Below are 54,378 nucleotides of genomic sequence, written 5' to 3' on the forward strand. Positions count from 1 at the left end.
AGAAATGCAGAGCTCTCTGCATTCCCACGATGGAAGAGAGGTCACTTCAAGTTGTTCTTGTTTACAGACACCATCCACTTCAGAAGATGTGTGCCAACCAGGTTCCAGACCTCAAAGGCAGCCCCTGTGCCCACACCCTCCTGCCGACGCTCTCCTCATGCAGAACCTTATCCCAGACAAAGCCCTCAGAATGACACACCCATCACTAAGTCCCATCCATGTCTCCCTGCCCAATCCCCAAACTTACCCACTGCACCCCTATCTAGACAGGCTTCCATTACAAGAAAACTGCAGAAACTGGACTCAAACAATGCAAAATTAAACACTGTGAGTTATAGAAATAGCATCTGGATATTGGGGGAAAGTATCTAGTAAACACAAAAATCTGAATTTGTGTGTTTAATAGGGAATATAATGAATTATTAAAATATTAAAATTTTAGGTGACTGAAAAAGATTTCTATGTTCTTAAGAATAAATATAATGCATATTTAAAGCATTCAACATTTACATGAATTTTTATAAAGTTGAGGCTGTTTTCTAGGAATCAATATGAAGTGATTGTAAACACATACACACACACACACACAAGTCTAAGGCTAGAGTGATTTTTTAAATAATTAGCCATCCCCACTACCACATTGCTTAGTTTTTTCAGGGTTCTGGTTTTTTTAAATTGTCTTCTATGGAGACAGTGTTTTTCATTTGTTATTTTATGTGTAACAGTGATAATAATTATGGCTTTGTAGTAAAGATTTAATTCTAAGGATGGGGTCAGGAAAAGAGAGTGACTTTGCAGTGCAGCTGGGCCCTCTGCTCTCTGCCCACCCCCTCGCTCCCCATCCAGTGTATCGTCCCCACCAGGGAAGCAGAAGCGAACCACAGAAGCTAACCAGGGTCATTGCCAAGAGCCTCAGCTGAAGTTATGCTGAAGTGAAACAGGCTGGCACTGGACGCATTCTCTTCAGCCAGTGAGGAGCAGGTGTGGGCAGCGTCACTTGTCTCCGGAAGAACAGGATGTTGGAACTCACAGAAACAGGTCCACAGTGAAGACAAAGGCAGCCATGTCACCAAGCCAGCAAAAGCTGGTAAATAGGAAATTTCTAACAAAACTTTCTAACGTGTTCAGTGGTAACGTGCAAAGTTAAAGCACTGGCCCAGGGTCTGGATAGAAATTGGTGTCAGTCAAATAAGTGACATTCCTTATTTAACAGCTTAAATCTGAAAAACAATAGTAATGATAAACAGGCCTTAAATTGTGTAAAAATAACTAACTATACTAATCCCAGTCCTGTCTCCTTCAGCAAGCAGCAGAATGCTAACGCCGGCATCATCCACTGCATCCTTAACTTAAGAGCCAGGCGAGATAGCTCTTGGGAGCTGCAATTGCACATCTCAGAGGCTGAAACAGGAGGTTTCACATTTGATCCCAGCCTGGTGAGGTTGTTTCTTTTGTTTTTGTTACATCATCAAACCCCTACTAAATCAAACATGGGAATCTTACCCCACCACTCCATAGAAGGTCTGTATAGATTTGCTTGTCTTTTTGTTTTGTTTTGTTTTTCAGGACAAGGCTTCTCTGTGTAGCCGTGGCTGTCCTGGAACTCACTCTGCAGACCAGGCTGGCCTCAAACTCACAGAGATTCTTGTGCTTCTGCCTCCTGAGTGCTGGGATTAAAGTTGTGCACCACCACTGCCCTTCTGGTCATTCTCTATGCAGCAAATCCTATGAATAAACCTCATGTGTCTCTGATAGCCAGAGGTCAAAGAAAAACAAATGCAGGAAAAACTTTAAAATGTTGTCATTTTCTCATTGCTTAGTTTGTAAACTAGACCTAGTCTTATGCATCTTCATGAAATTTCTGTTGTTTGATTACATCTGAACAGCTATTAAAAACACTATTCAGTAAGTTTTGATAAATAATTACGCTCATAACTCACACCCCTATCAAGATGAGGTTTTCTAGACACATATAAATATCATATGTATGAAAATCCCAGTTGTTGTCAGTCTCTTTCCTGTACAACCAGCAGTTGAATCAGCACATTCGTCTGCACAAAGACACTGTTACAATAGCCCGATGGTAGGTTGGCTCTAGAGACCCCAGTAAGGGGTGGAGTAGAGATGGCTGATGTGATCCGAGGTGGAGGCAGGTCTAATACTGGGGTTATGGGGAGAAGTAGGGTGTAGCTGTAGATTGCCAAGAATGTCCCACTTTTCCCTTCAAGGGTTGGGTGGATGGCAAGTGTGGAATCAGGGAGCTTGGTCGTCAGCTCTGGCTGGAAACCCTATCCAGCACCGAGTGGGAGGAGATGGTAGTGATGCTGGTTCTCATTTCAGCTAGGAAGGTGAAATCTCTGGGGAAGATGAAAGGAGAGAAACAGAGGGTGAATGAGGCTCATCTCTGGCCTTCTGACTACCAGCAGGAAGTGCAGGAAAGGTGTAGGGAACGAAACCCATCGGTTCCATGAGGCAATCACCTCGTTCAGTCTCTGTAACAACCCTGCAAGTCTCGCTACACAGTGTGAAGTTCATAGGAAGAGGAGAAGCACATCCTGACATTTAAAAGCATGGTGTGGTGCCTCACACTGGTGATCCCTGCCTGTGGGAAGATTACTGTGAGTTCATGGTCACTCAGGGCTACAGAGTTAGACTGTGTCTCAAGGGAAAAGGGAAATCAATGAAGATATTTATAGTGTTTTTCCTTTTGTCTTATAAATTTCATATTTAATGTGTTGGTGCTGCAAACATTTCAGGACAATGGCCTCACAAGTGTGGCCAGGGTCAGTAAATCTCGTTTCCTGGGACTCCAGAGCCCTGTAAATGAGCTATGATGATGTAGAGAGCTACAATGGTGTTTCGTTTGTCTGTTTGCTTGTTTGTTTTTTAAAGCAAGAATACAGATTTGGCTTTGTAAAAGCTGGAAACGTTGTTTTACTATGTATAAGTCCACGAGAACAATGAAGATTTTAAATAAACAAATAAATAACAATAAAGCTTTTTAAACTGTATCTCTATATGTTGGAGATGTAGTCAGTAGGAAGAGTGCTTATCTAGAATACAGGAAGCCCTGGGTTCGATTCCCCAGCATTGCATGAACCAAGAGTGTTAGCACACACCTGCCAGCCCAGCACTGTGGAGGGGAGGGGAAGAGAATCAGAAGTTGAAGGTTAACCTTGACTACATAGGGAGTTTGATGTTATTCTAGGACACCCTGTCTAAACAAACAACAAAAACCTAGGGAAATGAGTGTGTTTCAAGTCAACTAAAGTACCAGAGGGGGACAAAGAAGAAACAGAAACACAGCCATTTCACAGGGAGTCACAGGGAGAGTCCTGTCCTCCTTAAGAAATGAAAGGCAAGGGGCTGGAGAGATGGCTCAGAGGTTAAGAGCACTGCCTGTTCTTCCAAAGGTCCTGAGTTCAATTCCCAGCAACCACATGGTGGCTCATAACCATCTGTAATGAGGTCAGGTGCTCTCTTCTGGCCTGCAGGCATACACACAGACGGAATATTGTACAATAAATAAATAAATTTTTAAAAAATGAAATGAAAGACAGTACACAGAGTAGAGCCAGCCGGCAACGGTAATGAACTGTGAAGCTGCAGACCTTGGGATCCCAGGGTAGTTGTAAGGCGAGGGTGTCACAGGTGGAACGAGGGTTCAGATTTACTGAGTGGCCAATATTCTCATAATTGTGCTAGAAAATATAACTTGAAGAATAGAGAAAGTTGAGTCTTCTGAGATGGGGCCTTCCTCCCTCCTTTCCTTCCTCTTCCTCCCCGTTTCCTGTGCCGTCTTTTTTCCCCAAAGGAGCCCCAACGCCCCCACCCTCAAATACAGAATCCACCTCATGGGGCTCAGTTCTGTCTAGTTAGTCCCTGGGAAAGTAGTTCAGCATTTTCTGCACTGACACATTTAGAAAGAAAAATATTTTTGGAAACTCCCAAAGGGACAGCAGGTTTTCTTCAACCAATAGGAAAAGAGAGAGACACCGCGTCACTTGTCTCCAGCAGATGTGACTGCTATGAAGGTCTGAGCTGGTGCAGGTCTTGAAGACAAAGTGTGCAGGAGAGGGACATGGCCAGGCGGTGGGGGAATCGCTGACCAGCTGGTGTAGTGGGGAAGGAAGATCAGCGGTGCCGAGAGGCAGGAGACCGCAGCTTGGGTCGTGAAGCCCAGCAGAGAGGGAGGATTCCGGGAGGGTTATCAGCAGTCGTGGAATGGACGTTGGACATTCTTCATGATCTGTGTGAAGTCCCTGGTCAGTATCAGGGGAAGGAAGTGACTGTGATGTCAGCGCTCCCTGCTAGGGCTGCATTGGCGCCTGGGTGGATGAGGTGGGAACTGAAAAGTCCATGGTCACACCTGACTGTCATAGGACAAGGTAAGGGGAAGTCGTGTTAGCAGGGACCAGCCCTGCCTGTGCTCCCATCCAGGCTAATCACCACAAGAAATCTTTATTGTTTTTTTGTTATGTGTTGGATCTTTAGCACCTATGACTCTTCCTGGTGCTGAATAAATATTTTTAATTAACCAAGAATGATACTAAGAATTAATGATCTTCAGTGACCCAAGAAAATATTTTTTATAGTTCAACAACAGTTCTTCTTAAACCTAAATTGTATATATATATATATGTGTGTGTGTGTGTGTGTGTGTGTATTCATATGAATATATATGTACATATATATACATATATATATTCATTAGTTTGGGGGATGAAGCGATGGCTCAGTGGTTAAGAGCACAGGCTGTTCTTCTAGAGGACCTGGGTGTGATTTCAGGAACCCACAATTCAGCTCACAACCATCTGTAACTCCAGTGCCAGGAGATTCAACCCTCTCTTTGTGTCTATAATAAAATAGGTGGGTTGAATTATGTGATCTCCATGTTAACAGCCAGGTGGATCCAAAAAATACAAGGTAAATATTAGCAAACACTAATTTTTAAACTATATTGCTATTGGTCATCTCAGCAACTGAAAAGTACTACAAAAAAGGAAAGGTCTAAAAACCAAATTCAATAAAAATTAAAATTAATTGCACTATGTCCTTGCAATGAGTGATCGAAAATGGAATTAAGAAAATGACTCCACTTACAATGTTTCCAAAGAAATTCAGTACTAATAAGTAAATTTAACAAAGGAAATGTTAATCTAATTAGCACTCTAAGAATTACAGGATGCTATCAAGAGAAGATAAAAATCAAAATAAACAGAAAGACACACCACTATCATGTACTGAAAGAGTTTGCATTGCTAAGATGGCAACGACCCAATTGATCTGTTATCCATGTAACCTCCAGCAGAGGCTCAAATGAATCCTCCGTAGGTATCAAGCTAATTCTAAAGTTTACAGAGAAATGCAAGATACAAAACAGCAAAGCAATCTTGTAGAAGGACAGTCTTGGGCCATCGAGACATAGTTGGTTATGCGGGATTCTGATTGAAGCCCCGTGAGCATCCTGTAAAAACTCATCCTACTGTAGTGGCCTTCACAGCAATCACAGTGTTTGCTAATCTACACTTTCTAACATCATTGTTTATGAATAGTTTTGTTCTCGTGTTTTTCTGTCTTGTGTGAAGGCTGTTGGTTGAACAAAGGACATACAGCTATCTGAACTTTACACTGAAAACCTCAGAAAAGAAATAATCCGATGTTAGCAAGGGGGCTGCCCAGGAGTGGGGAGTCGCTATTTGCCCAGGGCTGTGGTTCTTAAGGAAGCCAGTGACATAAACATCTGCATAAACCACATCTCCATGAGCCATGATATTGTCTTAATTACTTTTCTTCCCAGTTAATAGGCAAGGCAGAGAGGCCTAATCAGCTGTCTCTGGCAGACTTGGTAGCTACGGGGGGGGGGGGGGGGGGGGGGCAGAAGAGTGTCATTGACACCTGGGAACAAAGAATAATTTTCAGAGAAAATATGTATAATTAAGATGAGGTGAAAATGGCATTTTTAACAAAAAGAAAACAACAAATTATAAATTTGGAAGGTATCAGGGACCTGGATGGAGAGATAATCCAAAAAGTCAAAATAAAAATTTTATATGTATTTATTGTGTCTGTGTGTGTGTATGAATGTGGCGGTCAGGGGACAACTTGCAGAAGGCAGTCTCTCCCTCCACCACATGGGTCCCAGAGACAGAACCCAGGCATGGTGGCAGGCACCTTCACCCACTGAGGCATTGCCCTGGCCCTATTCTGAGTCTCAGTTGGGCCTGAGGAGCTCAGCTTTGTGGCCTTGAGAATCCTCTTCAGGGAGGTTGAGTATGGAGCAGAAATCCTGCCGCCACCTGCTGGAACCGCCTCAACTATTACAGTGTCTGTTCTCTGCCTTTCTCCACTGCGGACTGTGGAGTTCCCCGGGTTAAGCACTCAAATCCACTGTCCAGTTCTTTAGCCATCTTTTTTCTCTTTTTTTAAATTAATTAATTTATTTATTTATTAAAGATTTCTGTCTCTTCCCCGCCACCGCCTCCCATTTCCCTCCCCCTCCCTCGTCAGCTCAAAGAGCAATCAGGGTTCCCTGCCCGAAGAATGGATCCTTCTTTAGCCATCTTTACTGTTATATTTTATCTACTTGTCCTCAGAACTGAAACAACACCACCGTGATCGCACACAGACCTCACATTACTGTGATTCCTCGCAGACGCAGACACGAACGTCCCCCATCTATGTCACTGACTCATTGTCCACAAGGAGAGACTCCGTCCAGCCCTGCTGGGGTTTCTATACTTTCCTCCCTAGAGAAGGAAAGTTCCAGAAGGAAAGTGCCAGTCTTAGGCCAACTACAGAAACTTCCGGTTGGACCCAGGTTGGGCATTAACCTAGAATCTGCCTCTTGTGATCTGGATTCAAGAATGTGTGTTTGGGTTTTGATGAAACTCAAAAGTGTTGCTATCCTCAAAGTGCATACTAATTCCAAGCAAATCTGATTGAATTTCTATTCTGATTCCCTGTCTACTGATGAGAACGCTATCACACTGCCTGCAGCTGAGCAAAGCTGGACCACAGGAGCCCCCAGCTGTGCACCTGATGCTGTGTCAGAGCTGAGAGGGAGGAGCCCTTTGCTGCACGTGAGGAGTCCACAGAAAAGGGAAGTCCGCCAAGGGTGGAGGTGACGGTTCCTGTGAGTCACTTCTCTGGAGGAATCAGCTGGATGCTTTGCCATGTGTGGTGCCCACGAGAGGAAGTGTGGCGTAAATTCCCCCAGGACCATGGTGCATCACAGCTGCCTGCCTGGTGCATCACTCAGATCTTAGGCTCCCTGGGTAAAATGGAAAAAGAAAGTCCCATCCATGTCTCCCTAACCAACCCCCAAACTCAGCCACCCCACTCCTGTCTAGACAGGTTTCCTTTACAAGCAAGCTATGCAGAAGTTGGGTCCAAACAATGGTAAAAAAAACTATAGAAAGAACATCCAGTTATTAGGGGGTAAAGTATCTGTTAAACACATGGAAAGATAATATAATGCATTATTTAAATATCATTAAAATTTTGGAGAATTAAAAAAGATTTCTATGTTCTTAAAGATGAATGTAATGTATACATTTAAAGTATTCAACATATGCATGGATTTTTATAAAGTTGAGGCTGTTTTTCTAGGAATTACTATGAAAAGTGACTGCACACACACACACATCTAAGACTAGAGTGATTTTGTAAAATAATTAGCCATCCCCCTACCACATTGCTTAATTTTTCAGGGTTCTTTTTATTTTTATAAGGGACCAATTTTTTCACTTATATTATCTATAACAGTGATAATAATTATAGCTCCATAAAAAAGATTTAATTCTAAAGATAGGTTCAGAACAACAGTGTAGCTGGGCCCTCTGCTCTCTCCCCACCCCTCACTCTCCATCCACTGTATCGTCCCCACCAAGGAAGCAGAAGCAAACCACAGAAGCCAACAGGGGTCACTGCCAAGAGCCTCAGCTGAAGTTATGCTGAAGTGAAACCGCCTGGCACTGGACGCTTTCTCTCCAGCCAATGAGGAGCAGGTGTGGGCAGCGTCACTTGTCTCCAGAAGAACGGGATATTGGAACCCACAGGCATAGGGCCACAGTACAGACAAAGGCAGCCATGTCACAGAGCCAGCAAAAGCTGACATACAGGAAACACACAACAAAACTTTCTAACATATTTAGTGATACGTGGAAAGCTGGAGCCCTGGCCCAGGGTCTGGATAGAAATTGGTGTCAGTCAAATAAGTGGCATTCCATAGTTAACAGTGTAAATCTGAAAACCAATAGGAAGGATAAACAGGACTCAAATTATGTAAAAAAATAATTATATTAATCCCTACAGTCTGCAAGATGCTGGCACTGGCATCATTTATCACACCCTTAGCTTCAGAGCCAGGCACGGTAGCTCTAGGGATTTGCAATTACACATTTCAAGAGCTGAAGCAGGAGGATTTCACAGTTGAGGCCAGCCTGGTCAGGTTGCTGCTTTTGTTTTGTTTTTGCTATGTTGTCAGACCCCTGATAAATCAAACATGGGATTCTTAACCCCCACCACTCAGCTGAAAGCCCTTACAGGTTTGGCCAGCTCCTTTTATGCAGCAAAACCTGATGAATGAACCTCACGTCTCCAATATTCAGAGACCAAAGAAAAGCAAATGCAGGAAGAACTTTAACAGTTTTCTCATTGCATGGTTTGTAAACTAGACCTAGATTTATGCAATTTCATGATTGAATAATTTTGATAACATTTGTACAGGTCTTAGAAATGCTATTCAATAAGTTTTGATGAATAATTACACCCATAACTGACACCCCTATCAAAATATGGTTTTCTAGATACATAGAAAATTATGGGTGGGGGTATGCAGATAGGAGTGATACTGTCTAGAGGAAAATAACAGAGGAGGAAAGTGGAAAGGGTGGGGAACACAGTCAAGGTACACAACACACTTGTATTAAAGTATATTTACAAAATCTAATACTATGTACAAGGAATATGCTGCCATAACACTTTATTTAAAAAGGATGAGGGGCTTGAGAGAGGGCTGAGGGGTTAAGAGCACTTACGGTTCTCGCAGAGGACCTGAGTTCAGTTCCGCACCCTCATTGGTGCAGCTGCACCAATTGCCTGCAGCTCCAGGTCCAGGGGTCCAGGGTCTCTTCTGGACTTCATGGGCATCCACATGTGCACATCCATGCACAAATACACATAATTAAAATAATAACAATCTTTAAAGAACATGCTTCATAAACTTCACAGAGTTCACTGTGGACTTGGCACATTTAACCACTATCTAATGTAATATTTCTAATAAAATTAATCATATAACATATATTCTTTTTAAAGGATTTATGTATGGACTGGAGAGATGGCTCAGAGGTGAAGAGAACTGGCTGCTCTTCCAGAGGTCCTGAATTCAATTCTCAGCAATGACATGGTGACTCACAACCATCTAGAATGAGATGTGGTACCCAGTTCCGGTGTGCAGGCAATGCAGTCAGAACACTGTATACATAATAAATAAAACTTTTTAAAAGATTCCTTTATTATTTTTATTTATGTGTATTTGCATGTGCCTGCGTGAGTTTATGTGCACCCACACATAAAGGAGCTAAGGAGGGCCAGAGGATGCCCTGGAGCTGGAGTTCCAGGCAGTTGTGGCCCCGATGTGGGGTGTTGGGAAGGGCCAGGTGCTCTGCAGCAGAAGTCAGTTCTTTAAGCCCTGAGTCATCTCTCTGGTCTCATAGCATGTCTTCCTGTGCTGGAAGTTTTGTTTCATATGTGCTCATCTTTGCTTTTAGTTTTTTAATGTATTTTTAAATTTATTTGTATGTATGTGTGTGCCTGCTTTTCTGCATAAGCACCATGTATATGCTGTGCCCTCAAGGTCAGAAGATCCCCTGCAATCTAGAGACAATTCAGTGGCAAACAGCACTGGCTGCTCTTGCTGAGGATTGGAATTCAGATTCCAGCACCCACATGTTAGCTCACAGCCACCTGGGGCTCCAGCTGCAGGGGACCACAGCTTGCTTGTCCCTCCTTTTCTCCTTAGGGCACTTTCCTATGAGGCTGATTGCAAGTTGTACAGGGACTTCATGAATGCAGCTTTCATGAGTCATTGCCCTACAGCAGTGTGTGTGTGTGTGTGTGTGTGTGTGTGTGTGTGTGTGTGTGTGTGTGTGTAGCTGCCTCTGAGTCACCATGTGCCTGTAGTAACTCCTCTCCCATGACCCTGTTAGTAATTCCAACAAACTCGCTGCTTCACCAAGCTTGACTTGGGTGCAGTCATCTCATTAGAGTGCCATCTGTGACTTGTTGGATGAACAGAAATCTTGTTCACATCTCTTCAGGAAGACATCTAACATCTAGTAAGGTCTGTTAATGCCTCTAGGCAAAAATCATCAGAGAAATAAAAGAGAAAACTCACCAGAAGGAATTACAGGACCTCCTGGATATGGGCCTATTGGAACAAAGGAAGTAAGCCAGTGGGGATATACACTAGGAAATCTAAAGCAAGCAATTTGCTTACACAGATGTGGGGGTGAACTAGCATGTCCAAGGACCACTGATCAGGTGATCTTCAGGAGGGCAGATGAAAACTCGGTGAGTGTAGGGACTGAAATGCAGGCCAATATTCCACATTAGTCTGGTGGTCAGAGAATCTGAGCGACTTACAAGGCACAATTTGCACCTTGCACACAGGAGGGGATCGCCTGGCTCTTTTGAAGCAAAGCAAACATGGTGCCATATCAACAGGTGCCAGGATATGCTAATGTCGCTCTGTTCCTTCAATTGTAATTATGAGGTCACCTGGAAAAGAGGTGTTTTCAGTCTACATGACAAAATAGACTTAGGCAAGACATGACTTAAGTCATCCCCCCACCCACAGCTACCTAGGAAACAGAATACTAATGAAGTTTTTGTTAACTTCCCTCACAGTTTACATTGATATAAAAGCTGTTTGAAAAATAAACATGGGTGCGGGGCGGTGGTGGCGCACGCCTTTAATCCCAGCACTCGGGAGGCAGAGGCAGACGGATCTCTGTAAGTTCGAGGCCAGCCTGGTCTACAAAAGCTAGTTCCACGACAGGCCCCAAAGCTACAAAGAAACCCTGTCTTGAAGGAAGGAAAGAAAGGAAGGAAGGAAGGAAGGAAGGAAGGAAGGAAGGAAGGAAGGAAGGAAGGAAGGAAGGGAAAAAGAAAAATGGGAGATTTCAGGATTTGAATGATTATTGAAACTCCCTCCGGATAGTGTCCTGTGAACTGTGTCTTCATTATTCCCATGCCTCTATGCTGGTAAGAAATGTTTTATGTTGGGGCTGGCCCCTGACAGGTGAGGTCAAAGTGATGTCTCCCATTCCTCAGACAAGCCTCAGCTTGCTTTAAGCCTTCCCATCTGTGACCAACTCAGCCTGATTGTTCAGGGTCACCTCTTACCTAATGACCAATTACAGAATTGATCACATACCTGGAATACCTTCACAAATACCTGGATGGGTTTTGAACAACAAGGGCCTGTAACCCAGACACCCAAAAATAATCCCTACATCATCTAAGGAGAATTTTCACTCATTCCAACAAGAGGGGCAAGTAGGAAAACTTGGTGATTACCTTAATAAATTTGCCCACAAGGAGGCAAGCCCTCAGTGTGACTGAGGCTGAAGCAGCATCTAGTTCATTGTGTCCAGGCAGGCGCTGGGGTGCCATGTTTCACCCCTCCACAGTCCCGGCCTCTGTGAAGACCATGGGCCCACACACTAGTCTCACAGACAGGATAGCTGGTCCTGAGTGATCATGAGTTTGTGACTTCCATAGAATGCAGAAAACCCAGTCTTCTATAAAGAATCGAACCCCTAATTGTTGCCATGACTTTAATCCTCAGCCCTCACATTTGTCTGAAATATTCACATCAAAGTGTTATGCCAAGACTCCTACAAAAATGAAAGCAAATTTGGAAAACCCAGTAGTTTGGAGACCAAAGATACTTTCTAAGTTACAAGACCGCCTTTCGACATTTGACTGAACATTGTTACATTATAAAATATTTTGAGAATAATTGCACTAGACAGAATTGTGTGTTCAGTGTCCCTAACTTCCTTTAGACATGATCAGCGCATCAACACACAGAGCATGAAGATTATTCAAAAGAAGGGGGAAATCTGGATAAACACGGTGCTGTCCCGATGGCGGCTGTGGTTTCCAAAGCCTCTGCCCTCTTCTGAGCAAAGATCCTCCCCACCCAGGTTTATACAAGTAGAAAGAGTAACTGTATTGAATGTGGGGATCCCTTGGGTTGGTGTCAACTTGCAATTTGGAATGTTCTATACACACTATGAAAAGTGTAGGCCCATATTTCTATATTGAAGGCATATTTGATAGGTACACTAAAATAACCAGACCAGCTCAAAACAACAGATATAATTTAATAATTGAAAACGGGGAAACTCACGCCACCAGAGTAAAAGTTCCGATGTCCAAACAAGTCAGGCGAACACCGCGTGAAGAGAGCGAGCGCAGCTGGATCTCCAGGTTTATCTACCTGGCTCCAGGTGGCCGCACCCTAGCCAGATGTGATTGGCTGAGCTTCCCCATCACTATATGGTATGGCAGCCAGGCTATCAAGCCATAGTCCCCACCTGAAGTGGTCACGTAACCTTCCAGACAGGATGTTGCTAACCTAACAAAGGATCAGGATGTTGATGCTCCTTTCTTTGTAATTTGAAAGATGCCTGATAGAGATGCTGATTCAGCCTATATGACAGCTAGTGTACACAGCAGACAAGTAGATGCAGACTAAAAGACAGTCACCTGGTTACCTAGGAAATGGAATGCTAATGTATTTACCCCTCAGTTAAGTTTTGGTATATAAGGTTGTTTGGAGAACAAAGAAGAGAGGAATTTTTCAGGATGTGAACTCAGGACTTCATGAGGGACCACTGAGAATCTCCTACCCAATAAAGCCATGTGAGTTGTGATTTATTTCCGCACCTCCACGCTGGTCTAGGGAGAGTTTATGTTGAGGTCTGGTCCAGAGAAATAATTTATGGTCCTGGCAGGCACTGGACCCCAACATAAAAGAAAAAACAGCTAATTCATAAATGTGAGCCTGGGAGAGTGGCTAGGTATTGGGTTGGGGAAGCCATAGGAAAGAAAGAAATTCAGGGGAGACTTCCTGGACCATACAGTCCAGAAAATTCTGAATAACATTATTATTATGGAAGAGTTCACCTATCAGTGAGGTTTTTCAGACATTCCCCCCTCTCTTGCCAGCCGCACACTCATACACAGGGGAAAGACAGGCGTGGAGCCTCCCTCCTTCCCAGGGCATCCCTCAGGTCCACTCTGAGCAGAGGCCACTGCAGTCCTGGAGTTCCCCTTCGCCTCCTCCAGGCCTCTCACTACAAACTCTGCACCTGGCAACTGTGACGTCATAACAATAAAATTTTCTGATTGGGTTTGGCAGCGTTTGGTTTGGTGTCAGACCTCCTTGGCTGGATCCTCACAATCTTTTGGGGACTCAGAACAGCAGCAGCTGAGACCACCCCGGGAAGAGTATGATGCCCAGCAGAGCTCTGGTTCTGGGGATCCTCGCCCTGACCACCACGCTCAGCCCCTGTCGGGGTGAAGACGACATTAAGGGTGAGTTGCACAGCTGAGGATGCCTGGAACCAAGAAATGGGAAATTGAGAAAAGAGGGAGAAACAAATTGGCTGAGATAAAAATTCTCTATTAGGTCGTCTAACAATTGTGTGGCCCCGTTTGTCTTCAGGAGGCTCTGTTGGCGATCTGTGCTCACCAAGTCATGATTCTAATAGTGGGTCCAGGGAGAGAAGTGTGGAGAGCTCTGTAATAGGTGGGGTTGTCTCAAAACATGGGGTGTTTCCATGAATGGATGATTTTTTGTTACTAAAAATCCATGAACTTTTCTCTCAAATCTCTCTTGAGAGTTTCTGGAGCCCTTTGTCCCATGTCCTGAAGTGTATCCGAAGGAAAACAGTTCCGTGAATCATGAATACAGATCTACAGAAAACACTTCCCTTGTGTTGGGGTCTATACTCTCCATGCTAGGAACTGGCCCTGGCGGGAGGTGAGAAAGAGAAGGGACCACCATCCTACTGGACAATCCTCCTGAATCTTGGTTTCCTCGTGTGTCACCTCACAAGTGACCAAGGCAAATAAATATGTAGATGTTCTTTAAAAACAGTGAGAACCAGGCTGAGCCTGGGAGTGCACATGGGTAACTCAGTGCTTAGGTGCCGAAGCAGGAGGATCGTGAGTTCAAGGACAGCCTGGGCTACATAGAGAGACTTTTACTACTTAATTTGTTAGGAAATGCCTGTGAATGTCAATATTCCCTGTTCCTATTCCAAACATAATTTCATATTTTTGTAACAAACTAAGGAATATAGGCCTGTGCTACTCCCCATCTAACAGAGTTCTGTAACAGCAGCACAGGCAAGCACAGGATACAAAAGTCTGAGGCCCCATGGCCCATGTTGCTCACCTCTCTCCACTCTCCCTGTGTGCATCCTTGACTCTCTCAGGATCCCTCCGTAACTCTGTGCCAATTTACAGACATTGATAGTAGCTTTTAAAATACAGTTGAAAAGTCAAATGATTGAAACAGGAAATGAAAGGGATCGAGGGACCTGTGAACCCTGGCGGCTCTCATTCCAGTTCTGTTGGGGGGTAGAAGTCTCCTTTCTCCACAGTTTCCTTTTTCAGTATCATACTAGAGTGCTCAAGTCAGGTGTGAGCGGGCACAGTTCTGAGGAACCACAGACCTGTAGGGCTATGCAAAAAATATTCCCATTTCTTTTGAATTTAGAAGGAAAAAAGGTGAAATATCAAGGTCTAAAAAAAGTCTTGATTTTTAACTCAAGCTTATACTACGTGTGTCTTATGTATAAATTATGACTTTCAATATTTTCATCAAGCAAGGAAGTTCCCAAACTAAATACATGGGTGCACAGGTTCTAATGAGCCCTGCTCATTGCTGACCCTGACCTGACTTTCACACGATTCTGTCACCTGTCAGTCATTCCCAGCGTGTCCATCAGCCTCAAAATTAGCAATAACTGTTCAATGGTGCCCCCTATAAAGCACTTTTGCAACTAAGATGTGGATACTGAAATATATAAAAACTGCTGTCTGTCCCTAGGAAGTGCCCTGCCCCTACGAAGTGTCCTGACCCTAGGAAGTGTCCTGACCCTAGGAAGTGTCCTGACCCTAGGAAGTGTCCTGACCCTAGGAAGTGCCCTGCCCCTAGGAAATGTCTGCCCCTAGGAAGTGCCCTGCCCCTAGGAAGTGTCTGCCCCTAGGAAGTGCCCTGCCCCTAGGAAGTATCTGCCCCTAGGAAGTGCCCTGTCCCTAGGAAGTGCCCTGTCCCTAGGAAGTGTCCTGACCCTAGGAAGTGTCCTGACCCTAGGAAGTGTCCTGACCCTAGGAAGTGTGCAAACTAGCTATGGACTCAGGCCAGGGTCAGGAAGCAGAAAGACCATTGCTGAGGACAGTGGACCCAGCTGAGGCCGAAACTGTAGCTGTAGGAGGCAGAGTGGTGTCCTCGGCAACACTTGTGGCTCAGGACAAGAACCTGATGAAGCGAATGCTGTGTACACCAACATTGGGGAAAGAAATCAAGAATTATATTAATAATGGATAAAGAAGCTTTGAGGGTGAGGTGTGGTGTGGGGGAGGACTGATAAGACCAACCAGATGGCCATGGAAGGAAGGTAGGAGCCAGAGGAGCAGATGTGGATAGAGAGACAGAGGGGCTGGGGGTCATAGTGAGATTGAAAGTCTATTAAATAGAACTGAGGATAAACTGTGGCTGAGTCTTTCTCTGTCTCACCAATCAGCTCCCAAATAATGACACAGAGACTTATATTAATTATGAAAGCTCAACCTTAGCTTGTAGCTATGTATAGCTAGCTCTTTTAACTTAATCTGTCTCTCTTTGTCTACATTTTGCCTCAGGGTTTTTACCTTTCTTTGATTCTGTGTGTCCTAATTTCCTGCTTCCTCCACATCTGGCTGGCTGACTGGCCCCAGGCATCTCCCTCTCTCCCTTTGTCTGTCTGTCTCCGAAGCCTAGATTCCCCCTTCTCCTTACTCTCTGCTCAAAAGTCCCACCCAAACCTCTGTGCCAATCAGGTGGCTTAGACAGGCAAAGTGAACAAATTCAATGCATCTTAACCCAATATCCCACAGCAATAAACATTCAGAGGAGAGGAGGTTTCAGCAAATTAAAAAACAACAACTTTGATTTCAATGAGAAAAAGAGACCCCTATAAACAGCAGGACCGTGAGAGGGTGGTGGAGTTTTGTTTGGCAGTTGCTTGTGCAGAACGCCAGATGGTAACTTGTCCACAGTCACTCACAGCACAGTACATGTGCAGACGCCCGGCCTAGCTGGCCAGTTGCTCCATAAGCAGCACTGTGCTTGACATTTGCTGAGACTAAATAAATGGAGAAGAGATAAAAGATAACAAATGAAGACAGGTGGTAGTGGCGCACACCTTTAATCCCGGCACTTGGGAGGCAGAGGCAGGTGGATCTCTGTGAGTTCGAGGCCAGCCTGGTCTACAGGTGAGGTCCAGGACAGCCAGTGCTACACAGAGAAACCCTGTCTCAAAAACAAAACAAAAACTGAATGCTAAAATCTACGCCTTGACAATAATGGATTTGGCATCCTCTGGGTGGGCCCATCTGCACTGGCCGTCATTTGCTGTGGCCCCTTCACACATGCTCACTGTCAGAGGAAAGGGCTTTGATTCACCATGAGTCTGCAAGCGAATGTCAGGGTTGATTTGGGGCAGAGGAGGTAGAGGTAGGGGTTAACAGAAGAATAAAATCTAATAAGGTCTCTATTTCTTTTATTCCAGAAGAAATGAGAAAACTGTCCTGTGATTCCTCACAGTTGACAATATACGAACTTTAGATATAACAGTTTCCACATATTTTGTAGTGATGTCATTGTGCTCTTTCTTTAGGATTTTATATGCTTTTCCTTTTGTTTAAAAAATGAGAAAGAATACTTGTGTGGAAAATGTCCTTTAGAAGGAAAATGAAATGTAACACATATGTTATTAACATATTAAAGATCAATAAGATATAAAACCTAAGAAGAGAAGTAGGCAGACCGACTGAATCCTTGAAAAGAACGCATTTCTCTTTCATTCAGTTGTAAGCTGCTTGGCATAGGCCTTCATATACCAGATGCTGGTGGAGGCAGTCAGGACAGCAGAAATCAACACGTGACATTTCACCACAGTGTAGCACATGTCATAGACGGAGAGACTGGACCGTAACCAACACTGAGGGGGTAGGGGAAGCGGGTGATGAAAATGTGCCAAAAATGAAACTCATGGCATTTTCTCATTCTGTTTAATAATATCCTTTTTTATTCCTGTTTTCCTTTATTTCTGTTCTTCCTGCTATCCACTTGAATTCACCAGCCAACCATGTTGGCTCCTATGGTATAACTACCTATCAGTCTTATGGACCCAATGGCCAGTACACATTTGAATTTGATGGCAATGAAGAGTTATATGTGGACTTGGATAAGAAGGAGACAGTCTGGAGAATTCCTGAGTTTGGCCAACTGCTAACCGCTGATCCACAAGGTGGACTGAGAAATATAGCCGCAGCAAAATTCAACTTGAACCTCCTGAAGAAGAGATCCAATTCTACCCCAGCTATCAACGGTACATGCTCAGCATCCTGCTCCTCCTCCCTTCCCTGGTGGGGAACATGATCCACCGCTCTACTAAACTCCCTCCTTTCCAAGGCACGCAAAGATCTCCACATTCCCAAGCCCTCATCCTCTCTCTTCTTACAAATCACACATTCCATGTAATATAAAGCTCTTTGTTCCCACAGCCTCCAGATAGTCTCCTTGAATCCTTCCTAGAGGTACCGACAGACATCCTAACACCCTAATGAGAGAGAAGAGCACAGGGATAAAGAGGGTGCAGCACACGTTAGCTCCAAGCAGAAGGGTAGCTCAGGGACTTGGATCATCATGTATGTGAGCCTCAGCAATCAGACGGTGCAGAATGTCAGGGAGAGAAACTCCCATCAACCACTCATGTCCAGGCCATTTCCTTTCCAGAGGTTCCTGAGGTGACCGTGTTCCCCAAGTCCCCTGTGCTGCTGGGTCAGCCCAACATCCTTGTCTGCTTTGTGGACAACATCTTCCCTCCTGTGGTCAACATCACGTGGTTGAGAAACAGCGAGTCAGTCACAGAGACTGTTTATGAGACCAGCTTCATCACCAAGAGTGACCATTCCTTCCAAAAGATGTCCTACCTCACCTTCATCCCTTCTGACGATGACGTCTATGACTGTAAGGTGGAGCACTGGGGCCTGGAGGAGCCGGCGCTGAAACACTGGGGTATGTGTGGGTTCTCCCTGCTTCTGCACTGGTGCTGAAACACTGGGGTATGTGTGCTCTCCCTGCTTCCGCATGTTCTTGTTCTTTGTCATCTCTAGAACAGCCTGTCTTCTGCTCTGGTGACCAAATCCATTTTCCACTCTCACAGACTTTCTATGGTAGACTTTATGTTCTTCCACAAGTTCAGCCCCAAAGTCTGTGTGGATTGACTTCCATCCTCACATGGGCCCTCTTACATACACGTACATGAATGTGCTCCCTACTGACTCCAAAAACTTTACTTTCTTAGAACCTAAGATTCCAGCCCCCATGTCAGAGCTGACGGAGACTGTGGTCTGCGCCCTGGGGTTGTCCGTGGGCATCGTGGGCATCATGGTGGGCACCATCTTCATCATTCAAGGCCTGCGATCAGGTGGCTCCTCCAGACAACCAGGGCCCTTATGAGCCACACCCTGGAGAAGAAGGTGAGGGTTTGTGTTTGTGGGAGCTGAAGCCAGCCCACAGGGGGGGAGCAGGGGAAGGGGTGATGGGTGAAAACACAGTTGGAACATTGCTGGAGAATTGTGCGGTGGTGTGATCACAGTTCAGGACCTCAGAAACACATCCCTCTCCTGTCTGTTTTGTTGCAGGTGTGTGGTCCTCTCCAGGACAGAAGTGGTGTGCTGGATGGCCTGACACAGGGTATTTCCTGGACCAATTCATCATGTTGTCTTCCCCAAGTGTCCTCCATCTCACTTTTCTTTTGGTCCTGAGGCTGACCCCCTCACAGCTCACATGCCCTTGGAATTCTCCTGACCTGAGTTTTGTCTTTTGGCGTCTTTCACATCACATCTACTGTAGACTCTCAGTGACCCTGATTCAGTAGCTCCACAAAACCAATAAATCACATTTTGTAAGTCAGTTACTGTTTTTTGTTTTGTTTGTGTTTTTTTTTCTTTCATTTTGGAGCTTACTGGAGCCAGAGCCATATAATCCCATGATGGTGACACAGAAACAACCAATTACAGCCTCGGAATGCTTGGGCCACTGCTCTTGGGCACTGCAACACGCGATGCATAGACATATGTGTAGGCAGGACACTGTACACATAAAATTAACAATATTTTAAGTGAATTATAAATTATATTTAGAATAATAATGATGTGTTAGTGTAGGTTTATTAGCTGTAACAAATACACTGCTTGAGTGGATTTTTTAAAAATCATAACAAGAGTATTTTTTTAAATTAAGGTTTTTTTATGGAGAATTCCCTACATAGATACAGTGCAATATGATCATATTCACCCACCATCTCCCTTTCTTACTCCCCCAAATACTTTCCCAAAACATCCCTGTCTTAACTTCATGTCTAGTTAGAGGTGTTCATATGTGTTTGGCTGTGGGGGCATCCACTGGGGTGTGGGAATCCCACCAGTGGCTACACCCTCAAGAAGTCATGATTCTCCCTCCTCCAGCAGTTACTATCTGCCAACAGCTCCTCTGTAAGGGGTGAGGCTGGAGAGCACTTCCCTCATCTTCCCAAGAATTCTGGCTGGCTTAATAGTATGCAGCTCATAAGTGTAGTAGCCAAATCCTGTCTACAGCACAGTGTTCTCCCCACCCTGATCCTCCATCTCTTCCATTCTTTCTGCCTCCTTGTCCGCAATGTCCTCTGAGCCTTGGGAGAAATGGGGGATAAAGATGTCAGAAGAGTGTGCCACTGGGGCAGGCTTTGAGGTTTCTCACTTGCCATTCCCAGTTTGCTCTCTCTGCTTCCTGCTTGTGGTTCAAGATGTGAGCTCTCAGCATCCTGCTCTAACGGCCCTGCCTGTCTGCTGCCATCCTCCTCACTGTGGTGGTGACTGACTCTTATCCCTCTGGAACCATTAGCCTCAATAAATCCTTCCTTAAGTCACGTTGGTCAATGTATTTATCACAGCAATAGAAAAGTGATTTATACTATCACAAATTATGAACTAAAACATGCAAAAAGTATTAATAATAAACAGGGACCAAAGAGAAGGGTTGGCAGTTAAGAGCATTGACTGTTCTTCCAGAGGACCTGGGTTTGGCTCCCATCATCCACATGTCAGTGCACAGCTGCCTATAACTCCAGTTTCAGGGGATGCACACCCTCTTCTAACCTCCGCAGGATCCTGTATCCATGCGGTGCACACATACACTCAGGCACATGCACATACACATAAAAAAATAAAAAGAAATAAATATAATAGTTCTAATAATCGAAAAGGAATGTAAAATATTGGGGCTTGGTGACACTTGAGAACACTTGTTGCTTTTACAAAGGACCCAAGGTTGGTTCTCAGCACCTGCGTGTCAGATTGCAATCTTACAATTCCAGTGGCAGCAGATCCAACGCCCTCTACTGGCCTCCTAGGACACTGCACACATGTGGTGCACAGACAGATACAAATCACTCAAATGCTTTAAAAAGATTATTTTATCACCAGGCAGTGGTGGCACACCCCTTTAATCTCAGCACACAGGAGGCAAAGGCAGACAGTTCTCTGAGTTTGAGTCCAACCTGGTCTACAGAGTGAGTTCCAAGATAGTCAGAGCTACATAATTAGATCTTGCCTCAAAAAAAAAATAAAATAAAATAAAAAAATATTATTTTCATGTAAAGGATGATAAGGAAAGCCTCTAGGTCTAATAGAAAAAATACTTTCTATTAACAAATGTGTGCATTTTCTAAATCACAGCCAGAAAGAATAAAAAAATACTTTTGAATGTGAGAGGATATAAAAATTTACTTAACGCATAATTTTATTGGAGGTTGATTCAGATTATGACATAGTAAAGTACAACTGTGGATCGGGAAGCAGAAAGTCAAAGATGCGGCTGTGAATGACTTCACTATTACAGTTCCATGACACACCAAGGACAATGAGTGATCAGGTGGTGTTTGTAAATGGCAATCATTTTTCCAACATGTAGGATTAAAAGTCAGAAAGCTCAATTTGACACGTGGAAGTGCAAAGAGGAGAAAAAGAAGGGTAGAAACATCAAAGCCTTCATCTAATAAGTGGGGGGAGAGACTTCAGACGTATGTAAGGGAAGAACACACAGATCCATACATTGAACTGACTGCAGTAACTGGTAGATTTTATGAGGTGAGCCATGAATTCAAGCAGGGCTGCAAAGGTGGACTGATTTCAGCCACACAAAGTTCATGATCTAAACCACAGACAACTGAGGCTGCCCAAACTAGAGTAAAGTTCTGGGTCTTTACATCCCAAACAGTGGAACAAACCCCAGTGAAACAGCTCTCATTGCCTAGGGCAGCTCCAGGGGAGCAGAATGGTACGAGCAAATGCTTTGGTTCCATAGAGGAATGTGTGTAGGACAGGACAGTACCCATGGCAGAAGCACAGTTCCAGCCATGTGGAAGATAGCACACAAATAAATGCTTTTGAAAATTCCTCACCTAAATTTTTAAATAAAACTGCCATGTAATCTGGCAGTTCTGCTTGTGGGTACATGTGGGATATTTGATCACACTGCTTGATGATGTCTCTGTTTTACCCCACCTGCCTAAGGCACCTTCTGATTGGTTTAATGAAGGGCTTAATGGCCAATAGCTAGGCAGGAGAGGAACTCAGGAGAAGAATAGAGATGCAGGGATTCACCAGTGAGATACAGAGGGAATCAGATGTAGGAAGGGAAGGTAACGAGCTATATGGCAAAACATAGATTCATATAAATGGGTCAATTAAAGATTTAAGAGCTATTTGGGAACAAGCCTAAGCTAAGGCCAAGCTTTCATACTTAATAATAAGTCTCTGTGTCAGTATTTGGGAGCTGGCAGTCCAAAGAAAGTTTGACTACAGGTACATATGAAAAAATATCAGTATATTGAAGATATGTACATGCTAATGTTTACCGTAATGATATTCACAATAGCTAAGACATAGAAACAAGCTAAATTTCCATGAATGGATAACAAAATGTGGTGTGTTTTTTGTGTGTTTGTGTGTGTGTGTATATATATACATCTTGTTCTGGAAAAACTCAGACTATGATCTTGGGGAGCAGAACCCCAAGTGCAGTCTGTACACCCCATAGTACTCCTGGCTGATGACCTGTGTTGCAGTCTGGATCTCAGAAGCTACAAAGGGCTGCTCCCCATTCTGACCCTGTCCAGAGGATGAGAGTCCTGCTGGCATCCTCTACACAAAGTGTGTGAATGAGGGTGTGTTCCTCTGAGACATGGTCTTCCATGATTTCAGTGATAGGTTTGCCAGTGTTTAAGGAAGGAAAACTGGTCAGGCGGTGCTGGTGCACACACCTTTAACCCCAGCAGTTGGGAGGCAGAAGCAGGAGGATCTCTCTGAGTTCGAGGGCAGCCTGGTCTACAGAGCAAGTGCCAGAAAAGGTACCAAAGGTACAGAGAAATCATGTCTCAAGAAAACAAAAACAAAAAAGAAAAGAAAGGAAAGGAAAAGCTGAAGATGGGCTGCAGCTCTCAGGACTGAAACCACATCAAAGAGGTCACCGTGTGTGTGGTGACTGTCCTAGTAACCAGGTAGAGAATGGCACTAAGATCAAGAGGTCACAATACTCACAGGTGATAAGGGCTCCAACCCCTAAGAATTTCAGCTCAGTGGTGACACCATGTGCCTGTGAAATGTTGGTCACATGTGAAGTTGTGCATGCTGAGTGGGGACTAAGGACCACAGACGACTGTCCCGCTTGTTCTCACCTAGCAGGGAGCAACAGCAGTCAGGGGTCCCTCTTAGCTTATGATCCAAGGAGGAACAGTTTGTTATGATGGGGAAGACTACTAGGAGGATGGGAAGTCACAGCTCTTGCCTTTGCTTCCCCTCCCCTCTGTTGGGGACCTCAACACATTTAAGGTAAAGTTTCCCACCTCAATTTAATCTAGGAAGCCTCTCACAAAGAGGCCCAGTGATGTGTCTCCAAATTGAACAACAACATAAACATCACAAGCCTATGAAAACCAAACCATCCCTTATCCCTGCTGTGAGGAAATCTGGAGATCCAGGTGCCCCACGAGGCTGACATAACTCCTCCACATGGAAGCTCTGGAAATTCATTTCCCTAACAAGAGAGATGAACACAATGCCAGCTGTTCACATCCTTGTGAACATGATAGTGTTTTTCAATGTTTATATGTCACCCAGGATTGGTCAGTGAAGATTTCCCCCAAATTGTCAAACATTGGTAGACAGACAACAGAGTCAGAAATACACACAGAAAGAAAGATAAGATGTGAGGTAATAGGAGAGATGTAGAAAACAGAGATGTAAAAGAAACTCAGAGAAAAGAACAAGGTGTAGACATAGAAAATGGAGAGAGAAGGCTCTGTTCAGTGAGACAGACAGGAGGAACAAGAGACAGAGATGGAGAGACACAGGGACACAGGGACCAGTAGAGATAGGGTAGATGGCGGTGACACCGAGGAGAGACGACTCTCATCAGTCACAGGTACCCAGTCTCTGCTGACCAACAACACAGCCTCCTTACAACATCAACACAATAGGGTTAAATTGGGTGTTTATCATTTGCAACCACAAAAATACATTGTTGACTGTAACCTCTAAAAAATGAAAGTAAGCCTTAACCAATGTGACTTCACAGGACACATTAGGAACACTGGTAATCAGAGGTCACAGCATCCGTCCCCAACAATTCCACCATGTTTAGTTGTGCTGTTCACACCAACCTGAAGGAGGCTGGGGTGGTGTGAGAACAGGAGACCAGCCATGAAGATATGACAGCAGGGTCCTGTCTCCTCAGCCCACCCTTCTTTGAGCCCAGGATGTTTCCCATCGCCTTCATAGTAGAAACTGCCACTTCCAGCCAGAGTTTGGCTGGGCCACCTTGCCCCACATCACTCCCACCCAGCCCCGTCAGTTAAAGAGATTCAAGATACATAATTTATAACCTGTTTAATTATGAAAAAGAGATGAATGTTTTCAGCATCTCTTCAGCAGCCCCGTGGGACAGTAGAAACAGAAGGCCCGGGGTCTGAGTAGATGGTGCTGCAGTACACGGACACAGTCTCTGGAATCAGTCCCTGAGTAGAGGCAAAGACAGAGCCTTGGGGAGTCAGGGAATCACAAAAGCTGAGCTGGTGGGTATGCTGGAACCATGCTAGACTCTGAATCAGAGAAAAACAGGCAGGCTGGCACAGACGAAACCAAGGGCAGGGACAGGCACTACAGTGTGACAGTCAACTCAGCCAGAACACCAGGAATCACTGTAGGAGCCCTGTGGAGACAGAGAGGGAGTGGTCACAAAAGGTCCCCTGGAGATGCCTGACTCTCCTCCTGGATTCTGCTGAGTTAGACAAAGAAAGCTGTGTCCAGGCCATGGCACCACCTTCCCCATCACCTGTGCAGAGGTGAAGACAGCTAAAGGGGGCACAGAGCTCACAGGACACAAACGTGTGGGAGGTGGAAGAGAAGCCACCACCCCCAGGGAATATGCAGGATTTGATCTTTTTGGTAAATCGAGGGATTCTGTCTCCTCTGCAGGACTGTTGGTCTCTTCCAGCCACTGTCAACATCCATGGTCACGGCCTCCAGTGTGGGGCACAGAGCAGGCAACATCTTGCTGTCTAAATTCAAGACATGGCTCAGGCTCCATTCAAGACACCACTTGAGCGATGGCAAACCTCTGCTCAGAAACAACCTCTGGAGCATCCTACAGACACCAGCTGTGACACTCTCAACCCCACAGCAGAGACAGGCTATGAACCAGGACTCTGTCAGGTACACTGTCTCATACCTTTCCCTGGCACCCACACCTCCACGCCCCCTGCAGATAAGGGCTGAAATATTACCTGCCGCAGGAGGCCCTCGCGATCCTACAAAAGGAAGTCACAGAGAAAGGTCTTGTTATAAAAGCAGGGGCTCTTTCACATGGACGAGAGGCAGCAGGATGTGTGGCTTAGCTGAAGCTGCTCTCTCAGCATGAGTTCACTAAGACCCTGAGCAGTCCCATAAATGGATGAAGCTGCCACCAGAAGGAGGGAAAGCAAGGCCCATGCTCTCTCAGTGGTGGGAACTTCTGGAAGGGAGGCAGTGAGAGTGGACAGTGGTGGAAGTCCCAGGATGAACTCCAGCACGGCTGTGGCACAGTCACTTAGCCAGCAAAGTCGGATTCCAGTGTCTCCCCTGGGGTCTCCCATGTCCTTCCACCCCAGCCCAGCTCCTCTCCTCAGCACAGCTCCTCCCCTCAGCCCAGCTCCTCCCCTCAGCACAGCCTACTATTCCAAGTGTCCCCCGACTCCTCACCTTTCTGGCTCCTGTGACGGACAAAAAGGCCCAGCCCGAGGAAGATGAGCCCCAGCACGAAGCCCCCAATGCCGCTCAGCATCTTGCTCTGGGCAGACTCAGACTGTGCGCCTGGGGAGCAGAGCCTGGATGTCAGCCTTGTCCCCGCACATCCCAACAGCCCTGACTGAGAGCCTAGAGTTCAGCCTGAGTCATATGAGGCGTAGAGCTGGGTGGACCCGGTCTCTGTTCTGACCCTATCCAGAGAAGGAAGGGCCAGGAGATGTGAACACAGCGGTGAGTGAGAGAGGCTAAGTGGATGCTCCCACCTCACAGACATAGCTATAACCTTGGATTAAAATACCCAGTCACTAGCTGTCACTGTCAAGTCCTCTGGATGTTAGGGACAAGTTCCCAGTGTATGCAGTGATCTCCCAGAACTCCTGTAGGGAAAGACAATGAGGTCAGGGTTCTCCTGATGCCCTTACTATGAGGCAAGAGATCTAGCTTCCTGTTAACTCTCAGTTCAGTAGTGGAATCAGATGGGTGGCATTGGAGGATGGAGTGGGTGACTTTGGAGGGGTAGGGCGATGTCATTAGAGAGACATGGTGTAAAAACAGCAAAGAGCCCATGTCATGTGTAGTCCCACAGTGAAATAAAGTTTCCCTTACTCCACTCCACGGTGACAGGGCTCTGCAGGCTGGGGTGCTCCACGTGGCAGGTGTAGACGTCTCCCCGCTGAGGGGTCATCTCCAGCATGACCAGGACCTGGTAGGTCCAGTCCCCGTTCTTAATAAGCTGTGTGGACTCAACTCCCTCCGTCTGCTCCTGGCCATTCCGGAACCAGTGCACTTTGATGTGGGCCGGGTAGAAGTCTGACACCGAGCAGACCAGCCTGTTGTGGTGGTTGAGGACCTCCGTCTGGGACAGGGAGACGGTCACCTTGGGCTTCTCTAGGGAACAGAGGAGAAAAGACGGTGAATGAGATGGGGGCACATGGGCAGGAAGGCCGTGATTGATATGGGGGCACGTGCAGGGGCCCCATGGAGAAGAGGTGGGATGGGATTGCCTGGGCTCTAACACTGAATGAAGATCCACTCCACAAATACAACATTAGCAGTCAACAGGGAAACAGCAGTGACCCTGCACTTATGTAACATGAAATGTAGTAAGACAAAGATAAAAAAAATTATTGTGATTTCAAGTATATAATTTTTGAAGAAGAAATGCATAAATAACTCCAGCACAACATCACTTCCTCCATCTCCTCAAACCGTCATGCACAGTTGGACAGTTGTCTTTCCCGACTGACTGTACACACCGTGCCCGCTACCCCAGGAGCCACCTCCCTGCATTCCCTTTATCCATTCTGGGTGAAAACAGAGTGCATACTAAATGTGTTTCATGAATTGAGAACACCCTAGTTCTTTCATCTTTCCACAGTCGAGTTAGTTCCTGGCTGCCTTCACTGCATTCCTTTGTTGTGAGGAATTAACTGCCTATGGACCAAACAAATGACTGCTTCAGTTGAATAACAAGGTCGCCCAGAAAGCAAGAGAGGAAAACATAAGCAACCTCGTGTTAGCCATCAGTTTTGATGTACAATACTGAATCTGAACACGACCCTTTAATTGGCATCATGTCTAAGAGGTTCTCGGAGAGTATCAGGGAGAGTTGGAAGTGGAAATGAGCCAAGGAAGACGTGAGTGAAAGCTTCAGAGGGGAATTCCATCACTGTCCCCTGAGAGGGGCTGAAGTAATGACAACCACATAACCATGGACTCACCCAGGACGCGCGGCAGGTCCAGGATGAAAATGGAGCTAGGATCCCTTAAACTGCTAGTTAAAGTGCAGCCTCCTCCCCTCAGGAAAGGAAGCCTGAGGGCTGGAGAGAGCTGGCAGCTAGGGACACTTGCTGCTCCTGCAGAGGACCTGGGTTCAGTTCCTGGCGCTTACTCTCAACTGTCTGTAACCCCAGCTCTAGGGCTCCAGTGAGGATGTCTTTTTTGTTGTTGTTGTTTTGTTTTATACTTTCCCCTCAGATTTTGTGTCACAGACTTTTAGTATGATCCAGATCAACGCAGTCTACTTCAAAGCAGGAAGAACATAACGCCAGTAATGGCTTCCGGTAGGTGCCAGGCAGCAAACAGCCTTCACAAGAAAACTTGGGCCCTCAAAGAACAAATGGAAATCAGGGAAACACAATGGCGATGGAAAATTACTTGGCTCCAAAAGTTAAAAAACAACGTTACAGGACCGTAGTCTCTCCCCTGTTTAGCTTCCCTGAGTCAGCGCAGACGGGTGTCCTGGCTGCGGGGTTCTCAGCAGAGCCGGGGTCATAGGGGAGCATGGACAACACAGGTCATAGGGCAAAGGCCAAAGGTGAGGCAGGAGGGAGACTCCAGGAGGCGCTGTGTGAGGCAAGGATCATAGACTATGGCAGCTCCTCTCTCTGGGACTCCCGGCTCAGGTGTCCCCTTCCGATCCACGCCCCTAACGGCCGCCGCCTCCCGCGAACCCGCCCTGCGCTCACCAAGCCTCCGCAGGGAGGTGCGGACCTCCATCACCTCGTAGTTGTGTCTGCACACCGTGTCTATCTCGGCCCGAGTCCCCTCCAGGATCTCCTTCTGGCTGTTCCAGTACTCGGCGTCCGGCCGCCCCAGATCGTTCACCGCGCGGTACTCGCCCACGTCGCTGTCGTAGCGCGCGTACTCCTCCCGGTTGTAGATGTAGCTGATCACAAGCCGCACGCGCTGCGTCCCGTTGATGAAGTAGCAGTAGGGCTTGAACTGGTGCACGAAATCCCCTGCGGACGGACGCGGTCAGTACCGGGGCGGCGAGGGCAGCGGAGACCCCGCAGCCCGAGATCTGACCCCGCGCGGCGCTTCAGGCTGGGGCGACACGGTCTCCAGGGACCTCGGAGCCTCGGGAGGGGCGGGCGGGAGGGGACACCCGGCTTAGAGGAGTCGGGACTCTGAGTGAACCCCGGCTCCACAGGGCTCCGGGGCACCTGAGGGAGGCTTCCTTCTGAGTAAAAAGAAGAGTTCAAGAGAGGGAGTCGAGCGACCGACTCTTCCTGACAAGAATATCCCCGGAAGCACCAATTGTACTTAGTGCAGTGGGGTTTTTTTGGGGGGGTGTTTTGTTTTGTTTTGCCAGGCAGTGGTGGCACACACCTTTACCCAGCACTCAGAGGCAGAGGCAGGTGGATCTCTGTGAGTTCGGGGCCAGCCTGGTCTACAGAACTAGTTCAGGACAGGCTCCAAAGCTACACAGAGAAACTCTGTTTAGAAAAACAAACAAAACAACAACAAAAATTTTTTCAAGAGAACATTCAAGGTTGGGTGGGGTAGAGAGGGGCTTGGGTCTGGGTGGAGTTTTGAAGTGGGGGAGAATCTGGTCAAAATACACTGTACCAAAGTAGAAAGTAAAATACCCCAGCGCAAACACAGTGGGATTCTCTCCTGGGTGCAAAAGACCCTGACCTCCTGGACCCTAGGGTGCATTTATTCTCAGAGAGCACCTGCTGGAAGACAGGTGACCTCCTCTGGGCCTGCCTGCTTGGACAGTGACTCAGCAGAGGATCTTTTTGTTAGTTTGTTTAGTTTTTCTAGACAGGGTTTCTCTGTGTAACAACCCTAGCTGTCCTGAAACTCACTTTGTAAACCAGGCTGTCCTGGAACTCACCGGACCGAGCATCTCAAGAATAACTGCTGAGGGAAGTTAAACTGCACACAGGCATTCCTGGGGCGGAGACTCTGTATGAAGTAGATAAAGCACCCCCATCTCTGAACTGAGGGGTCTCCCATGTGTATCATATATTTTCCTTCTATGCCTGACTCTTTCTGGGAAATTCAGTTTACCAACCTAGAGTCCTCAAGCTTCCATTTGCTGAAGAAATTTAGACTCCTGTCTGCTGGTTCTCTCAGGGTTCGATGCCTAGAGTTCGCATCCCTTAAACCTCCACTCCACACCAGGAATTTTCCTCAAATACCAGGACTACAAGAGTGTCACTGACCCGTGTTTCCCCATCTCACGATGTGGCATTTCCTCCAGACAGGGAGCTGGGGTGGGGGTGTCTAGGGTAGGGTGGGGGGCTGCTATGCCAACCCTGCTGTTTCCTCAGACATAACCCCGCACTCCCTTTGTCCTGTCCTGGGTTCTGATTTGAACTCTGTCTCATCCTACTTTAATATGCCAGGCTCGGCCTGTACAGTAGGCACCATCCTAACTTCAGTACTAGAACAGAGAAATAAGAATATAACCTTGCCCTCTCTTCCAGATAAAGGAAATCTACGATAAAAGACTGTTTTAAAATCAGAATCTTACCATGCTCCCCCCCATCTCAGCATCCCCAGGGTCCCAAGATCCAGTTCCCCAGAGTGCTGGCTCTGGAGAACCCTGTCCTGCACTTACTTGGGGAGTCTCTGCCCTGGGCCCCCTGGCTGCTCAGCACCATCAGCACCGCAGCTGCTGTAAGGAGGAGGCTGGGGACCTGCAGTGCCATCTCGAAGGAAAAGGTAATGGCAGCCACCAGGACTCACACCTGCTGTGTCCCTTCAGAGAGCAAAATCTGTAGCTGCCTCTGTGAGTACTGGGTTGGTCCCAGGAGAGGAGCCAATCAGCACCCGAGCTGAAGCGTGTCACCAGTCTCTGGGCAGACATTGTTTACAAAGGCTCTCTGTGCTGTGCATGATTGTATCTTCATGGAGCCCCCTGGGTGAACATTTGAGGTGACAATTCCTCTCGGTTACAGGGTAAAGCTGTCCAGACTGCAGACTGACTATGTTTGGAGTTTAAAGAGACAAAAGAGAAAAGTGAGTCAAGTATAGACAACTTTGAGATAGTTATTTTAAAATAACTATCTTGTTATTCTTGAGGGGTTTAGTAGGGGATTAATAGAAACCATGTATTAGCGGACAGAGATTGTCCTTTGTCTTGTCTGACACTGGGGACCCTCAGGTGAGAAAGCAGAGTTCTTGGTAGTCAACAAGAACCTCTTTCTAACCTTGGAATTCTTGTAAAATGTGAACCATGCTCTGACCGCTGTACAGCTAACGCTTCCTGTGCACACAGGAAATAGTGATGTGACATGGTTAATAATGAGAACTGCCATGTGTAAGTGTTGGAAATAGCAGGTCAGTGTGAGGCCCAGCCCTGCTGGCTCAGGAATCTTCCTCATGGAGGTACCTTTTGCATTCATGACATCCCAATGGAAATATTTGAGAAGTTAATTAACCCAACTTTATCTCTTAGGAATTCTTCGGCTGTTTAAATCCTACACACATCCACGATGTCATCAAAAGCAACCATAAGTTCTTAGGGCTCCATATGCAGTCACCTGGTGTTTGAAGGACAAAAGGGCGAAGATGTGAAGCAGCTGCTTCAGGAAGGCTGTTCACAGGCTTGTCAGATGGTGCCAGCCCTAGAGTCAGTGATCAATGTGTGCTTCCAATCGTGTCTCCTCAGGTTTGAGCACACACTACCGAGCCTACTTATCAGTCAGCTGGAGCAGTGTCTGACAAACACCAGTGAATAAACACTAAGTCTCAATCATTTTATATCCTAGTTAAACAGGGGACAGGACCAGAAAGCAGACTTGACCAGGGAGAAGGGAAAGGGGTAGAGACGGGGCAGCAAGACCGTCCCGTGAGGACTCTGGCAGCGCAGGTGAGCTGCAGCATTGCTGGGCCCACACTGCACACACTGATGTAGAGAACCAGAGGGACGGCCCTGGGCTCCCAGCAGCTGTGGTGCTCAGGATGGACACAGATCTCCTCAGCCTATGCAGGGAGCATGAAGAGGATCATCAAAGTTAGATGTGGAACAGTTGGCAGACAAACATGGCCATCCAGGGACCTGAGAGATGGGTGCTCTTGGTGTCCTCACCCCCACCTCAGATCTCCACACATAAGCTGAGGGCTCGGCCTCTCCTACTCCTTTCCTAAGAGGGAAGCGCCTCAGCTCTGTTCTGGGCTGTGAGGGAAGTCTGTCACACAGGGGATTTCCAGCTCTCCCAGGCCTCTTCACACAGGCTTTTCATCTGGCAACAAAATCATCACCAGGAATCTTTTTCTGATTGGCTAAGATCACATTAGGAAGGCAATGCCTTGGCCTTCTGCCAGCTCATCCTAGCACAGCCTTTTCTAGAGCCCTCTGCAGGGTTCTAATCAGACTATCACACAGCACCCCTGGTTCAGCCATGTGGGGTGTGGGGCAGCAGAGAAAAAACTAAGAAGACTATGATCTCTGTGAGTTCGAGGCTACCCTAGTTCACAGAGCAAGTTCCAGGACAGTCTGGGCTACACAGAGAAACCCTGAGTTTAAAAAAAGAGAAAAAAAAGAAAAGAGAAAGGAGACAGCGACACTGGGTTCTTCAACAGGAAACTTCCCATCAGATGTAGCTTGGCATGCCTTGCTTGAACATTAATGTGATTTTCTTCATGTTTCTGTTTTCTCAAGAGCAACAAATGCCTAGAAATAGCTGTTAACAAAAACAAAAACTTTGGCAGCTTCCTTCAGACAATGGTTAATGCCTCCAAAATATGAAAAATTGCAAAAACTCAACACCAGAAAACCTCAGGTCTTCCAGTTACTAAATTAGAGAGTGCGCTGGATGAAGAACTCTAAAAAGAAACACAATGACCAACAAATATCTGAAAGTGTTCAGGATCCTGACACATCAGGAAATGAAAATTAAACCTGCCCTGAGACCATGTCTCACCCCGGTCACGACCACCAACCGGGAAACAGTGACAGAGAATGCTGGAGAGGAAGGGAACTGTATTTACTATGGGCAGATGTGCAAATCAGTGCAGCCGCCATGGAAACCAGTGTGGAGGGTTTCAAAAAGCTAAAAATAGAACTATGAAGTCTGGCTTGGTACTGTACACCTTTAATCCTAGAACTCAGGAGGCAGAGGCAGGAAGATCTCTGTGAGTTTGAGGCCAGCCTGGTCTACAGAGTGAGTTTCAGGAGAGCTGGGGCTACACAGAGAAACCCTGTCTGGAAAAACCTAAATAAATAAATAAATAAACCAAACTATGGCCCAGCTTCCCCCACCCCCGCCTGCTAGGTGTGACCTGAAAGGACCCAGTCCTACCACAGAGATATCTGCAGACTATGGTTGTCGCTGCACTGTTCTCAGTAGCTAAGAGATGGAGCAGCCCAGATGTTCATCGTGACAGACGGACAACCTAGATGTCCATTGTAACAGACGGACAAAGAAAACATGGTGCATACACACAGTGGAACTGTATTCACCCATAAAGAAAACTGAGATCATGAAGTTAGGGAAATAGACAGACTTGAGAATTACTATATGAAATGAAATAACCCAGGTACAGGAAAACAAATGGCACAGATCTCTCTGATAGAAGGATCCTAGATTTTAATTTTTACGTGTGGTGCAGTAGGGCAGGGAAAGGGATGGGGAGGAGGGTCAACAAAAGCATACAGATATGAACTTTGCCATAATGAGACCCACTGTTCTATATAATAATTCAAAAACCTATTATTAAACATGGGAATCAAGGTTTGAGAGGCAAAGGCTGATGGGTAGTGGAGGTGAGCAGGGGTGAGTCAGGAGACAAGTTGGAGGCTCGCAGGGCCACTGAGGCACCTGTGGTGGGAAGGAGGAGGAGGTGTGGGGAGATGAGCTGCAGTGCGTGGACTCCAGGGCAGGTTTGCTCATTTCCTTTATCTAAGGACGTGTTTGTCTCCTCTTCATCCCTGAAGGACGGTCTGGGCAGATGTAGAATCCATCAATGCAGCTCTTACCTTCAGCACTTGAAAGTTTCCAGGGTCAGCTGCTTCAGGTGACAAATTCATGGTCATCCAATTTGAAGCTCATCTTCTCTCTTAGGCATCAGGTCCTCGCTGAGGAATGGATTTACCTGATGCTGGTTTTGTAACCTCCGAAATCCATAAAATTATGTCTCACCAAATTTAGGAAGTTCTCAGCACTTATTCCTTTGAGTATTTTGTCAGCCCTTCACCCTTTTTCTCTTCTTCTGGCACTCCAGAGGGGCAAAGTTAGTTCTCCTGTTGTCCTGGAGTTCCAGGGCTCTGTCCATGGCCTTTGTCCTGTTTTCTCCTTGTTATTCAGACTCAGTGAACTGATTATCTGTCTTTGAACTCATGCATTCTATTGTCTGCTGTGTTCACTCAACTGTTGAACACAATAATTAGTTTTAAATTTTATAGTTCTGCAATTCCCATTTAATTCCTCTCAGTCTGTAATATTACTCAGCTAGGCTGTCTGTTTTTGTTTTCTTAAATCTGTTGTTTTTGTCTGTTTGGGTGAACTCATCATTGCTTACTAAAGTATTTCATGATGCTTCTTTAATGTCCTGCTGTAATTTCCCAACATCTGATTCATCTTGATATTGGTTCAGTTTAATCTTCTCATTCATGCTGTGATTGTCCTGATTGTGTGGTGAGCATGACATTTTGCTGTGTCCTGGACAGCTGACAATTTTGTTACATGGTGTAGGAGGGCCTTCTGTATTTGTGTTGCTTTCATTGGTTGCTTGGCCTTTTGATAGGGCATTACTTAGATAGGCGGGAAGACAGAACTGAATGCTGGGAGAAGGAAGGCAGACAGGGAGAGCTGCCATGAAGTCACCAGGTTTAGATTAGGATGTGAGAGTTGGCCAAGAAGAGGCAAGATATAATGGGCCAGGCAGTAATTAAATTAATACAATTTCTGTGTGGTTATTTCAGGTGTAAGCTAGCTGGGCAGGACGAAAAGCAGGTACGCTCCTCCATATTACAGATTGGCACTCCAATGTGGTAAACTGACTCCTGGAAGGTGGAATGGAGCAGCACAGCCATGTCCTGGAAAGAAGAATTGCTTTAGGAGCCTTTCTTAGGGTTTCTATTGCTGGAGAAGGAGCTGAGAGTTCTACATCTTGATGCACTGATGTGGGAGGGTCTTCTGTTTGTGTTGATTTTATTGGTTAATAAAGAAACTGCCTTGGCCCATTTGATAGGCCAGCCCTTAGGTGGGTGGAGTCTACAGAACAGAATGCTGGGAGGAAGAGGGAAGTGAGGCAATCGCCAAGCCTCTCCTCTCTGGGGCAGACGCCATGGAGCCAGCCGCCAGGTCAGATGCTATAGTTCTCCTCTCCAAGTTGAATGCAGGTTAGAATCTTCCCAGTAGGCCACCACCTCATGGTGCTACACACATTAATAGCAGTGGGTTGGTCAAGATGTGAGAGTTAGTTAAGAAGAGGCTAGATATAATGGGCCAGGCAGTGTTTAAAAAAATACAATTTGTGTGTTGTTATTTCGGGTGTAAAGCTAGCGGTGCGGGAACCAGGCAGGAAGAAAAGTAGGCCTGCTTGCCTCATCACTACAATGCACAGGCAGCAAGAAGTGAACTGAGACACACTTCCTCCAACAAAACCGCACCTCCTAGTAGTGCCACTCCCTATGAGCTTATGGAGGCCAATCACATTCAAACTACCACAGAACCAAAAAGAGAGATATGCAGTTAAGAGAGATTCAAAGACGAAGAAAACCTCTAAATGGTTTACAGTGTGTTAAAAAATATATGCAGGCTTGAAAAAAAGGTTAAAGTCCTTAAAATAACAAAGAAAGAAAGAGAGTAGTTGGGTATGGTGGTACACACCTTTAATCTCAACACTTGGGAGACAGAGGTAGATTGACCTCTGTGAGTTCAAGGTGTGGTAGCACACACCTTTAACCCCAGTGCCTGGGAGGCAGAGACAGAAAGATCTCTGTGAGTTCAAGGACAGCCTGGTCTACAGAGTGAGTTCCAGGACAAAGATACACGGAAACCCTGTCTCAAAAAGTCAAAAATTAAAAATGAAAGAAACGGAGTTTTAAATAAAGCCACATAAAGATGGAAAACACGCAGAGAATTTGGATATTGTATGTTATTATGCTCTCTTTGAATTGTTTAAATGCTGAGGAAGAAGCAACAGCTGCTAATAAATGCTGCTGAATTAACCCAAGAAAGTTATTTTGAAAATACCTTGACTTCAAAATTGAAGTCAAAAGATATGTTACTTTGGGAAAGAGATTTTGCTTTTGTTTCCATGGGAAATGAGAGGATGTGGTTTCATTCTGAGTTAAGAAAAATCAGGTTTGATCAAGGAAGACCACCTGAGAAATCTCCAGTAGGAACAGATGGCCCAAATGTCTAAGTCCAGAACAGATTCAAGACTGCTGCCTGAGATGATCAAGACTCACAGGATATTCCAGTTAGGACTTGATCATAATTCTAAATTTTCTTTAGGTCCCCATAAGATTATCAGCACCCCCAACCAGCCAGAAGTAGCCTGGAATAATATGGCCACATTCCCAAAAAATGGACTATGGATATTTTCCTTTGTTTAAAAAAAAGGGGGAAATGGTGTGAGAGAATTGTCTGTATTCTGTCAATCATGTTTTAAACGCTGACTGGCCGATAGCCAGGCAGGTAGTATAGGCAAGAAATCCAGACAGGAAGTAGAGGCAGAGCAATGAGAACAGGAGTATTCTGGGAAGAAGGAAGCTCTTTCTGCAGTCCAGCCCAGATCATCAAAAAAGCAGGATGTGACCTGCCCCGCTGAAAAAGGTATTGATCCATGTGGCTAAAATAGATAAGAATAATGGGTTAATATAAACTACAAAAGCTAATAAGAAGCCTGAGCTAATGGGCCAATTAGTTTATGGTTAATGGAGACCTCTATGTGATTTTCTCTGGGACTAAATGGCTGGGGTACCAGGAGGGACAAAAACCCTGACAAGCAGGCCCACATTCTGCAGTTACGAAAATGGGTGCTGACTAAGTAATGTTAGTGTCAGGCAGGTGTCTCCACACATAGGTCCTGGCTGACTTTTCTGGTTGTGGTTCTGTGGTAACTTGAATGCAATTGCCCCTATAAGCTCATAGGGAGTGGCACTACTAGGAGGTGTGGTTTTGTTGGAGGAAGTATGTCTCAGATCACTTCCTGCTGCCTGTGCATCAAGATGTAGAACTCTCAGCTCCTTCTCCAGCACCATGCTCTTTGCATGCCCCCATGTCCCACCGTGTTGATAATGGACTAAACCTCTAAAACTGTAGGCCACCCTAATTAAAAGTTTTCCTTTATAAGAGTTGTTGTGGTCGTGGTGTCTCTTCACAGCAATAGAAACCCTAAGAAAGGCTCCAAAAGCAATTCTGTTTTCTGGGACGTGGCTGTGATGCTCCATTTCTTTTCATTCACCTGCTAACCCTGGGGCCCATCCAGTCCCATCTAGTATCTTCCAGTTACAGAGTGGCAGGCATTTCCCTGGACCAACTGTGCTATCAGGTGGAGGTTGTGTCAGTCACCCTGGAGGAAGGAAGACGTTTATCTTGCTCTACTCTCTGGGTCACTGTGATGAACAGATTTGTGGTGGATTGTATGAGAATATATTGGAATGTTTGGTTCCCAGTGGTGGAACTGTTTGAGAAGGATTAGGAGGTGTGGCCTTGCTGGAGGAGGTGTGTCATTGGAGGTGGACTTTGGGGTTTCAAAAGCCCACACCAGGTTCAATCTCACTCTCTCTGCTTCTAACTTGCGGATAAGGATGTAAGCTCTCAGCTCCTGCTTCAGCGCCATGCCTGCCTGCCTGGTGCCATGCTCCTCACCATGATGGTCATGGATTCACCCTCTGAAACCATGAACAAGGCCCACATTAAATGTTACCTTTATAACTTTCTTTGGTCATGTGTCTCTTTACAGCAAAAGAAAAGTAATTCATACAGGCTTCTTCCTTTCTTTTAAAAACGTTTTATTTATTTTTAATTTATTTTATTTTATGTGCATGAGAGTTCTGCCTGCATAAATGCATGCAGTACCTTCAGAGGCCAGAAGAGGGTGTCAAATCTCTGGAAATGGAGCTACAGGTGATGTAGGCTGCTTATGGGTGCTGGAAGCTGAATCTGAGTTCTCTGCAAGAGCAGCCAGTGCTCTTAACCATGGAGCCACAGTGCTGTTATCCACAGAGCCATCTCTACAGTATTTTCTTCCTTACACTTTTCTGGTGCTACCAGGAAAAGGAAAGCCTGCTGTGGGAGGTGATGCATGCTATGAATATGTTTTATTGCCATTGGTTAATAAAGAAGCTGCTTTTGGTCAATAGCTTAATAGAGTAATCCAAGCTGGAAGAGATATAGAGAGAGAGTAGGTGGAATCAGGGAGAAGCCATGTAACCACTGCTGGAGACAGAGGCCAGGTGGACCCTTACCAGTAGGTCACAACCATGAATAGAAATGAGATAATTTAAAATATGAGATAGCTAGAAATACACTTAAATTATTGGCCAAACAGTATTGCAAATAATATGGTTTCTTTGTGATTATTTCTGGTCTGCACAGCTGGTAAATGAACAAACAAGCAGTCTCTACCAACAAGAGTTTTTACCTGGGGTGCCTCCTCTACTGAGGTGAAGAGGTCAGGAAATGTCAGCCTGATTCACACTCTCCTTCTAGGTGATCAAAGGACAGTGGACCTCAGTGCAACTGTGATGTGGGAAGGTCATACGTCAATCTGTTGATTTCATTGGTTAATAAAGAAACTGCCTTGACCCATTTGATAAGCCAGCCCTTAGGTGGATGGAGTAGACAGAACAGAATGCTGGGAGGAAGTGAGGCAGACTCAATGCCTCGCCTCTCCAAGGCAGATGCCATGGAGCCAGACACGATGAAGCTGCGACCCAAGATGGATGTAGGCTAGAATCTTCCTGGTAAGTCACCACCTCCTAGTGCTACACAGATTATTAGAAATGGATTAAGCAAGACATGAGAGTTAGCCAAGAAGAGGCTAGATATAATGGGCCAGGCAGTGTTTATATGAATACAGTTTGTGTGTTGTTATTTCGGGGCATAAGCTAGCCAGGCGGCTGGGAGCAGGGCGGCAGGAACGCAGTCCACTGCTCCTTCTACAGAATGGCACCCACGTGGATAACTACATCCACAAAAAGCCTGAGAAAGCTTGGGAAAGAATAAAGCACGTTTTCTTGGTAGCAGCAATTTCTCGGGTCTGCTTTGCTTGCTAGAGGCAAGCAAGTGCTCTCATCTAAGATAGGCTTCCTGACTCAGCTTTACCTGCAAAACCCTGCAGCTCTTTTAAGAGGTCCTGCCAAGAAACACTTAAATGGTGTTGATGAAAAGCTGAACACATACTTTTCGGTTTTCAGCCATAGCAAGAAAAAAGTTATGCTGTTTTAAAATGCTGCAATTCTGGTCTGTCCTGCCAGGGCAAACTCTGACTCATTCAGGCAGGCGATCCGACTACAGAGTGTTTGAGTGTGGTTTCTGAGTGCAGTGCTGCAGCTTGCTTGCTGGCAGGGATCTTGAAACATTGTAGAGTTGTGGCAATGAATACGGCTCTGGCCGGTACCTCAGCCACAAGACTGGAATTACAGAAAGCTAAGGAATGGGCTGGATCTAGCCGTCAAAGCCATGGCTTTAACCCTCTCCTTAAAGACTCATGTAGTCAGAAAGAGAGAGATATGCAGTAAAGAGAGATTCAAAGAGAAAAAAAACTCTAAATGATTTACAGTGTGGTAAAAATATATGCAGGCTAAAAGTTAAAGTTCTTAAAGTAAAAGAAAGAAAAAAGAGAGTAGTTGGGTATGGTGGTACATACCTTTAATCCCAACACTTGGGAGGCAGAGGTAGGTTGACCTCTGTGACTTCAAGGTGTGGCAGGACACACCTTTAATCCCAATGCCTGGGAGGCAGAGACAGACGGATCTCTGAGAGTTCAAGGACAGCCTGGTCTATAGAGTTATTCCAGGACAAAGATGTACAGAGAACCTGTCTCAAAAAGCAAAAGTAAAAATAAAATAGAGGTTAAAATAAAGCCACACAAAGATGGAAAATATACAGAGAATCTTGATACTGTATGCTATTGTGCTCTCTTTGAATTGTTTGAATGCTGAGGAAGAAGCAACAGCTGCTAAAAGATATTTGTTTATAAATGCTGCTGAACTAATCCAACATAGATATTTTGAAAAAACCTTGACTTCAGAATTTGGATCTAAGGATATCATGCTTTGGAAACGAGTTTCTTCTTTTGTTTTCACAAAGGATGAGACCCTGTGGATTGCTTCTATCCCAATATGGTATGATAGACCACGCCCTCCTGAAAGGTTGCTGTGAACATCTTCAAAAAATTATTTCACTCAACTACTGACTGAGATGAATCTAGCACACAGGTTATATCATGAAAGACCTGAATACTAGCACCCCCATTCAGCATGAAGCAGTTTGGAGAGAAAAAACTGTGCCCATGTTCCCAAATATTGTTTATAAATGTTCTTTTACATTTAAAGGGGGATATGCTATAGATATGAATAATTTGCATTGATATGTATTTTAAGGTCAATTTTGTTATATGTATATGTATTTCTGATCTTGATTAAGGTATTGTGATTGTGTAGTTCATTTAAAAACATAATGTATATAGGTTGTTAATGGATAATCAATAATAATCAAGCCTGTAGTCATGTTAGTTAAGATTTTCTAGATGTTCATAGATATATTTCAGATATGCATTCTTCATATATTTCAAAGATTACAGAATATGGCTTTTTAAGTGTTTTAATAGGGTTTTTCATGACAATGAGACATGTCTGCTCCTGGCAGCACCAGTCTACTTCGAGAGGAAGATAGCATTAAAGAGGCTCCTTAGGGAGTTGGTTAGCCATTTGGGCAAGAAACTGCTCTTGCCTGGACTGTTGCATAAACTGGACACAGAGAACCCACAGAGAGAGGACTGCTGAACTTGCCTAAAGGTGAGATGATCTTTTGGGGTTCCTGGTTCATGAAGGAGTCTGGAAGACATTCTGCAGGACACAGCAGATAGTGACTGAACTGCCTTTGAAATTTCCTGCTTCATGGAAATGTCTCTGGATACTATGGGCCTGTAGGCTAAAGATGGATGCCCCAATGGTACAGAGGAACTTTGGGTGACTATCCAGGCAGCAAAATGTCTCTGTCATTTCTAGAGTTTGGAAGTTGCTTATTTCTTGTTTGCTTAGGTAATATTATATCCTTCTGGAGTCTTTGATGGAGTTGAAGAATAGATAGATAGTTATAGTTTTCCATTGTTATAATAAAAGATAAAGTAGATATAAATATTGTAACTGTAATTTTTGCTTGATAACTATTTTGTTATATGTAATTTTACTGTGTTAAAGTGAAAGCCTTTCCTTTTTGTTTAAACAAAAAAAGGGGAAATTATGTGGGAAGGTCATTTGTCAATCTGTTGTTTCATTGGTTAATCAATAAAGAAAACTGCTTGGCCTGATAAGTTAGAAAATTAGGTAGGTGGAGTAGACAGAACAGAATGCTGGGAAGAAGGGAAGTGAGCCAGACACCATGCCCCTCTTCTCTGTGTCAGACGCGATGAAGCTCCAGCCCAAGATGGATGTACACTAGAATCTTTCTGGTAAGCCACCATCTCGTGGTGCTACACAGATTATTAGATATAGGTTAAAGCAAGATGTAAGAATTAGCCAGTAAGATACTAGAGCTAATGGGCCAAGCAGTGTTTAAAAGAATACCGTTTCCGTGTTATTATTTCCTGGGCTAAGCTAGGAGTGTGGGAGCCAGGCAGGATGAAAAGCAGGCCTTCCTGCAGCTCCTTCTACACAACTGCACAGGAGGGGCAGTGGGCTCCATCCTCATCTGGTCAGCGCTGGTGTGAACTACACACATCTGCAGCCCTTGCACAGGAAGGGCAGTAGGCTCCATCTTTGTCTGGTCAGTGCTGGTGTGAACTGCACACACACCTGCAGCCCTTGCACTGTTTTCTGTGCTGTCGTCCCTGTGTCAGAGCTGCATCTATGGGGCAGATGGGTTTGCTCAGTCCTGAGGATCCAGTTGTCACAGAGACTGTCAAGTGCTTTCCTGAAACAATTTCCATACAACATAGAAGAAAACTGTCCTGACAATGACCCAAACAACCAACAGAACAGTATATCAATTCATGATTGACAGCATTTGGTGACTTCCATAGCGTAAGGACATCAACAGCCACCGACTTTAACTTACTAGTCTTATGTCACCACAGGCACAGCTGGGAAGCGGTGCACAGTAGCTCGTGTGTGTGTGTGTGTGTGTGTGTGCGTGCGCATGTGTGTATGCACACATGTGCACACATGGAGATGTGTGTTTGAGAGAGAGTGTGTTTCTGTCTCTGTGTGTGAGAGTGTGTGTTAGTATGTGCATTCATGTACATGTGTGCATTGCACACTTGTGTGTGTTCATGTGTGTTAATTCACTTGTGTGTGAGTATGAGTGCATGTGGGTGTGTTGGTGTGTGTTTGCTCTCATTTGTGTGAGACTGTGTGAGCGTGCATACCTGTGTGTGCATGTGTGTGTGTGCATTGCTGGAAATCCACCCCAGGCCCTTGCACACGCTCTGCCCCAGAGCCGCATCCCACCTTCCTTACTGATATGCAATGTTTCCATAATACCCTAGTGTAGATATAAGTAAGCTCAGAATTCTATTGTCACAACAGCTAGTAAAATAATCAATGATGAGCTATTGCTATTTGTTCTTGTGTTCAATATTAATTAAAACTTTTAGTTATTTAATTTGGTGATGACCTTGTCCAACAATTGATTTTAAATTAACCTAACAGTTGACTCTGGCTTCTGTGAACAGGCTTCATGAAGTAATTCTAGCTTTTCTGGGCTGGTCCATCCTCACCCAATATCTCCAGGAGATTGGGCATTGGCTTCCACTCAGAGCCGTAGCTGGGGTTTCCCTTGCTGTGGCTTATAGCTTTAACTCTCCTCTCTTGAATGCTAAGTTGTATGTGTTTCTGCTGTGGTGATTCTCTGTCACACTCAGTGTCTAGTGTGGGGAGTGTGTTTCCCAGCACATAATCACCATGGCCTTGCAGGGTGGCTTTGCTTCTTACACCTTTATTATTTATGCATTTCTCACATTGAAAATGAATCTTTCAGCCTAGAACTTTGTTACAGACACCACAGATAGGGGTTGTTGGTGTGATCTAGTCAGGCTCCTGGCTGGTGGCAGAAACTAGGATTTCATGCATCTAACAAGGAAGGGGAGCTGACTGCTCAGGTTCGGGGCCTGAGATTAGGTGGTGCTCCATGGAGCAGCTGCAAGTCAGGTTCACACAGGCACCAGCCACATTCCTGGCAGGAAACAGACAACAAACTCAGCTTTGTTACTCTGAGAGGAGTCTGGCCAGGACCTGTTTCCTAGCTGTACCATCTGAGAACAGCCAATCACAGGGGTGCACTGGGCTAGGGAGAGCAGTTACAGCTGCCTCAGCTGCCATCTGGTGCTCATGGGCTCAAGGATTTGAACAGTTATCCACACCTAGTGCTGTCTGGGAAAGTCACAGGATTTTCTTTTTTATTGGAGGAAGTATGCCACTGGGGGTGGGCTCTGATGGTGCATAGCCTTGCCTCACTTCCTCTTCTTTCTCTGCTTCCTCTGTGTAGATGAAAATGTGACCAGCCAGCTTCCTGCTCCTGCATCCCTGCCTGTTGCCACAACATTCCCTCTTCTGCAGTGCCGTCCTGCCATGAAGGACTTCGTACTGCTAGGACCATAGTTGAAAAAATCTTTACCCCCTAACTCAGAATGTCATTATCACAGCAACAGAAAAGAAAGAGTACACCTCTCAAGCTGGAGAGCTGACAGAGGAGATGGTGGGGCCCTGCAGTCAGAGGACAGCCAGGGGGAGCCTCCTGGTAGCACCCGTGGTCTTGATGAGCTGAACCTCAACATGGGGTTCAAACCCATGACACTGAGATTAGGAGTCTCATGCTCTACCAACTGAACTAGCCAGGCAGTCTCATTCTGAGGATTCCTGGAGGCAGGATCACCATTTTAGGACTGAGGTAGAGGTAAGAGCCAGTGGTTGACTGCTTTGCCTTTCTGGTCTTCAGACAATATTTATCTCTGGATTTTTATTAATCACGCTAGAACCTTCCTCTAACCCAGTTGTTCCTCATTGTCCTAAACCAGAGTCCAAATAAGAACCAACAGTCACAAAAACATGGAATTCTCAGAGCAAATGAATCTAATCTTCCACTTGTTTTTCTCCATCAAGTTGTGGGGTGTCCTGAAGTCAAGGCAATGCTCAGTGTCATCTGACCTGCTAAACCCACATCCCACTAGTGTAGAAAGTCCTTCTGCATATACGCTGCTTTTACAGGTTAATGAATAAAGAAACTGTTTTCAGCCAATGGCTTAACAGAATATAGCCTGGCTGAAAGAGATGTATATAGGCAGAGTAGGTGGAGTTAGGGAGAAGCCATGTAGCCACCCTCAGGAGAGAGATGCACTGGAAACCTTGCTGGTAAGCCACAGCCACATGGTGATACTGATTAATAGAAACTGGTTAATTTAAGACACAAGAGTTAGCCAGAAATATGCTTAAGCTATTGTCCAAAGAGTATTGGAATTAATACAGATCTCCGTGTGATTATTTCGGGAGTCTGGGAAGCCGGGACAAATGAGCAGCCTCCGCCAACATCCCATGACTTTTCCATGACTTTGGTCATCAGCCTTTCTCCTTCCTCTCACATATAATCTTCTGTCAGAACCCCTTCACCTCGCCTGTCACTGAAAACTGAGAAGACAAGGAGCTCTCCTGTTCCACATGAGCCAAGCCCCATTCATTTGGAAATGTAAGCCTTGAGATGGGAAAACCAAGAGGGGGCAGCCCCTCCAGGGAGGGGGAGCAAAGTGGTGTGCGCTGTGCACATGGCCCTCGCATCGACAGTTAAATTGGTCGTGATCAATTCTTTATGTGAGAACACAATTTTTACTAACCTTAGATGGCATCACTTCCTTTAAATGTCTATATTAGGTAATATAACTCTGCCTGCCAGCACACGCAGCTCTCAAGGGGCAGAGGCTGGTGGAACTCTATAAGATCAAGGCCAGCCTAGTCTACATATAAGTTCCAGGAGAACCAGGGCAACATAATTGGACCACATCTAAAAGAAAAAATGTAAGTAAAACTTCAGATTCCCCACCCTGTACAGTGTTGCTGTGGACATTTGAGGTCATGCCTGCATGCTTATACTTATTGATAAAGTATCTGATTTTACTCATTAGCTGCTACTCAATCAGACACCAGACATTATAACAACTGAGAACACAGAGCCGTCCTCACAGCTGTCTGCACAGACGTCACCCTAGGGACCTGAGAGGAAAGAGCCCACTCAGCAGCAACAGTGCAAATTTCCATTCCCTAAGACAGGATCCGTGCAGGACATTGGGGAAGTGGAGGAAAGCTGAGGCAGACTCAGTTGTCTCGTGTGGGTAGTGAGCATGGTCATGTGGAAGATTAGCCTAGCAGCAGATGGTGCAGATCGTAAACGTGTGTCCTCTGACCAGACTGCCTGGTGCCAACTGCGGTTTCCTCACTCACTCGTGTGACTCCACACAGGTTCTTAGCCCTTCTGCCCCAGCTTCCTCTCCCCTAATGGGAATGGTGATTGTTTCAGGACCTCACTGGGGGAGTCAGCATTTGTAAGTGCACAGCAGGTACTCGCAAGAGGTGCGCTCCCCACAATAGAAATAGAAAAACAGAGTAGATGAGAATCAGCAACGGTGAGACACTGGATGCTGCATGGCTGCAGGACCTGGTAACGCACCTGCCCACGTGTCTGACCCAAAAGGACACTTGTGGGTTTGGGAACAGGGTCCCAGTTCCAAGAACACGGGACAGAAAGAAGTCAAATTTGATTTGGGTTTTGTTTTAAAATTGAGTAGGATGAAGGACTGGACCCGAAGTCATTTTTGCCTGCCCTCCACAGCCCTCTGGACTCCTTGAGGACAAAGTGGTGACTTAGCTGTTTCTCCTGTCCCCAGCTCTCTTCTCCTAATAAGCAAACCATGAAATCCTGTGTGAGAATCAGCTGCTCACAGGGTCTAGAGCCATGCCTTCTCATTGGTTAGACCGAGACCAGGAGCAGCACAAGGTGACTCTGAGCCGGTCTCATCCCGTTACACGGTCTCCTAGATCCCTCACAGGGAAGAACACTGAGGCTGTGACCCTGAATCCTCACCTCTGCCACAGCTGATGGAGACCACCCTGGGATTAGGGTCCATGATCTGATTGTGACTTAGAGTGGCTTGTGTCCCCCAGTCCTGTCACTGATCCCACTGCCTCCCCTTGAAACCATGTAATTTTGTAGACACAAGAGCAGACACCCGGAAGGCATATGCCTGTACGAGGGGACTTTCCACAGCGGTTTCCCTTCCCCAAACACTACCATTCAGGCCTCGCACTTAGCGCTGAAGCTGAAATAGAGACACTGATGACAAGGAGGCTTTACAGACAGTGGTTTCTGACCCAGCCAATGAGAGAGGAGGGAGAGGCAGCATCACCTGTCTCCGGCAGACTAAGTCACCAAGTCTGCCAGCAAGAAGCCCAGAAGAGCAGCTAGGGAAAGCAGCATAAAATAAGAGATACGTGAGATTATTAGGAAATTACAGATATGTGGGATGGGGTCCTAAGAGAAGATGTGTCATAGTCTAAGATTTAAAGAAACATTCAAAATCTCCGGAGTATTTTTTTTAAATTTAAGATTGATGCTTTATTGCTTTTATTTGTGTCTATGTACGTGTGTCTGTGTGAGTGAATGTCACGTGTGTGCGGATGCTCATGGAGGCCAGAGGGGGACTCTCCTCCTTCTCCAGCTGCTTCCTGTAGACCAGGCTGGCCTCAAACTCAGATCCTCCTGCCTCGGCCTCCCGAGTGCTGGGATTAAAGACGTGTGCCACCACTTTATCAAATTTGGTTTGTTTGTTATATTTATGTATTATTTCATGTGTGTGAATGTTTGGTTGCATGTATGTGTACCATGTGTGCCTCTGGTGTCTGAGCAACCCAGAGGGTGTCAGATCTCCTGGGGCTAGAGTTACAGATGTCTGTGGGTCACTGTGTGGAGCTGGGAAGTGAACTCAGGTTCTCTGCAAGAACAAAAAGTGTCTTTACCATGGCTTCAGGTCTTTCTCAAGCATTGGTTTGAAGCGTGTAACTCTCCTGTTCTCAGATCAGCGTCGTCACACTGAAGCAGACTCAAGTCCTCTGTCTCAGGCTTCTTTGCTTCTGCGGCATCAGAAACCACCTCTCCAGCAGCTTTGTCCAGTGGAACCCTGGTGGAGTAGTCAGTGAGGCTCGCTTTTCCCAGTCCAGACCTGTGAGCCTGGGATGGAGCACAGTGTGACCACCTGCTGGTGTGTGGTCCTCTTCACACTCATGGAGTAATGTGTTTTGTCATAGTTTGATGTGAAAACAAAGACCAAAAAGGACTCGAGTCTGACCATGTGGACATGAGGATTCTGAAGTTTAGAAAAACAACTTGTTAGCGGTCTCTGTTTTATCCATCTGCCATCTACCTCTCACAGCTTCTGCTCTGGCTCCTCTCTCTGCCTTGTCCCTTCTGTCTCCCCGTGAAATTACCAAATCTACTAAACACCCACAGTCTCTCTCTGTCTCTCTCTTCCCTCTCCTTCTATTTTCTAGCTATTGATGTGGCTCAGTGGTCAAGTGCTTGCCTAGCACGCACAAGTCCTGGAGTTTGATTCCTGTGGTAATTCTGTGTTAACTTGACACAGCTGGAGTCATCCGAGATGAGGGAACCTCAATTAAGAAAACTTTTGCCTCCATGAGATCTGGCTGTAGAGCATTTTCCTAACTACTGATTGATGGGCCCAGTCTAGTGTGGGTGGGGCCATCCTTGGGCTGGTGGTCCTGGGTTCCGTAAGAAAGCAGGCTGAGCAACCCAGTGAGCAGCTCCCCTCCACAGCCTCTGCCTCAGCCCCTGCCCCCCCCCCAGGTTCCTGCCCTGTTTCAGTTCCTGCTCTGACCTCCTGTGGTGATGAACAGTGATGTGGAAGCAAAAGCCAGATCAACCCTTTCCTCCCCAGACTGTTTGGTCATGGCGTTTCAGCACAGCAACAGTAACCCTGACTAGAACAATTCCCAACAGTGGGAGAAAGAAACAAAAACAAAAGCAAAGAACACAGTACTTCTTCAGAAACACTGGTTCCCACAGTAACTGAGAAAAAGAAGCAGCAGGAGGCTTCTAAACTCCCAGGGATCAGAGGGAAATTGATGAAACTTCCTTATGAAGGACAACTCTCCAGGGAGCGGATCCCAGACTCACTAGAGCAGAGCCACGCCCACCCAGGACTAGAAGGGTGAGGATGGGGGGGGGGCGCTGGCCTGTGTGGGAGGACTGGCCTTCCCTGTCAGGTTAACGACCATGAGAGACTGGAGTGTCCCCATACTTGAAACCTAATCAAGGAATATTTTGTTCCATAGTCGTTTTCTTGACTGTTTAATGCCATTTTTGCAAAGCCCTTAATATGTTTTTAATTCATTTTGGTATATCACCCATTTGTGACTAAGTTTTCCTTTATGATTTTGTTATTTTCTTTTCCCCTGTCCAGTTAACTTTCATTTTGTGTCTTCCTGTTTCCTACCCACTTAATTGCTGGGTTTCTCATTCTTAATTTGGATTTTCCTTCGAGCAGTGAATGCATGCATGGTGCACTCTGGCCTCGCTGCTGTAGCCGTGGCTCCTCTTTTTGTCCTTAGTGTTGGAGACGATGTGCACCGGTTAACAGCAGCTTTGATCACATCTATAGCTTTGTATTCTGTTTGTTTCTATTTTCCTTTATTAACCAGAACAGTTAAGTGTATAAGGATAAGTACAGCCAAGGCTTTCTGTGTTTCTTAGCTCAAGGTCGCCCTCTAGTGTTCTCTCAGCGCAGTACGGTTTCACTCTGATTTTATGATTTTGTTTCTGGAAATAAATAATGTTCCCCCACTCCCTTCCTTTTTCTCTGTAAAGCCATGATTCGTGGAGTTTCCACCCTTGAAGCCGTCACTTCACTCCCTGGATTAATGCTTCCCCAAGATCTTCCTCGCCGGTTTCCCCGCCCCGTTTGCCCTTATCAGACCCCACAGCAACAGCAGAAGACAGCACAGCTGGGAAGACCGCAGACTTGTTCCCATAACGACCCCGTTCAGAACGGAAGGTTTTATTTTTGAGACAGGTTCTCACCCTGTAGCTCTGGCTGTTCTGGAACTCACTGTGTAGACCAGGCTGGCCTCGGACTCACATAGATCCATCCACCTGTCTTTGGCTCCCGGGTGCTGGGATTAAAGCTGTGCGCCGCCACAGCGGGCTGGAAGGTCACTGTTGCAAAGATGATTTTCTCTCTATCCATTACCCTCAGGTCCCTGCGGTTTCTTCTCCAGGTTCTATCGTGCATCCATGTGCTTTCCTGGAGTGAAGGATGTCGCCCCGTGAATATGTTAAGTCGAACATCATCATATTTCTCCCACCTACGCTGTCCCTGACAGCTCGCATTCCTTGTCGGCCTCAGAACACAAACCCTGAGAGCAGTGGAATTGAGAACAAAGATGAACAACACGTCAAAGTGATCAGAATCTAGTTAAGTACTCCTAGAAATTAATTCCTAGAAATGTGTATATTGGTGCAGAAGAGGTGTTTAGAATACGCAATGTGCCCTTTTACCATAAGGTTAAAAAAAGAAGTAAGTTCAACCTAGGGAAGGCAAAAAAGTAAAAAGAAGAATTATTAAAAATTAGGGCAAAAATTATAAAGGAAAATCGAAAAATAGAAAAGAATAAAAATTTAAACTAGAGATGGTTCTTTGAAGACACTAATAAAATTATAAACTCCTATGAAATAAGAAATTAATACATACCACCAATGAGAAAATGGTACACCTCAACAAGAAGACAGGGACAGAAATGAAGACCTGGATACCTGTGGCCAAATAAGGACACTACTGTGCCTGAAGCCATGTGGGAAAATACCACAGATCTTTCTTTACAGGGTATATCTCCTTCTTAGAGGAGATGCAAATAATGGAAAAATCACACACAAACACAACACACACACACCACACACACAATACATACCACACACATACACACACCACACAAAACATACAACACATACATGATACACACAACACACATACACACACGGCAGCTACATGGCATCTCTCTGACTCCACTTTCTTTCTCCCTGCATTCAGTTTAGTTTTCTTGCCTACCTATATTCTGCTCTGCCATAGACCAAAGCGGCTTCTTTATTAACCAACAGTAATAAAACATATTTATAGCATACAGAGGGGAATCCCACATCATCTCCCATTTTTCTGTCTAAATAAATAGGAAGGTTTGAACTTTAACATAGTAAAATTACATATAACAAAACAGGTACTAAGCAAGAATTATAATTACAATATTTCTTCGTAAGTCTAAAGTTTCATATCTAACTTAACTTTTTTCATAACTAAGGAAAACTATAACTATCTGTCTTCAACTCAAGACCCAAAAAGAATATAATATTACTTAAGTAAGCAGGAAGTCCATTGTAGGCAACTACAAAGTTCTAGAAATGACAGAGACATCTTGCTGCCTGGACAGTCACCCAAAGTTCTTTTGAGATGTTGAGGCATCCATCTTCAGCCTATAGGCTCATAGTGTCTGGCAGACTTTTCAGTGAAGCAGGAAATTTCCCCCATATTGGCAGTTCAACAGTTGCTTTCTTCTGTGTCCTGTAGAATGTCTGGAGGTTTCTTCTGTGAAGCAGGAACCCTGCAGAACCATCCCATCTTTTGACAAGTTCAGTAGTCATTTTTCTGTGGGTCCTGCATATCCAGTTCATACAGAATACCTTTAAGTAATCCAGGCAAGGGCAGTTTCTTGCCCAAATGGCTAGCCTTGTCACACTGAAGGCAAATTCCATAACAAGTTTCTTGGATGCCCATCAACCTCTCTGAATTAATTGGTGCTGCCAGAGACAGACATGTCTCCTGCCTAGGGAATGGTGCCGCCCACAGTGGAGTGGGCCTTCCCAAGTCATTGAACACACAAGCAAGAAAAGTCTAAGTTCTTAAAACATTTTAAATGCCATATTCTGTAGGCCTTTGAAGTGTTGAAGATTATTTGTCTAACTGAAATATATCTCTGAATATCTAGAAAACCTAACTAACTACAAGTTTGAATATTATAAATGACTATTAATTTTAGATTATACATTACATTTTTAAATAAGCTGCTTAAATATAATACCTTAAACAAGAGTGGAAACATACATATAACAAAATTGTCCATAAATTTCAATCAATAAGCCAAAGTCCATACCAATGTAAAGTATCCATTTCTATGTCTTATCCCCTTTTTTAGAAAGAGATTGACTGTGACCATTAACCACTTACAATCAACCCCCTTTAAATAAAAACAAGCATTTATAAACAATCATTTGGGGAATTTGGGTGTTGTTTTCTCCAAACTGTTTCCTGCTGTTTGTTGGGCAAAGTATTTTTAGGGTTCACAGAGACCTATCAGGGGGTCTTGTTCTATCAGACCACATTGGTGTGGAAGGAATCCACAGATTCTCATCTTCTGTGGAAACAAAAGCAGAACCTCTTTTTCAAAGTAATTTATCCTTAGACTCATATATTAAAGTCAGGATATCTTTAAAATATTTATGTTGGTTTAGCTTAGCAGGGCATGCAATAAAATGTCTCTCTGTAATTAGCTCATTCACAGTCAAAAATTAATAGAAAACACAATAATATGAACAATTCAGACTCTGTATTTTTTAATTTTTATTTTGTTTATTTGCTTTATATTATTTTACTTTCTCTTTAAAGACTTTGTTTTATTTTTTAAACTATTTATTTATTTTTATAGCTGTCTATACACTCTTTCATCTCTTTCCCAAGCCTACATACATTTTTTAAACACATTGTGTCTCTTCTAGAGGTCTTTTATATCTGAATCTGTTCTGTTACTATCTGAAATCCTTTTCTGACAAGCAGTGTAGGCAGAGACTGCTCTATTGTTTCCTGACCACTCAGATCCAAATAATCACCCAGAAAGTGTATTAATTACAACACTGTTTGTTCAATAGCTTATGCATCTTTATAGCTAACTCTTATATCTTAAACTAACCCATTTCTATTAATCTGTGAATCACCACAGGGCTGCAGCCTACCAGTAGGCTTGCAGTTGGCAGCTGTCTCCTTTGGCAGCTACATGGTATCTCTTTGACTCTGCCTAATTTCCCTCTATATCTCTGTTTGGATTTCCTGCCTGGCTTTACTCTACTAAGCCATTGACCAAAACCAATGGTAATAAAACATATTTATAGCGTACAGAAGGGAATCCCACATCAAAGGAACATTATTTTAATGGTAAGTGGTATGATTGCTCTGGCCCTGGATGCTGGCTGTGCCTTTCTCAGCTTTCAATATGGCAGAGGTACGCTTTCACCACCCTAGCTCCAGAGACACAGCGGCTCTAAATCACCACCATTAAGCAACTTGCCACATGACGCTCACAAACCCATTTAAGTGCTCCATAGCAGGGCCTCCCGAAAGAATCAGAGCCCTTCCTGCCACTAGCCCTAGCCAGGAAGCCTTCTTTTAAAGGTCCTGTGCCTCTGCTCACTGCCAGCACACAGAGCCTATCTGAAAATATGTGGCTACCAAGAAGCTCCAATTGACTCCCATTTTGTGGGTCTAGACGCCCATTTTTCAAGCTTTCTTAGACTTTATATGGACATTCTTGCCAAATTTTTGGGAACCAGATGTAAATACAAATATTCTCCATTGCACTGGTCTCTCTGCTCAAGTTTCTTTCAGCCCACCAGGTCTCACTCATTAGCTCCTGCAGTTACTTATAAAATAATCATTCTGAGGCCTAATATTAATTACATACTCTTTGGCCTATTAGCTCATTTTTTTACTAAACAACTCTTACATCTTAAATTAATTCATTTCTATTAATCTACATATTGCCACAAGGCTGTGGCCTCCTGGTAAGGTTCTGGCATCTTTCTCTTTTGGCAGCTACATGGTGTCTGCCTGACTCTGCCTTCTTTCTCCTTGCATTCAGTTTAGTTTTTCTGCCTACCTCTATTCTGCCCTGGTATAGGCTAAAGCAGTTTCTTTATTAACCAATGGTAATAAAACATATTCATAGCATACAGAGGGGAATCCCACATTGGCAGAGGCAGGGGAACCTCTGTGAGTTCGAGGCAAGCTGGTCTACACAGAAAGTTCCAGGAAAGCCAGGGACCCTATCTCAAAAAAAAAAAAGAATGAAAAAAAAGTGCAGGAATATTGAGATATCAAATCTGTAGCTCAGTCTGAATCATTTCTTTGTGAATTTCCCATTAATCCAAAGAACAACGTGTATGATCTAAATATTTGCTTGTTTGGTTGTAGACTGAAGTTTCCTGAAGGATCTTTCATACTGATTGACTGGTGGGCACATCACCATTGTGGGGACGTGAAGGACACAGACCAGGAGCTAAGATCATCATCACCATCTCCAGTCCCTAGTAAGGCTCGTCCACCTCCACATCTGACTGTACTCGTTAATTTCCTTGTAGCTGTAACAGAACACAAGACAAAGAACTTAAGGAAGGGAAGGTTGATTTGTCTCCCAGTTGGAGGCCACAGTTCTTCCTGGTGGCAAAGTCGTGACAGCAGGACCTTGAGGTAGTGGCTCACGCTGCATCCACAGTCAGGAAGCAAAGAGAGTGAATACTGTGCTTGCCTTGTTTTCTCCTTTTCTGTATTCTGGGCCCTCAGCCCACAGACGGTCCTGCCCACTTCTAGGATGGGTCTTCCAACCTCGTTTAACCTGCCCTAGAAACCATCTCAGAGAGAGCTATGCCCAGAGCTTTATCTAGACGTTCTTCACTCTGGGTGTCCCTGACATGCCTGTGTCTCCTGAAACCTGGTGACCCTGGGCATCCCAAACCCTCCTCCCCTGTCTACATCCTCCCTTATCAATCAGCTTGGTTTGCAAAGCGTGTTTTCCTGGCCTGGGTTCTACTCAGTGCTAATCTAAAAACACAATAAAAGGTTGGTTTTGGTCATAATTCCAGGTTGCAGTCCATCACAGCGGAAAAACAAGCAGGAACTTGAAGCAGCAGAGAGAACGTGTATGAGCCTACTTGTGCTCAGCTCACTCTCTGTGCTCACGCAGTGCAGGATCTCCTGCCTAGGGAATGGTGCTGCCCACAGTGGAGTGGGCCTTCCCAAGTCACTGAACACACAAGCAAGACAATACTCCCACAGACATGACCACAGGCCGTGGGGTCTCTGCAGTCCTTCACTGGCCTCCCTGTGCAGATAATCACAGGTTGTATCAAGGTGACAAACTACCTGTCATGCTATCTAACCCATAATTTTAACTTTTAATGAACACAACCAGGCATTTCCTCTTTATCTGCAATAATGTAGCTTCTCTTTCTATGTATATAATAACTTTACATATTGATCAAATATAGTATGATAATAATACATACATATAATGTGTAATGATCGATCGAGATAATGCTGTTTCATTCCCATTTCCATAAATACTTGAGGTTCTCACTAAAAAAAAAAACACACACACAAGAGTTGAATTGCAGCTAGTCCCAATTTTTTTTAATGTTTATTTATTTATTATTTATACGATATTCTGTCTGTGTGTATACCTGCAGGCCAGAAGAGGGCACCAGACCCCATTACAGATGGTTGTGAGCCACCATGTGGTTGCTGGAAATTGAACTCAGGACCTTTGGTAGAGCAGGCAATGCTCTTAACCTCTGAGCCATCTCTCCAGCCCCTACTCCCAGTTTTTTTTTTTAATTTGAATTCCGTGCACCCTTCTCAGGTAAATAAAGGACTTTGATGTTTTTCGATAAATATCACACAGTGGTGTGCGTATGT

The 54,378-nt window shown here is 45.1% G+C and overlaps 2 protein-coding genes, 1 long non-coding RNA gene and 1 other non-coding gene across 5 annotated transcripts; 2 read left to right on the forward strand and 2 right to left on the reverse strand.

The window, feature by feature from the left end:
- The first annotated feature begins 3,975 nt into the window (after window positions 1-3,975).
- LOC142854250 (uncharacterized) lies at window positions 3,976-9,473 on the forward strand. The gene is made up of 3 exons (XR_012911309.1): window positions 3,976-4,388; window positions 6,597-8,009; window positions 9,322-9,473. It is a non-coding gene; the product is annotated as an uncharacterized LOC142854250 (long non-coding RNA).
- A 3,990-nt stretch (window positions 9,474-13,463) lies between these two features.
- On the forward strand, window positions 13,464-19,270 carry LOC142854254 (H-2 class II histocompatibility antigen, A-F alpha chain-like). 2 transcript variants are annotated; one of them, XM_075979558.1, is made up of 5 exons: window positions 13,466-13,614; window positions 17,433-17,681; window positions 18,089-18,370; window positions 18,660-18,834; window positions 19,000-19,270. In XM_075979558.1, exons 1-4 carry the CDS (start codon window positions 13,530-13,532, stop codon window positions 18,812-18,814), a joined length of 771 nt encoding a protein of 256 aa, XP_075835673.1. In that variant the 5' UTR covers window positions 13,466-13,529; the 3' UTR covers window positions 18,815-18,834; window positions 19,000-19,270. The 2 variants fall into 2 exon arrangements, with proteins under 2 accessions (XP_075835674.1, XP_075835673.1); XM_075979559.1 differs by lacking the exon at window positions 19,000-19,270 and having other exon boundaries at window positions 13,464-13,614; window positions 18,089-18,417; window positions 18,660-18,798.
- A 4,997-nt stretch (window positions 19,271-24,267) lies between these two features.
- Window positions 24,268-30,190, reverse strand: LOC142854252 (H-2 class II histocompatibility antigen, A beta chain-like). The gene is made up of 6 exons (XM_075979556.1): window positions 30,029-30,190; window positions 28,146-28,418; window positions 26,284-26,565; window positions 25,633-25,743; window positions 25,179-25,202; window positions 24,268-24,604 (listed from the first exon to the last, which is right to left on the reverse strand). The coding sequence occupies exons 1-6, from the start codon at window positions 30,117-30,119 to the stop codon at window positions 24,591-24,593; spliced, it is 795 nt and encodes a 264-aa protein (XP_075835671.1). The 5' UTR covers window positions 30,120-30,190; the 3' UTR covers window positions 24,268-24,590.
- A 13,164-nt stretch (window positions 30,191-43,354) lies between these two features.
- On the reverse strand, window positions 43,355-43,428 carry Trnar-ccu (transfer RNA arginine (anticodon CCU)). The gene has a single exon. It is a non-coding gene; the product is annotated as a tRNA-Arg (tRNA).
- Between the last annotated feature and the right edge of the window lie 10,950 nt (window positions 43,429-54,378).

Source organism: Microtus pennsylvanicus, chromosome 7 (assembly GCF_037038515.1).
Source record: "Microtus pennsylvanicus isolate mMicPen1 chromosome 7, mMicPen1.hap1, whole genome shotgun sequence".
NCBI lineage: Eukaryota > Metazoa > Chordata > Mammalia > Rodentia > Cricetidae > Microtus > Microtus pennsylvanicus.

Excerpts from the sequence above, each read along its gene's own strand:
- LOC142854254 (XM_075979558.1), top strand. The coding sequence starts at position 13,530 with ATGATGCCCAGCAGAGCTCTGGTTCTGGGGATCCTCGCCCTGACCACC. Across the intron at positions 13,615-17,432 it reads GGGTGAAGACGACATTAAGG|CCAACCATGTTGGCTCCTAT; the intron begins GTGAGTTGCACA and ends TGAATTCACCAG. Across the intron at positions 18,371-18,659 it reads GCCGGCGCTGAAACACTGGG|AACCTAAGATTCCAGCCCCC; the intron begins GTATGTGTGGGT and ends TTACTTTCTTAG.
- LOC142854252 (XM_075979556.1), bottom strand. The coding sequence starts at position 30,119 with ATGGCACTGCAGGTCCCCAGCCTCCTCCTTACAGCAGCTGCGGTGCTG. Across the intron at positions 28,419-30,028 it reads CCAGGGCAGAGACTCCCCAA|GGGATTTCGTGCACCAGTTC; the intron begins GTAAGTGCAGGA and ends GTCCGTCCGCAG. Across the intron at positions 25,744-26,283 it reads CCCTGTCACCGTGGAGTGGA|GCGCACAGTCTGAGTCTGCC; the intron begins GTAAGGGAAACT and ends TCTGCTCCCCAG.